The sequence below is a fragment of the Rhinopithecus roxellana genome, chromosome 19 (genome assembly GCF_007565055.1).
Source record: "Rhinopithecus roxellana isolate Shanxi Qingling chromosome 19, ASM756505v1, whole genome shotgun sequence".
NCBI classification, from domain to species: domain Eukaryota; kingdom Metazoa; phylum Chordata; class Mammalia; order Primates; family Cercopithecidae; genus Rhinopithecus; species Rhinopithecus roxellana.
Window position 1 is genome coordinate 43,701,480 of NC_044567.1, and position 66,469 is coordinate 43,767,948.

General features: G+C 48.4%; 2 protein-coding genes, 2 long non-coding RNA genes and 1 pseudogene across 7 annotated transcripts; all 5 read left to right on the forward strand.

Moving 5' to 3' along the window:
• Positions 1 to 5,053: 5,053 nt before the first annotated feature.
• Positions 5,054 to 14,305, forward strand: LOC115894843 (asialoglycoprotein receptor 2-like). Its single transcript, XM_030923592.1, has 7 exons — positions 5,054 to 5,178; positions 5,392 to 5,487; positions 6,044 to 6,115; positions 7,427 to 7,513; positions 7,593 to 7,744; positions 13,433 to 13,539; positions 13,891 to 14,305. The coding sequence occupies exons 1-7, from the start codon at positions 5,103 to 5,105 to the stop codon at positions 14,054 to 14,056; spliced, it is 756 nt and encodes a 251-aa protein (XP_030779452.1). The 5' UTR covers positions 5,054 to 5,102; the 3' UTR covers positions 14,057 to 14,305.
• Positions 14,306 to 33,709: 19,404 nt separating this feature from the next.
• Positions 33,710 to 39,627, forward strand: LOC104673339 (C-type lectin domain containing 10A). Of its 4 annotated transcripts, none has more exons than XM_030923479.1 (9): positions 33,710 to 33,961; positions 35,174 to 35,271; positions 35,928 to 36,044; positions 37,193 to 37,288; positions 37,376 to 37,447; positions 38,100 to 38,186; positions 38,281 to 38,435; positions 38,710 to 38,804; positions 38,943 to 39,627. In XM_030923479.1, exons 2-9 carry the CDS (start codon positions 35,205 to 35,207, stop codon positions 39,109 to 39,111), a joined length of 858 nt encoding a protein of 285 aa, XP_030779339.1. In that variant the 5' UTR covers positions 33,710 to 33,961; positions 35,174 to 35,204; the 3' UTR covers positions 39,112 to 39,627. The 4 variants fall into 4 exon arrangements, with proteins under 4 accessions (XP_030779339.1, XP_030779338.1, XP_030779337.1 ...); XM_030923478.1 differs by having other exon boundaries at positions 33,712 to 33,961; positions 35,134 to 35,271; positions 38,698 to 38,804; XM_030923477.1 differs by having other exon boundaries at positions 33,712 to 33,961; positions 38,698 to 38,804.
• A 1,905-nt stretch (positions 39,628 to 41,532) lies between these two features.
• LOC115894730 lies at positions 41,533 to 43,545 on the forward strand. The gene is made up of 3 exons (XR_004054874.1): positions 41,533 to 41,828; positions 42,428 to 42,524; positions 43,383 to 43,545. It is a non-coding gene; the product is annotated as an uncharacterized LOC115894730 (long non-coding RNA).
• Positions 43,546 to 47,949: 4,404 nt separating this feature from the next.
• LOC115892034 lies at positions 47,950 to 52,479 on the forward strand. Its single transcript, XR_004054837.1, has 3 exons — positions 47,950 to 48,582; positions 49,139 to 49,287; positions 52,085 to 52,479. It is a non-coding gene; the product is annotated as an uncharacterized LOC115892034 (long non-coding RNA).
• A 5,814-nt stretch (positions 52,480 to 58,293) lies between these two features.
• On the forward strand, positions 58,294 to 61,790 carry LOC104673352 (annotated as a pseudogene).
• The last annotated feature ends 4,679 nt before the right edge of the window (positions 61,791 to 66,469 follow it).

The window sequence follows — 66,469 nt, forward strand, 5'->3', positions numbered from 1 at the left end:
TTGGGGTGGTAGGGGACATGAGCACAGAGAATCCTGGAAGATTCCTGCTCCCCCTATCTCCCAAGACCCTTCCGTGGATCCTTCTCTAATAAATCTTGACTGAAGGATCCAAGTTTCTTGGAAATTTTTTTTTAGAGACAGGAGTGTAGTGGCAGCATCATAGCTCATTGCAACCTCGAACTCCTAGTCTCAAGCCATCCTCCCACCTCAGCCTCCCAAGTAGTTAGGGCTTACAGGTGTGCACCACTGTGCCTGGCAAATTAAAAATTTTTTTTGAGAGATGGGGTCTTGCTATGTTGCCCAGGCTGGTGGGAAAAGATTTTAAGGCGAGAGAGATCTGAGTAGTTCTAGGCAGAAGGGCAAGAACCAGGGATGGAGGTGTGTCAGGTGTGTGGGTGCTGGTGGTGGAGCCGGGTTCCATGGAGGCAGGGGGGCAGGGGCTTGGAGCTTAGGAAGGGGGTTGGTTAGTTGGGCTGGGAGAAGGGACTCCTCCTTCCTGAGGCTGGCCAGCCGAGGGAGGGCTGGTGCTGGGCAGGGCAGGGCATGGCACAGGAGGGACAGGTGGTCCCTCCGGGGAGCACTCAGGAACACCCCTAACGTCTCCTCTCCCTGTAGTAGGCTGGCTGGACTTCTCAACAGGCGGTGGCCCCACAGGCAGAGGCCCTGTCTGCCTCACTCTCCTCTGCAACTCCAGTGCCCACACGGCGCCCGGTACATAGTAAACACTCAGAAAGAATATTGAATGCTGCTGAATCTTCTGAGGGTGAGAGAATTTAGAGTTTGAGCAGGAGGCTTGGAGAGAGGCCAGGATTTCTGAAATTAATGGGAGAGCCGAGCTCTCTTGAATGGACTGACGGACACCAGTGAGGGACTGTCGGAAGGGATGCAGCCAAATCACTGCGTTCTCTCCAGCCGCCTGGGTGGTGCGGGCCTGGGGCAGTGTCATCATGTGAGCTGACACTGATCAGTGGCTCACCAGGGCGCATCTTCCGCTCCTCCCAGCACTTGATTTTTTTCTGTTACCCCCCTTTTTCTTTTAAGACTTCAGTATGCATGTAGGAATGGTCCCGCGGCTCACCCATGCTCTATTTTTTTATTCTTTTTTCTCCCAGTGTTTCATTTTATAGAGTTATAGATGTTCTTTAAGTTAACTAAATTTTCCCCTTCCCTTTCCCTTTCTCCTTCCCTTCCCGTTTGCCCCTCCCCTCCCCCTGCTCCTTCCGCCTCCCTCCTCCCTTCTCCCCCTCTCCTCCCCTCCCCTCCTCGTCCTCTCCTCTCCTCTCCTTCACTTTTTCTTCCTTCCCTTCCGTCTCTCTCTCTCATCTCACTCTGTTGCCCAGGCTGGAGTGCAGCTGCTCGATCACAACTCACTGTGGCCTCAACTTCTGAGCTCAAACGATCCTTCCACTTCAGCCTTCCATGTAGCATGTGGGTTTCATGTTGCCACCACACCTGGATAATTGAAATTTTTTTTTGTAGAGATGGTTTTGCCAGTTAAAGGGGTTTTTGCCATGCTGCCCCAGACTAGTCTTGAACTCCTGGGCTCAAGTGATCCCCCCTGCCTCGACCTCCCAAAGTGCTGGGATTACAGATGTGATCCACAGTGCCTGGCCCTAAATTTTTCTTACTCATTTCTCATCTTCCATTATTTCCGTCCGGTGTGTTTTTTTCTTTCTTTTCTTTTCTTTTTCCTTTTTTCTTTTTTTTTTTTTTTTTGAGATGGAGTCTCGCTCTGTCGCCCAGGCTAGAGTGCAGTGGCCGGATCTCAGCTCACTGCAAGTTCCACCTCCCGGGTTTAAGCCATTCTCCTGCCTCAGCCTCCCAAGTAGCTGGGACTACAGGCGCCCGCCACCTCGCCTGGCTAGTTTTTTGTATTTTTTAGTAGAGACAGGGTTTCACCGTGTTAGCCAGGATGGTCTCGATCTCCTGACCTCGTGATCCGCCCATCTTGGCCTCCCAAAGTGCTGGGATTACAGGCTTGAGCCACCACGCCCGGCCTCTCTTCTTTTTTTTTTTTTTTGAGATGGAGTCTCGTTCTGTCACCAGGCTGGAGTGCAGTGGCGTGATCTCACTGCCAGCTCCGCCTCCCTGGTTCACGCCATTCTTCTGCCTCAGCCTCCCGAGTAGCTGGGACTACAAGCACCCGCCACCACGCCCGGCTAATTTTTTGTATTTTTAGTAGAGACAGGGTTTCACTGTGTTAGCCAGGATGGTCTTGATCTCCTGACCTCGTGATTTGCCCGCCTCGGCCTCCCAAAGTGCTGAGATTCCAGGCATGAGCCACCACGCCCGGCCAGTGTGTTTTTTCATTTCAGACATTGTAGTTTTCATCTCTAGAAATTCACCTGGGGACGTTTAAATATTCTCCACAATTCTACTTGATTTTTTGAACATAATGGGGGTATGGCTATAATATCTGTTTTACCATCCTTGTCTGCTAATTCTAGCATCCGTATCAGTTCTGGATCGCTTTTGAAATTTACAAACCTCCTCCTTATGCCTTGTGTTTTCCCGTTTCATTGTATGCCTTGTAATCTTTTATTGGCTGCCCGACATTGTCAATTTCACCTTGTTGGGTGCTGGATATTTGCGTATTCCTCTAAATGTTCTTGAGCTTTGTTCTGGGATGCGGTTAAGTAACTTAGAGTTAGTTTGATCGTCTGAACTCTTGTTTTGGTCTCCTCAGACTCTCAGCTCCATCTCCTTAACATGGGGAGTCTCTTGGGCTCTGCCTGAACTTCCCTTTCCTGGCCTGTAACCTGTAGACTCTCTCCAAGCAATAAGCTGGGGAGATCGGGGGGCTCATCTCGTTTGCTTCTTTTTTTTTTTTTTTTTTTTGAGACGGAGTCTCGCTCTGCCGCCCAGGCTGGAGTGCAGTGGCCGGATCTCAGCTCACTGCAAGCTCCGCCTCCCGGGTTCCCGCCATTCTCCTGCCTCAGCCTCCCGAGTAGCTGGGACTACAGGCGCCCGCCAGGTCGCCCGGCTAGTTTTTTGTATTTTTAGTAGAGACGGGGTTTCACCATGTTAGCCAGGATGGTCTCGATCTCCTGACCTCGTGATCCGCCCGTCTCGGCCTCCCAAAGTGCTGGGATTACAGGCTTGAGCCACCGCGCCCGGCCTTGCTTCTTATCCCTCAGGGATCTTTACTCCTCCTTGCCTGATGTCCAGTGTCTTGAAAGCTGTCATGTTCTACAGTTGTCTGTTTTTGTTTTGATTGTCTCTGGGGAGAGAAGGAATCTTCCCATCTTGGGCAGACCCTGTCTGTTAAGTTCAAACTTGCCTAAGAAGCACGTTACGTATTTTAACTCATCTAATTATCTGAGCAATCCAATCGGGTAGCTAGGATTGTGATCTCCATTTTACACATGAGACAATGGAAGCACGGAGAAACTGAATGCTCGTGCGTGATCTCAGAGCTACGTGGAGGCACAGCTGGGTTGCCCTGTGGGCAGTCCGGTTTCAGGGTGGATACAGACACGTTGCTGGCTGACCCAGTGTTGGGAGTTGGTAAGTCTGACTGGGAAGCAGGACAGGGCCCTCTGAGTGGAGGGTGCTGAAGACAACAGTCAGGGACTTATCCGTGGAGGGCCAGCTTGGTGGGGAACACCGTGGTCCTGGAGCACTTCTGGATGAAGAGGAATGCGAAGGCCTCGGAGGAAGTGATGGGGGCAGTGAGAGGGCGGGTGGGGCTGTGCTCAGAGCGGGAGTGGGCAGTGGAGGTGTCAGAGGCCTCCCTGGGTCGAATGGGGTCCTGAGTGTGGCTGCAGTTGGGGGAAGGTGGAAGTCATTGGTGTGCAAAAGATGAAGAGTTATGGAGAGTCACTTACAGGGGCAGTGTCTGACTCAGGACAGCGGCACGAAGTGACCTGGGGAGGAAGATCTGGGCCCCTGACTGAGCCTCCCCAGGATGTGGTCGTGCTGGGTGGGGGATGATAAGAATGAGAAGACAGGAAAGTCAGTGTCTGAGGCCAAGAAGGTGTTCTGTTTGCAGATGGTTGCTGCAAAGACGGGAGCTCAAGGCTGGGACAACTGGCGCTGCTCTGGGCCTGGAGGCAGCAGAGGGGGAGCCCAGCTCTGTGTGCAGGAAGACGTGGGTGTGTGAGTGTACATGAGTGGGTGTGTCAGAAGGTGTGTGTTGGTGTGTGTATGTGTGTGGGAGGGCGTATGAATGTGTGCATTAGCATGTGCGTGCACATGTGAGAGTGGGTACAGCAGAGCATGGTCGTGTGTGCAAATGTGTGTTTTTGAGTGAAGTGAGCAATATGTGAGAGTGTGTGAGTGTGTGTGAGTTTGTGAGGGCATGTGAATGTGTGTGTCAGTGCTGTCAGGGTGCAGATGGATCAAGGGGCGGGAGAGGTACCTGTGAGATGACCTCGGGCTGAGGGGAGCAAATTGGTGTGGAACAAGGTTTCTAGGGGAGCGAGGGCAGAGGGCGCTGGGGAGGAGGCCTTGCGTGGTGGGGGATGAGGACAACAGGTGGGACCTGGAGGGTTGTGCTTGGAGAGTGGGCTATGGTGGAATGACCCAGATTTAAGGATCTCAATGGAATTTTGGGAGAGGAAGGATTGTTCCAGTATGGATTTTAGGAAGAACACAGGGCCCAGCTGCTGGAGTCTCCAATCTGAGGGGACAGGGGCCTTAGAAGAGCTGAGACTAAGGTCGGAGATGATCTGGAGGCCTCTGCCACTGGCTGGATAGGAGGACAACCATTCACACGTCCCCCGTCTCAGGATGTGTGCCTAGGCAGGGCCGGGTCTGTCCCCCAGCCCCCTCTGTGTCTCCCAGTCCCCTAGCTCCAGGATCCAGGCTTTGCACACAGCTGATGTGAATATCCTGAGTCGTGTGCATGGGTGTGTGTGCACCAGGGTAGCTGCGTGTGTACATTTGTACATGGTAATATGGGTGCGAATGTGTAAGAGTGTGTGTGTAATGCTCAAATGCTGGGGTCAAAGCCTGCGATGACTCCCCCTTGGCCCCAACCAATCCCTCCACCCAGGTTATGCCTCCTCAGGCTTTGGCACCCTGCCTTTACCCTCCGACTCCTATGCCCCTCTCCCACAGGGCCACTTCCTGCCCAGCCCCTGGCACAGCGTCTCTGCTCCATGGTCCGCTTCAGTCTGCTTGCCCTGAGCTTCAACATCCTGCTGCTGGTGGCCATCTGTGTGATCGGGTCCCAAAGTGAGGGTCACAGGGGCCAGCAGGGATGGGCAAGGCGGGGGGAAAGAGACACAGGCAGTGGCAGGCAGTGACAGGGTGATGGGAGGGGAAGGGATGGAGGCGGGATGGAGCACAAGCCGGGGCAAATGCGGGGCCATTGAGGGGCCGGTCACACAGACGGTGATGGGGACACAGCCCCTCCACCTCATCCTGCCCCCATTGCCTCCTGACAAGGTGCACAGCTGCAAGCAGAGCTGCGGAGCCTGAAGGAAGCTTTCAGCAACTTCTCCTCGAGCATGCTGATGGAGGTCCATGCTCTCGGCACCCATGGTGAGGGGCTGGACGGCTGGGCTCTCGTTTATCCGCACAAGTTTGCTGGGCTCAGTGCTGAGTCTGCAACAGGGCTGTGTGGGGTGCTTGTGGGGGTGCAGGCTGGGCAAGGCATCCAGGAGCCCTGGGGGATGTACAGGAGGGAGGCAGGTGGGGACGGAGGAGGCTAGTGCCAGGTGGAGAGGTTGGATCTGCGACACCCGGAGGTGAGGAAGTCACCATGTCTTGGGCCTGTGAGGAAATCGAGTGTGGCAGGAGCCCATCGGAGCGGGAGGCCGATAAGGGGTGGCCAGAGAGGTGGGGAGGGGCCGGGCCACGCAGGTGAGCCGTGCTGACACAGTGAGGCTTTATTTTGAGAAAATGGGGACCCTTTGGAGGGATTGAAGCAGGAGAGTGGCCTGAGCCACTGTGGCAGTGCAGGGAGCCTGGGTGGGGTCAAGGAGGCCAGCAGGTGGACGCCTGCAACGCCCAGGACGAGGCACTGGCCCCTTGGTGCCCCAGCAGCATTAAGACGGAGGGAGGCTCAGCGGCGAAACAGCTGGCTTTCTGTTTTCAGGAGGCAGCGTGGGTGACAAGATCACATCCCTAGGAGACAAGTTGGAGAAACAGCAGCAGGACCTGAAAGCAGGTCAGAGAGCCTCTGGGGTGTGTGTGCATGTGCGTGCATGTGTACGTGTGTGGCGTGTGTGTAGTGTGCATGTGTGTGTGCGTGCGTGTGTGCGCCTGCAAGCGTGTGTATCTGTGTCTCTCTCCGTATGTGTTGTGTGGTATGTCATGGATCTGTGTGTGGTGTGTAGTGTGGTGTATATGTATGTGTGTTGTGTGTGTACGTGTGTGGTGGTGTGTGTGTGATGGGTCTGTGTGTGGTGTGTAGTGTGGTGTATATGTGTGTGTACGTGTGTGGTGTTGTGTGTGTGATGGGTCTGTGCGTGGTATGGTGTGTGTGTGTATGCATGTGATGTGTGGTTGTCTCTTGGTGTGTTTGTGTGTGTGATGGATCTGTGTGTGGTGTGGTGTATGTGTGTATTTGTGTGTGTCTGTATATGTGTGTGTGATGGGTCTGTGTGTTGTGGTATCTGTAGTGTGTGGCGTGTCTCTGTCTATGTGGGGGTGTGTGCATATGTATGTGTGGTGGGTGTATGTGTTGTATGTGTGCATGTGGTGTGTGGTGTGGTATATATGTGTATGTATGTATGTGGTCTGGGTGGCATGTCTGAGTGTGTGTGACGGGTCTGTGTATGTGGTCTATGTGTGGTATACGTGTCTGTGGTGTGTGTGGTGTGTGTGGTGTGGTCTATGTATGGTATACATGTCTGTGGTGTGTGTGTATGGTATGGTGTGTGGTCTATGTGTCTGTGGTATGTGTGTGGTGTGTGTGGTGTGGTCTATGTGTGGTATACATCTGTGGGGTGTGTGTGGTATAGTGTGTGGTGTGGTCTATGTGTCTGTGGTATGTGTATGGTATGGTCTATATGTGGTATACATGTCTGTGGTGTGTGTGTATGGTATGGTGTGTGGTGTGGTCTGTCTGTGGTATGTGTGGTATGTGTGTGGTGTGGTGTGGTCTATGCATAGTATACATGTCTGTGGGTGGGTGTGTGTAGTGTGGTCTATGTGTGTGGTATGAGTGTGTATGTGTGTGGTGTAGTATATGGTGTGGTCTATACATGGTGTATGTGTCTGTGGCGTGTGTTTGTGGGGTATGGTGTGTGGTTGTCTATGTGTCTGTAGTGTGTGTGTGTGTGGTGTAGCGTGTGGTGTGTGGTGTGGTCTATGTGTGGTATGTGTCTGTGGTGTGTGTGTGTGTGTGGTATGCTGTGTGGTGTGGTCTATGCATGGTGTACGTGTCTGTGGGTGTATGTGCTTCCCCAGCCACAGGCTGGAGCCTGGCAGGTGGGGACCGCGCCTGCCAGCCGCACTTTCAGCCTGTCTGTCCTAGATCATGACATCCTGCTCCTCCATCTGAAGCACTTCCCCGTGGACCTGCGCTTCGTGGCCTGCCAGATGGAGCTCCTCCACAGCAACGGTAGGGGTGGGGCCGTCTCCAGGCCCAGTGTGCCTGCCCCTCCGGCTAGATCTCATCCCCCTGCCCCCTGCCCCCTCAGGCTCCCAAAGGACCTGCTGCCCTGTCAACTGGGTGGAGCACCAAGGCAGCTGCTACTGGTTCTCTCGCTCCGGGAAGGCCTGGGCCGAGGCAGAAAAGTACTGCCAGCTGGAGAACTCACACCTGGTGGTCATCAACTCGTGGGAGGAGCAGGTGAGGCCACGCTTCCCCCAGGCAGGAGGAAGCCCTTGGAAGACAGGTTCTGGGAGGCTGGATCAGGCTTATTTTATCCCTTTTTTTTTTTTTTTTTTTTGAAATGGAGTCTCACTCTGTCACCCAGGCTGGAGGGCAGTGGTGCGATCTTGGCTCACTGCAAGTTCTGCCTCCTGGATTCATGCCATTCTTCTGCCTCAGCCTCCTGAGTAGCTGGGACTACAGGCGCCTGCCACCACACCCAGCTAATTTTTTGTATTTTCAGTAGAGACGGGGTTTCACCGTGTTAGCCAGGCTGGTCTCAATCTCCTGACCTCGAGATCTGCCCACCTCGGCCTCCCAAAGTGCTGGGATTACAGGCGTGAGCCACCGCGCCCGGCCTATCCTTTGAATCTGAAAAAAGAGTCCAGAAGCAGAAGCAGAATTGTGGTGAGCTCTGGCAGGTTCAGTGAAACAGTCATTGAATCTTTTTTTTTTTTTTAAATATGTTCAGCTTTCTGATCTAAAGCAGCTGTTGATTTTAAGAGGTGGGAGTTTGCAGCCTGGAGCTTGGCAAAGAGACAGGAGCCAGGCAACCAGGTGATGTGGAGCAGGTCAGGAGACAGAATGCGAGACAGGACGACCAAAGGGCCAGGGCAGGGCGGAGAACACAGGGAAGGCAGTGAGAGTCCCTTCTTGCTATGCTGGCCTTCGGAGTGCTAGTCATGTGGATGAAGGGAACCCAGCAGGCAGGAACCCCGTGACTCACCTGCAGAGGGTGACCGGTTCCCTCCAAGGTGCTCTGTCTCCCCGTCCCATGGCTGCTGCCAGATAGCAAAGTTCACAGAGAAGAATCAGCCCATTAGAATAGACAGGACAGTTTTGGAAAAGGAGGGTAATAATGGTAACATTTACTGAGCACTTACTATGTGCTTTCATACTTTCACTTTTTCAAATCCCACGGTCCCAGGGCACAGGCGCTCATATTTTTCCCAGTATGAGGGAAGGGAGGATGTCGGCATAAGGGACAGAGATGTTAAGTAACTTGTCACACAGCTAGCGAGAGATGGGGCCACAATTGAGACCCACACAGCTTCTTTAGCCAGTGTTTTCAACTGCTACGTGCTGCCTTGGTACTGTGGGGTCTATGAGGGCCTTGTTCTGTATGAACTTGGAAGTTTTTTTTTGAGACGGAGTTTCACTCTTGTTGCTCAGGCTGGAGTGCAATGGCGTGATCTCAGCTCATTGCAACCTCCGCCTCCTGGGTTTAAGTGATACTCCTGCCTCAGCCTCCTGAGTAGCTGGGATTACAGGTTCATGCCACCACGCCTGGCTAATTTTTGTATGTTTAGTAGAGACAGGGTTTCACCATTTTGGCCAGGCTGGTCTTGAACTCCTGACCTCAAGTGACCGGCCCACCTCAGCCTCCTAAAGTGCTGGGATTCCAGGCGTGAGCTACTGTGCTTGGCGTGAACTTGGAAATATGTTAATGCCACAGTAGTTAAGCCATGTGATACAGGGGCCAGAATATATGTATTGTTTGCATTACATCAGGATCTGTTAGTGCTTTACAGCATAGAGTGCGTACGAACATATTTTGCTTTACTGGTCAGGTTGAACTTGCCAGCATTTAATCAGTTTTGACCTATAAAAATGTCAGTTTCATGCAGTTCAACCTAAGATCTCAGTGCTCTGTGATTTGGCACACAGTAAGCTCATGGCCACTACAACTTCATGGTGGATGATGCTTTTGTCATTATGAAGCCAACATGTGGCCCACTTAATGCCTTTTGCCTTTAATTTATCTGATACATAAATACCACAGTCCTTGATTTTTTCACTTGCATTTGCTTGCTGTATCTCTGTCCATCCTTTCGTTTCTTACCTTTTCAAATCTCTGTTTTAAATTAATGATTCTAAGTCTTGACTATACGTTGTAATTTCTTCAAGAGTTAAAAAAAAGTATCGACTCCTGGATCTCGCCCTTAAAAGTGCTGATTTAGGCCGGGTGCAGTGGATCACACCTGTAATCCCAGCACTTTGGGAGGCCGAGGCAGGCGGATCATGAAGTCAGGAGTTCAAGACCAGCCTGGCCAAAATGCTGAAACTCCGTCTCTACTAAATATACAAAAATTAGCTGGGCATGGTGGTGGGTGCCTGTAATCCCAGCTACTTGGGAGGCTGAGGCAGGAGAATCACTTGAACCTGGGAGGCAGAGGTTGCAGTGAGCCGAGATCGCGCCATTATGCTCCAGCCTGGGCGACAGTGCGAGACTCAGACTCAAAAAAAAAAAAAAAAAAAGCTGATTTAAATTAATCTTGGCTTCATTGTGGATCATTCCCTGAAGGGTACCACGGGGCAGCTAAGCTTAAGGTATTTCTCCTGTATAGGTTTTTTTTGTTATGTTTGTTTTTGAGACAAGATCTGGCTCTATTGCCCAGGTTGGCGTGCAGTGGCATGATCTCAGCTCACTGTAACCTGTGCCTCCCGGGCTCAAGGGATTCTCCCACCTCAGCCTCATGAGTAGCTGGGACTGCAGGTGCACACCACCACACCTGGGTAGTTATTTGTATTTTTAATAGAGATGGTGTTTCGCCATGTTGCCCAGGCTGGTTTTGAACCCCTGGCCTCAAGTGGTTCACCTGCCTGGGCCTCCCAAAGTGTTGGGATTACAGGTGTCTGAGCTACTGTAATCCAAAAACTGTGCCTGGCAGGTTTTGTTTTTGATGTTTAAAATCTAATAAGTGCCTTTTCTTTCAATAGGTGAATGTCTCATTTATATTTTAATAACTATGTTTAATTCTAGTCCTTTCTTTTTTCTGCTTTACATCCTTTTTAATTTCTTACAATTGCTATGTGAGAGGTGTTCTTTTTGTTTTCCCCTTTTATGGTATTTTGGAAGCTATGTAGTTTATTTAGAGTTATTCCAGTGATTGTTTGTATAACTTTAATAGGCTGAAAATTATTGGCTTTGAAAACTAAAAGTTTGTATAACTTCCATAGGAAAAGTGAGGAGACCAGGACACCTCTTATTGCCATGTGTCTGTGTCTTCCTTTCCTAGGTTCCTTAAGTGTTTTATCTGAAAAAAAAATTTTTTTTTTCTTTTGAGACTGAGTCTCGCTCTGTTGCCCAGGCTGGAGTGCAATGATACAATCTTGGTTCACTGCAACCTCTGCCTCCCAGGTTCAAGCAATTCTCCTGCCTCAGCCTCCCAAGTAGCTGGGGTTACAGGCATGCGCCAACACACCTGGCTAATTTTGTATTTTTAGTAGAAACGGGTTTTCTCCATGTTGGTCAGACTGGTCTCCAATTCCCGACCTCAGGTGATTCACTTGCCTCGGCCTCCCAAAGTGCTGGGATTACAGGCGTGAGCCACCATGCCTGGGCTTTTTTTTTTTTTTTTTTAATGTAGCTCAAACTTTTCTTTTCAGTTCCTTTCCTTATCATGTTCTCTCTCTCTCTCTCTCTCTTTTTTTTTTTGATATCTTCTTTCACATTTTATGTCATTCTTTTTTTTTTTTGAGACGGAATCTCGCTCTGTTGCCCAGGCTAGAGTGCAGTGGCCGGATCTCAGCTCACGGCAAGCTCCGCCTCCCGGGTTTACACCATTTTCCTGCCTTAGCCTCCTGAGTAGCTGGGACTACAGGCGCCCGCCACCTCACCCGGCTAGTTTTTTTGTGTTTTTTAGTAGAGACGGGGTTTCACTGTGTTAGCCAGGATGGTCTCGATCTTCTGACCTCGTGATCCGCCCGTCTTGGCCTCCCAAAGTGCTGGGATTACAGGCTTGAGCCACCATGCCCGGCCTTAGGTTATTCTTTTTAAAATTTTTTGAGTATGTAAAGAAACTGTTCTCCAACATCCCCTCATATTCTGAAACAATGCTTCTTTTCAAAGTCTATTTTTCACCTCTCTTTTGATATCACAATTCTTTTTTCCTCTACCTCATCTTCCTCTTTCTTTTTGGGGGCATAAGTTTCGTGTTGATTTTCTCTGTTACTTTTATGAATGGGCACAATGCTTTCTTTCCTATGGTTCACCCAGGAAAGGGGGAATGAATTATACTGGACTGTTTTCTCTGATCATCTGGCACGATCTGATTCCTTCTCTCAGTCTTTAACACAGAGGGCTGAATGCTGCTAATTTGTAATCTCTGCTCAGTTGTTCCGTTTCTTTTTTTTTTTTGAGACAGAGTCTCACTCTGTCACCCAGGCTGGAGTGCAGTGACGCCATCTCGGCTCACTGCAAGCTCTGCCTCCTGGGTTCACGCCATTCTCCTGCCTCAGCCTCCCGAGTAGCTGGGACTACAGGTGCCCGCCACTACACCTGGCTAATTTTTTGTAGTTTTAGTAGAGATGGGGTTTCACCGTGTTAGCCAGGATGGTCTCGATCTCCTGACCTCGTGATCCGCCCGCCTCGGCCTCCTAAAGTGCCGGGATTACAGGCGTGAGCCACCGCACGAGGCCAGTTGTTCCGTTTCTGGTGGTGATGGGAGGGAGGGCTGGCAGCAGGTAGCAGCACATAGTGTGTCTCCAGGCACTTTCTCTCCAACTCCGTTGACTCCTCTGAATTTGGGGAGCAGCCTCACCTGCCTCAGGGCTGCGCCTTCATGCATGGGACATTGTCCTATTCGTGGGATTCCAGGATTTAGGGATGCCGCAGTTTCTGGTGCTCAATCAGATGAGGTGAATAACTGCAACTTTAGTTGTTTTTCTAGAGAGTGGGAGTAGAATTAGGCAATTGTCCTTCAAATACTATTGGGGCCCCTTCACAGGCTGTCAGAGGGAATTGTTAAGTGTGCACGTTGCTCAACGGATCCATCCCTCCACTTCCTCCACAAAACGAGGTGACCACACCTTCCCCTCCTACCCTACTGAACCGCAGGACTTAGGTCCCCAGGAACAGCTGTATGTGTAAGAGAAAGCTACTTGGAGGGGCTACCATGCTGGGAGTGTGGGTGTGTGTGAGTCCCGGGGAGCTATCTGCAGGCTCAAAGGCCACGTTCACCCAAGCCCCTGTCAACTGGCTGGGCTGCTTCCTCATACCCCAGGCGCCTTCCTATTTTCCCCCGTTGTCAGACTCCATGTAGCTGGATCATAATGGGGTCCGAGCTTAGAAGCTCCCGGGCCTGACAGATCTCAGGAAATGACAGCCGCACATACAAGTGAGAGCTACCAGGGGCCGAGGTACTTGAGAGGCGAGTGAAACTGAGATCTTTAGCAGATCTGGGGTCTGGGGGGCAGGAAGAGCAGGGACCAGGGTCGGGATCCCAGGAGTTCGAAGCTGTGAGCAGAAGACAGGGAGAGAACCGGAGCTTGGGTAGAGCCATAAGCTGGGAATGAAGGGGGACACCAGGCCAGGGCTGTGAACAGGGGACAGTGGCCACTAACTCAGGTACAGGATTGGCTCTCTGTCTCTGCAACTCCCTGCAAAGTGTGGTCCCTGCAGGGCCCATCTTAGAGGGCTTCTAAGGATTAAATGAGATTGTCTTTGCACAGACAGCACAACATCTAGCCCAGCAAATGTGCACTGAACAATAGCTAGAGTGACAGAAGAAAAAGCTAGGAAGCAGCCTTGTCGGGAGCTGATGCTTCAGCCCTGGGTGCAGATCAGGCTGGGGAAGGCTGAGGGGGGGCCACAGTTCCATGCCTGCATGGAGGGAGGATAAAGGCACAAGAGACTATAAGCTTCCTTCTCGCCTGTGTTTCCAGAAATTCATTGTACAACACACGAACCCCTTCAATACCTGGATAGGTCTCACGGACAGTGATGGCTCCTGGAAATGGGTGGATGGCACAGACTATAGGCACAACTACAAGTAAGTGGCTTCTTCCCTCATCTCCTTGTTAGATTTCTCTGGGGACAGCCTCCTTGGCCTTTCATGCCAACCCACCCCGACTCATCCCTCAGGGACCAAATTCCCCAGTCCTCTCCTCCCCAGACTCCCAACCCCTCCAAAGCTGTGCTTTTCTGGGCTGAGGGTGAGGGTTGCTGGGACTGGGGATAGGAAGCATCTTTCTCTGCGGTTGGGTTCTCCTCAGACTGGGTCGCAGGGCACACCCCAGCTCCACTCTCAGCCTTCAAGGAAAACGGTTGTGAAGAGGAGGATGATGGGTAAGTCGCTTTCTTACCACCGTGGCAGAGTCTGAGTTTTCTCTTGCCTCCTTAGGAACTGGGCTGTCACTCAGCCAGATGATTGGCACGGGCATGAGCTGGGTGGAAGTGAAGACTGTGTTGAAGTCCGGCCGGATGGCCGCTGGAACGATGACTTCTGCCTGCAGGTGCACCGCTGGGTGTGTGAGAAGAGGCGAAATGCCACCGGCAAGGCAGCCTGACCCCAGCACACCTCTGTCTAACCCATGCCCCACACCTGCCCAGCTCTGGCTTCTCTGTTGAGGATTTTGAGGAAAGGAAGAAACATTGAGACGGGGGTATGGGGAAGAGCTGAGCAAAGAGAGAAAGGAGGTAGTTTAAGAGTCCCTGACCCTGGAGGGCTGAGATCCCACCCCCTTCTGTAATTCATTGTAATTATTATAATTGTCAGCCTCTTCAATGGAGTAGGAAAGAAGAAACAAATGCTTGAATCTCTTTGTGGCCTGGTTATTGGGAACTGAGAAACAGCATGCAAGGAGGAGGGAGAGGGGAGAGTGTGGAAGAGGCAGGGTGTGCGTCCCAGGCAGCTGCCCCTTGGTCCCTAATCCCGAGGGTCATTGGTCAGGGAAACGGGAAAGGGGCTTGGAACAGATGGGCTGTTCCACTGGTGGCTGGCACCAGTGGGAAAGGGGTCAGCTGGGCTGTGGCTGGAGGGTCCATCTGGCTCCCAGGGCTCCCAAAGGAAGCATCTTTCTCTGCCGTTGGGTTCTCCCCAGACTGGGTCGCAGGGCACACCCCAGCTCTACTCTCAGCCTTCAAGGAAGATAGTCATGAAGAGGAGGATGGGTAAGTCGCTTTCTTAGCACCATGGCTCTCTTTTTTTGACCCCAAGCAGATCCAGACATATCTCTAACACAGGGTGTCACCAACAGTCTCCACACTGGACAAAATTCCCGCTCCAAGAACATTCTGAAACTGACCTTAAAAAGATTGTTCATCCTTTATTAATTAATTAATTAATTATAGAGTCTTGCTCTGTTGCCCAGACTGGAATGCAATGGTGCGATCTCTGCTCACTGCAACCTCCACCTCCCGGGTTCAAGCGATTCTTCTGCCTCATCCTCCCGAGTAGCTGGGATTACAGGCATGCGCCACCACGCCCAGCTAATTTTTGTATTTTTAGTAGAAACAGGGTTTCGCCATGTTGGCCAGGCTGATCTCAAACTCTTGACCTCAGGTGATCTGCCTGCCTCTGCCTCCCAAAGTGCTGAAATTATAGGCATGAGCCACCGGGCCTGGCCCCATATTTTTTAATTTTTAAATTATAGAAGTAATACATTCTATTAGGAAAAAATGTTTTAAGTCACACACACACGTACACACACACACACACATGAGTGTCCTCTCAGTCCTCCCTCATCTCCCCAGAGTCAACTCTTTCCTATGTCCCCTGCCAGAGCCCTTCCTGTGTGCATGAGTAGATGCAATATTATGTCACTACATAGTGCCTGTTCCGCTTCGCAGTGTCTGGTGGACATTAATCTAATCTATGCCGTTACCTGGCAGGTTTTACCTCCTTGGATTTAGCAGCTGTAGAGAATTCCTTTTTTTTTTTTTTTTTGAGACGGAGTCTTGCTCTGTCACCCGGGCTGGAGTGCAGTGGCCGGATCTCAGCTCACTGCAAGCTCCGCCTCCCGGGTTCACACCATTCTCCTGCCTCAGCCTCCGGAGTAGCTGGGACTACAGGCGCCCGCCACCTCGCCCGGCTAGGTTTTTGTATTTTTAGTAGAGACGGGGTTTCACCGTGTTAGCCAGGATGGTCTCGATCTCCTGACCTCGTGATCCGCCCCAAGTAGGGATGTAGGATACATTATGTCATCATTCTCTGTGGGGGCAAGTAGTTACCACTTTTGTTTCTTTGTTTTCACATAGAATGTTTCAAAGTAATTTTTTGCTCATAACCTTGTGATAGGTCAAGTTTTCAGTTGCAACATTTTCTAGGATTGCTCCTTCAAAATGTACAGGATTGGATTAAATTTAAAAAATCGTAGGCCGGATGCGGTGGCTCATGCCTGTAATCCCAGCACTTTGGGAGTCGGAGGCGGGCGGATCATAAGGTCAGAAGATCAAGACCATGGTGAAACTCCGTCTCTACTAAAAATACAAAAAATTAGCCTGGCCTGGTGGCAGGCGCCTGCAGTCCCAGCTACTCGGGAGGCTGAGGCAGCAGAATGGTGTGAACCTGGGAGGCAGAGCTTTCAGTGAGCCGAGATCGTGCCCCTGCACTCCAGCCTGGGCGACAGAGCGAGACTCTGCCTCAAAAAAAAAAAAAAAAAAAAAAAAATTGTGAAAATAGGCTGGGCGCAGTGGCTCACGCCTGTAATCTTAGCATTTGGAGAGGCTGAGGTGGTGGACTGCCTGAGCTCTCTCTCTCTCTCTCTCTCTCTCTCACACACACACACACACCCCAGCTGGAGGTGGTGGTTCATGCCTGCAGTCCCAGCTGCTTGGGAGGCTGAGATGGGGGGATAGTTTGAGCCTGGGAAATTGAAGTTGCAGTGAGATGTGATTGCGCCACTACACTGCAGCCTGGGTAAGAGAGCGAGATCCTTTCTCAAAAAATAAATTATGGAAGTAATAAAACTCTAAAGTTTTCTAGGACTAGAATTTTTATAGAAAACTAGAAGTTTTATAAAGTCTATAAAACAAGAAGTATAAAGTCTGTAAGAATAGAAGCTTTATAGGGCTATAGGTTACTTGACCTGCCCCCTTTAGATCCTCTTACTGCCTGGAGAATCTGCTTTCAGTGGTTCTAGCTGTTTCTTCTAGTACTGACATCTGCAGTTCTAAGTAAGACACACGAACTGATATTTCATCTTTGTATCAGTTGTAGACATTATTTAGTCTCCATCATGTAAACGAGGTAAAATCTTCCCACGTAGTCTACAGTTTGTATTTAAATACTACTTTAAAATTTGTATCAGTTGTATCTGTGTCAATATTGTTACTGCTGAATCAACTACTATAATCTGATTACACTTCCTTTCTTGCACAACTCTCATTTCTTCTGAAATTTATCAGTGTTCCATTTTAAAAATTTGCCTCATATTCTTTGAACTTATTGCTGAGTCTTCCTGAACTGTAAAAAGCTTGACAATATGATTTTTCCAGATGTGCAAACCAGTCATATAATCAGTATTTTAGTTGTATTTGCTGTACTTTTTCCTGGAGCCAGAGAAGTGATTCCAAGTTTTATGGGGACTGAGGTGTACACAATTTTGGGGAGCCCTCTGTAAGAACAATTACAAAATTATGCACATAAAATTAAGCATAAAAATTACCATTTATTTAAATTTAAAAAACTACACATTTCAAAACCAGAAAGCGACCAGAAACATCACAGAATCTAGAAAATGCTATTTTATATATACATATATATAAATTGTGTGTGTACATATATGTGTATAAACACACACACATCTATATATATTTTTTTGAGACAAAGTCTTGCTCTGTCGCCCAGGCTGGAGTGCAGTGGCATGATCATGGCTCTCGGCAGCCTCAAACATCTGGGCTCAAGTGATCCTTCCACTTCAGCCTCTCAAGTAGCTGGGACTATAGGTGCATACCACCACACCTGGCTAGTTTTTACTTTTTTTTTTTTTTTTTTTTTGAGACGGAGTCTCGCTCTGTCACCCAGGCTGAAGTGCAGTGGCCAGATCTCAGCTCACTGCAAGCTCTGCCCCCCAGGTTTACGCCATTCTCCTGCCTCAGCCTCCCGAGTAGCTGGGACTACAGGCGCCCACCACCTCGCCCGGCTAGTTTTTTGTATTTTTTAGTAGAGACGGGGTTTCACCGTATTAGCCAGGATGGTCTCGATCTCCTGACCTCGTGATCCGCCCGCCTCCGACTCCCAAAGTGCTGGGATTACAGGCTTGAGCCACCGCGCCCGGCTACATTTTTTTATAATGACAAGGTCTCACTAAACTGGGTTCAAGACCAGAAGGCCTTCTGGTTCAAGACCAGTTTGAGCCTCCTGGTCTCAAACTCCTGCACTCAGGCGATCCACCTGCCTCAGCCTCCCAAAGTGCCAGGTTTCCAGGGGTTGTTACAGGTAGTTAGGCGTGAGCAGGCAGGAGGGGGCTTTCCTACCCACTAGGAATGTTGGGTGACGGTTCGGCAATGATCACATCTCCTCTCTGGAAGTGATAAATTGGTAGCTGGTGTCAGGGAGAGGCCATTTCCTGAGGGACAACACCTGTTGCCCTGAAGTGTCGATTGAATGCAGATTCCAGGGAGAAGCAACTGCCCGGGCACCCACATTAAGAGACAAAATGAGCGGGGCACAGTGGCTCACGCCTGTAATCCCAGCACTTTGGGAGGCTGAGGCAGGCAGATCACGAGGTTAGGAGTTCGAGACCCACCTGGTCAATATGGGGAAAACCCCTGCCTCTACTAAAAATAAAAAAATTAGGCCGGGCGTGGTGGCTCACGCCTGTAATCCCAGCATTTTGAGAGGCTGAGGCAGGTGGATCACAAGGTCAGGAGATTGAGACCATCCTGGCTAACATGGTGAAACTCTGTCTCTACTAAAAATACAAAAAATTAGCCAGGTGTGGTGGTAGGCACCTGTAGTCCCAGCTACTCGGGAGGCTGAGGCAGGAGAATGGCATGAACCCGGGAGGCAGAGCTTGCAGTGAGCCAAGATCACGCCACTGCACTCTAGCCTAGGCAACAGAGTGAGACTCCGTCTCAAAAAAATAAAAATAAAAATAAAAAAGTTAGCCAGGTGTGGTGGTGGGCGCCTGTAGTCCCAGCTACTCGGGAGTCTGAGGCAGGAGAATTGCTTGAACCTGGGAGGCGGAGGTTGCAGTGAACCGAGATGGTGCCACTGCACTCCAGCCTGGGCGACAGAGCGAGACTCTGTCTCAAAAAAAGAAAAAAAGGAAAAAAGAGACAAAATGGCAGAGTAGGACCTTCTGGGGGCACGCCACTGGAAAAGGGAGGAAAGCCTCAGATGGGTGTATGTACAATTTCCTAAACTCACTGCACATGCTCACCTCCCGAGGGTAAGGTGGGCAGCCAGCCTATGGAAGAATCATGGGAAAGGGGCCAGCCTGGAGTCCTCGGATCAAGGTTAAACGTTGAGCTTGTCCTTCAAGTAGCCTGCTTGGGTCTCTTCCAAATGTACTTTCCTTTCTTTCTTGTTCTAGGGCCTTTTAAAATAAACTTCCACTCCTTCTCTGAATCTCGCCTTGGTCTCTGTTTCTGCCTTATGCCCCTCAGTCAAATTCTTTCTTCTGAGGCGGCAAGAAATGAGGTTGCTACAGACCTGTAAGGATTCACCACCGGTAACTCGGGTACTTTCCATGGGTGACAGTGTGAGCCACTGCACCAGTCCTATAATATTTTAATAATTAATCTTTCAACATTCCTGTAAAACCCATTTTTCCCTCTTTTTTTTTTCCTGCATACTCACTGTTTGCTTCTGCATATTACAAAGTCATTTGTCTTTTCTTTTCTTTCTTTTCTTACTTTCTTTTCTTTTTTTTTTTTCTTTTTTTTAGACCGAGTCTTACCCTGTTCCCCAGACTGGAGTGTAATGGGGCGATCTTGGCTCACTGCAACCTCTGCCTCCTGAGTTCAAGTGATTCTCCTGCCGCAGCTTCCTGAGTAGCTGGGATTACAGGCGCCCACCACCATGCCTGGCCAATTTTGTATTTTTAGTAGAGACAGAGTTTCACCATATTGCCCAGGCTGGCCTCAAACTCCTCACCTCAGGTGATCTGCCTGCCTCGGCCTCCCAAAGTGCTGGGATTGCAGGCATGAACCACGATGCCCGGCCTGGAATTGTTTTTTTTTTATTAGACAGGGAGTCTCGCTCTGTCACCAGGCTTGAGTGCAGTGGCACTATCTCTGCTCACTGCAGACTCCGCCTCCCGGGTTCAAGCAATTTTCTGCCTCAGCCTCCTGAATAGCTGGGATTACAGGCACCCGCCACCACACCCAGCTAATTTTTGTATTTTTAGTAGAGACGGGGTTTCACTATCTTGCCCAGGCTGGTCTTGAAGTTCTGAGCTCGTGATCCACCTGCCTCGGCCTCCCAAAGTGCTGGGATTACAGGCGTGAGCCACCATGCCTGGCAATGGAATTGACTTTTTAAACTCAATGTAATTCCCTGGAGATTCTTACAAGTTGTTGCACGTGTCAATGGTTCATTTCTTTCTGTTGCGCAGCGCTATTCTGTGGTATCGATAGATGTATCACAGTTCGTTTAGCCATTTACTCATTGAAGGACATCTGGGTTGTTTCCAGTCTTTGGCTGTTGCAAATACGGCTGCTATGAATATTCATGTGCAAGTTTTTGTGTGAACACACATTTTTATTTCTCTGAGAGAAATGCCCAACAGTGCAATTTCTGCATCATGTAGTGGGTGCATGTTTACTTTTAAAAGAAACTGCCAAACTGTTTTCCAGAGTGGTTGTACCATTTGATATTCCCACCAGCAATGTATAAATGATCCAGTGTGCCCACTTCCTCACCCGCATCTGGTTGTCAGTATTTGAAAGTTTTGGCTCTTTGGATAGATATAAAGCGATACGTTACTGTGGTTCTAATTTGCGTTTCTGTGGCAGCTAATGAGGTTGTACTTTCTTTCATGTGCTTATTTTCCATCTGCATATCCTCTTTGGTAAAATGTCTCTTCATGTCTTCCGTCCATTTTCTTTTTTTTTTCTTTTTTTTTTTTTTTGAGACAAAGTCTCGCTTTGTCACCCAGGCTGGAGTGCAGTGGTGTGATCTCGGCTCACCACAACCTCCACTTCCCGGGGTCAAGTGATTCTCCTGCCTCAGCCTCCTGAGTAGTTGGGATTACAGGTGCCCGCCACCATGCCTGGCTCATTTTTGTATTTTAGTACAGACGGTGTTTTGCTATGTTGGCCAGGCTGGTCTTGAACTCCTGACCTCAGGTGATCCGCCTGCCTTGACCTCCCAAAGTGCTGGGATTACATGCGTGAGCCACTGTGCCCAGCTTTCTGCCCATTTTCTAATTGAGATTGTTTGTTTTTTTACTGTCAAGTTTTGATAATTCATTATATATTCTAGGTACTAACCCTGTGTTGGATATGTGGTTTGCAAATATTTTCTCCAAGTCTGTAGCTTTTCATGTTATTCTCTTAACAAAAACCCATTTCCAAAAAGACTAATATGGTAAATAATATCTTGGCAAGCCCAATTAAGGAACTGAGAAAAGTGACATGACCACAAGAAATAGGTTAAATGACACTTTTCCTGTTTTTATAGAAATGTGGCTAGATTCCCAAAGCTGAGAGTCATTGCTGGTAAGTGGCCATTTAAAACAGAGATGAACTGGATGCATCGAGGCAGGACTAATTAAGAGAGGCAAGATCATCACCATCACTCTTCCCAGGCTATGTAAAAGATGAATGGGGATTTAAGGGGATTGTTTCAAGGGAATTCATTTTTTTACTTTTTATTTTTTTTGTGAGACGGAGTCTTGCTTTGTCACCCAGGCTGGAGTACAGTAGCGTGATCTCAGCTCACTGCAACCTCCACCTCTCGAGTTCAAGTGATTCTCCTGCCTCTGTCTCCTAGGTAGCTGGTATTACAGGCACCCGCCATCATGCCTGGCTCCTTTTTGTGTTTTTAGTAGAGACAGGGTTTCAGCATGTTGGCCTGGCTGATCTCAAACTCCTGACCTCAAATGATCCACCCGCCTCAGCCTCCCAAAGTGCTGGGATTATAGGCGTGAGCCACTGTGCCAGGCTTCAAGGGAATTCTTAGATGTAGCCAGGGAGTCAACACGTTTTCCCTCCACAGAAAGGGGAGTGCTTCTTTATACCTTTATCAGTGAGATAATAGAGTCCCAAGGGAACTGTTCGTAGAGACAGTGGTTGTCTCCCAGGGGATAAGATGAGCATCTCCCTACCAGGCCTGATGGTAGCATTATAAGATGCAGACACCATTGGGACCACTGTGGAATGCTGTCTGAGAGGGGCAAGAAGAGTTTTCATGGAGGCTATGGCTGTGTCCTCAGGAGTTTTGTGGAGTTGTGAAGAAACAGACTCATCTCTGCTTCTTGACAGGAGAAGTCTGAAGGCAAACACCCGGGCTGGAGCCGCCCCGTCCACCAGTTGATCAGGCTATACTTGGTAGTCGGCAGCATAAGAATGTCAGAGAACCTGTGAGCTGAGGCAACTCCATGGATGTCAGGCTTGAGCCAACTAGGAAGGACCCTGCCCAAGAGGACTGCATGGCAGAGCGAGGCTGAAAGAGGCAGTAGGTGTACAGTTTTCATCTGGGCAGGAACTGGTGGTGAACGGCTGTGTCACAGAAGATCTGTTGGGGGTCTCTGGTCACCCCCGATAGACCTCACGAAAGGCCAGTGTTGGGTGCTTGCTGTGACGACCTCCTTGACTGCCACACTAGCACAGATGGCAGGCCTGGTTTCCTTGCATTCTTCTCTCCCTTGCCCCAGCCATTGAGGAGTACTGAGTATAGTAAAAGAAAGAGAAAGGAGGAACAGAACAGCCCGGGACTCCAGTCCTGGCTTCTCTTGGGCAGTCCCCGAGATGATTCTTATGAAAGCGATTCATTAGAAAGTGATCTTAGGAGAACCGGACAGGAGAATGGGGAAGCAGGAAGAGGAAGGGAAGGAAGGCAAGCGTGCCTGCCATAGAAGCTCGCTGTGAGAGGCGGTTCTTGTGAAAGGAATTCATCAGGAAGTGCTTGAAGGCAAGTCCTGCCTTGTTATTGTTGGTGGTGGTGTAACTATGCCTCAATCCCGCTGGGGAGCATTGGAAACAGTGTAGGTCACTTCTCAGAGTTGCCCCCATTAGGAACGGGGAGCTGTAGTACTTGCACCTCAGGTAACAGTCACGGGCTAACATCGGTTCCGAGACTTCCTGCCTCTGTAGCGGCATGAGGGCGGCACTCCGACAGACAGCGGTGTTGAGTGTTAAGAATAAAATCGGCCTGGCGCAGTGACTCACGCCTGTAATCCCAGCACTTTGGGAGGCTGAGGCAGGTAGATCACGAGGTCAGGAGATCGAGACCATCCTGGCGAACACGGTGAAACCCCGTCTCTACTAAAAATACAAAAAAATTAGCCGGGCGAGGTGGCGGGCGCCTGTAGTCCCAGCTACTCGGGAGGCTGAAGCAGGAGAATGGCGCGAACCCGGGAGGCGGAGCTTGCAGTGAGCCGAGATCGCGCCACCGCACTCCAGCCTGGGCGACAGAGCGAGACTCCGTCTCAAAAAAAAAAAAAAAATAGTTTGCATTAGTCTGGGCTGGACTTTTGAGACCTGAAATTAAAACTGTTTTCAATAGCTGAATGTATAGGAAGAAAAATATATTAGTACACGATGCCCTTTATCAGACTGGGGAACTTTCCTTCTATTCCTAGTGTACTAAGAGTATTTTAAAAAATCAAAAATGGGTGTTGAATTGTGTCTAATGCCTTCTCTGCATGAGTTGATACAATTTTATGACTTTTCTTCTTAGATTGTTAATATGCCGGATTACATTATTGATTTCTGAATATCAAACCAGCCTTTCAGGCCTGAGATAAGCCCTACTTAGTTATAGTGTATCATCCTTTTATGTATTGCTAAGTTCCACTTGCTAATATTTTGTGGAGACTTTTATGTCTATGTTCATGACAGATATTGGTCTGTAGTTTTCTTTTCTTTTATTACCTTTGTCTGCTTTCAGGATCAGAGCAAATGCGAGCCTAATAAAATGAGTTGGGAAGTGGTCCTTCTTCTATTTTCTGGAAGAGATTGCATAGAATTCGTGTTACTTCATCTTTAAATGTGTGATAGAATCCGCTAGTTAAGCCGTCTGGGCTGGTGATTTCTGTTTTGGAAGGTTTTAAACTATGAATTCAATTTCTTTCCTTTTTTTTTTTTTTTTTTTTTTTTTTGTGGGACAGTGCCTCTGTCGCCTAGACTGGAGTTCAGTGGTGCAATGATGGCTCACTGCAGCCTCGACTTTCTGCAGTGAGTGTACAGCTGGTGGGTGTACAGCTGAGGTCACCTTCCCACCTCCACCTCCAGAGTAGCTGGGCCCACAGGTGCACCCCACCACACCTGGCTAATTTTTGTATTTTTTTTTTTTTTTTTTTTTTTTTATAGTGATGGAGTTTTGCCATGTTGCCCAGGCTGGTCTCAAACTCCTGAGTTCAAGTGATCCTCCTGCCTGGGCCTCCCAAAGTGCTGGGATTACAGGTGTGAGCCATTGTGCCTGGCTAAAATCAATTTCTTTATAGTTCTAGAACTGTTCAGTTTATTTACGTATTTATTTATTTTTTATTTGAGATGGAGTCTAGCTCTGTTGCCCAGGCTGGAGTGCAGTGGCACAATCTCGGCTCACTGCAACCTCTGCCTCCTGGGTTCAAGCGATTCCCCTGCCTCAGCCTCCTGAGTAGCTGGGATTACAGGTGCCTGCCACCATGCCCAGCTAATTTTTTGTATTTTTAGTAGAGATGAGGTTTCACCATATTAGCCAGGATGGTCTTGATCTCCTGACCTTGTGATCCTCCCACCTTGGCCTCCAAAAGTGCTGGGATTACAGGCATGAGCCACCGTGCCCAGCCCTATTCAGTATATTTATTTAATCATGGATATGGTAGTTAGTGGTTTTTGAGGCATTGTTCCATTTTGTTTAAACTATTGAAATTTTGTGCATAATCATAATGGTCCTTTATTATCCTTGTAATATCTTCAGGTTGTGGTGTCTGCTTTTTTCCCTCTTCATCAGTTTTGCTAGAGGTTTATCCATTGTATTGATTTTTCAAGTAAGCAGATTTTGGTTTCATTGATTTTCTCTACAGTTTTTCTGTTTTCAGCTTCATTGATATCTGCTCTGATCTTTGTTATTTCCTTTCTTTTGCTTGTTTGGAGTTTGTTGTGTGTTTCTTTTTCTTTTTTTTTTTTTTGAGACGGAGTCTCGCTCTGTCCCCCAGGCTGGAGTGCAGTGGCTCCATCTCGGCTTACTGCAAGCTCCGTCGCCTCCCGGGTTCACGCCATTCTCCTGCCTCAGCCTCCCGAGAAGCTGGGACTACAGGTGCCTGGCACCTCGCCCGGCTAATTTTTTTTGTATTTTTAGTAGAGACGGGGTTTCACCGTGTTCGCCAGGATTGGTCTCAATCTCCTGACCTTGTGATCCGCCCGCCTCGGCCTCGCAAAGTGCTGGGATTACAGGCATGAGCCACCGCGCCCGACCTTCTGTTTCTTTTTTTTAATTTTATAAGGTAGGAGCTTAGATTATTGACTTAAGAGAACTTTCTTCTTTTTAACACAAGCATTTTATAATAAATTTCTTTCTAAGTGGCCAGGTGTGATAGCTCACACCTGTAATCCCAACACTTTGGGAGGCTGAGGTGGCTGGATCACTTGAGGTCAGGAGTTCGAGATCAGCCTGAAACCCTGTCTCTACTAAAAATACAAATATTAGCACGCCTGTAATCCCAGCTACCTGGGAGGCTGAGGCAGGAGAATCACTGGAACCTGGGAGGTGGAGGCTGTAGTGAGCCAAGATCATGCCACTGTACTCCAGCCTGGGTGACTAAGTGAGACTGTCTCAGAAAAAAAAAGAAAAAAAAAAAAAACTTTTCTTATTGGGCAACAGGTCCCTGAGGCTCTACTATTTTCTTTCCTATTTTTTTTTTCTCTCTGTTGCTCAGCTTGGGTAGTGTCTATTGATGTGGCCTCAAATTCACTGATTCCTTTGTTATTCCATTCTGCTCTAGGTTCAACCATTGAGTTTTTTGTTTCAATTATTGGACCTTTCAATTTCAACATTTTTATTTTTTAATTTTTAAAATTCTATTTATTTAATTTTTTTGAGACAGGGTCTTGCTATGTTGCCCAGGCTAGAGTACAGTGGTGTGATCATGGCTCACTGCAGCCTTGACCTCCTGGCCTCAAGCAATCCTCCCACCTTAGCCTTCTCGATAGCTGGGACTATAGGTGCATGCCACCATGCCCAGCTAATTTTTTTTTTTTTTTTTTGTAGAGACAGTCTCACTATGTTGCCCAGGCTGGTCTTGAACTCATGGGCTCAAGTGACTCTCCTGCCTTGGGCTCCAAAAGTACTGGGATTACAGGCATGAGCCACTGCACCTGGACAGTTTTAATATTTTTATTTGGTTCTTCTTTGCAGTGTCTATTTCTTTACCAAGGCTTTCTATTTTAACATTTGTTTCAAGAGTGTTATCAATTGCTCACTTAAGCATTCTTATAATATCTGATTTAAAGTCTGTCAGAGAGTTTCCACATTGTTGTAATCTTGGCATTGCCTTTTGACATTAGGTCAAACTTTTAGTTGTTCTTTATATATCAAATGATTTTGGATTGTATTCCGGATATTTTATTTTATTTTTGAGATAGTCTTGCTCTGTCACTCAGGTGGGAGTGCAATGGTGTGAGCTTGGCTCATTGCAACCTCGATTATAGGCACATGCCACCATGCCCAGCTAATTTTTGTGTTTTTAGTAGAGATGAGGGTTTCACCATGCTGGCCAGGCTGGTCTTGAACTCCTGACCTCAGGTGATCCACCCACCTCAGCCTCTCAAAGTGCTGAGATTACAGGCATGAACCACTGGGCCCAGCCTATTCTGAACATTTTTAATGTTAAGTTATGACATTCTAGGTCTTGTTTAAATTCTGTAGAGACTGTTGATATTTTTGTTTAGCAGGCAATTGACCTGGTTAAGTTGAGGCTGTATGTTCCAACACACCTCTGTAGGGTATGGTTCCAACGTCAGTTCAGTTCTAAAGCCTTTTGATATTTTACATTCTCTTCTGTTTTTTTTTTTAGAACTCTTTAGGTCTGTCATGGCTGTGTGCCACTCAGTGGTTAGTGTGCGGCATAAGCTGTAGTTTTTTCATTAGTTTAGATCTCAAAGTCTTCAGGATGCTAATTGGGATGAGATCCTTACAGGCACGGCTCAGTGGTCAGTCATGGAGCTCATCAACAACTTGATGGTGTAGCTTTCCCAAGCATACATATCTTCATGATCTCCCTGGTACCCTCTGGTTTCCTGCAGTTCTTCTTTTTGGCTCTACTGTGAGAAACTCAAAGGTCTAAATGGAGGAAGGGCACAGCGAAAAAAATAAACAATAACAGTACAAAGGCATTCTCAATTTATTAGAACTGCAGCTCCCTTAGATAGAGAGGAAGGATCTTCTCCCTTAGAATTTTGTCCTCTGCTGGCCCTAGTTTTCCCACTGCTGCCACTGCTGCCATGAGATTGACCATGGACATGGGCACAAGAAAAGAAAGGGGGAGGCCGGGCACGGTGGCTCACACCTGTAATCCCAATACTTTGGGAGGCCGAGATGGGCGGATCACAGGGTCAGGAGATTCAGACCATCCTGGCCAACATGGTGAAACCCTGTCTCTACTAAAAATACAAAAATTAGCTGGGTGTGGTGGTGTGTGCCTGTAGTCCCAGCTACTCAGGAGGCTGAGGCAGGAGAATCGCTTGAACCTGGGAGGCGGGGGTTGCAGTGAGCCAAGACCCTGCCACTGCACCCGAGCCTGGACAGAGCAAGACTCTGTCTCAAAAAAAAAAAAAAAAAAAAAAAAAAAAGAAAGAAAGAAAGAAAAAGAAAAAGAAAAGAAGGGGGGTGAAAACCCCAAAGGAGATTTCTGTATTTCCTGTGAGTGTTAGAAGCTCCTCAAGCCAGGCCTAGAATGCATTTCCTGGAGCTCCCTCTGTCCATGCCTCAGTGTTCATTTCCAGAGTTTTGGCCATGCTGAACTCAGGTTGGGGAACCATAGAAGAAAAAATGGTAAACTCGCTGCCAATTCAGTGGTACTTCAAATTCTGGTGTTTTTCTGCAACAAACATGTTACGATTCATTTTTCAGCGTTTTCAATAAGCTGATGCATACATTCTACCCACATTTTAGAGTCGTGTTCAATGGGAGAGAAAGGGTGGAATGTGTTTCCGTCATTTTACCTGGAACTGGAAGCCCTTGATAAATGTTTACAGCTCAAAATAATACATTTTCTATGACCAAAATGGAATTAAATATTCAATATATTAAATCAATAACAAAAAAGTGGAAAAAAATTCCAAATATTTTGGAATTAAACAATACACCTCTAAATCACCTGTGGGTCAAAAAAGAAACCATAAGGTAAATTAGAAAATATTTTTGGCCAGGCGCGGTGGCTCACGCCTGTAATCCCAGCACTTTGGAAGGCTGAGGCAGGTGGACCACGAGGTCAGGAGATCGAGACCATCCTGGCTAACATGGTGAAACCCCGTCTCTACTAAAAATACAAAAAATTAGCCGGGCCTGGTGGCGGGCGCCTATAGTCCCAGCTACTCGGGAGGCTGAGGCAGGAGAATGGCGTGAACCCGGGAGGCGGAGCTTGCAGCTGAGGTCGCGCCACTGCACTCCAGCCTGGGCGACAGAGCTAGACTCCATCTCAAAAAAAAAAAAAAAAGAAAAGAAAAGAAAATATTTTTAACTGAGTGAAAATGAGAAGATGCTACATCCAAACAGGGCTTAGATGAAATTGTACAACGTTCAATGCTTATACTAGAAAAAGAAAAAGGGTCAAAAATCAAAGAATCTAAGCTTTTACCTTAAGAGACCAGGAAAAGATGTTTATATCCAACGTACGAAAATGAAGAAAATAAGAGCAGAAGTCAATGAAATAAACAAACAAACAAAAATAAGGAAAATTAATGATACCAGAAACTTTCTGAAAAGATCAATAAAATTGATAAAATTGATAGAAAAAAGTGTGAAGACATAAATTGCCAGTGTTGGCGGGCACAGTGCTCATGCCTGTAATCTCAGCACTTTGGGACACCGAGGTGGGCAGATCACTTAAAGTTGGGAGTTTGAGACCAGCCTGGCCAACATAGTAAAACCCCATTTCTACTAAAAGTACGAAAATTAGCTGGGCATGGTGGTGCACGCCTGTAATCCCAGCTACTTGGAAGGCTGAGGCACAAAAATCTCTTGAATCTTGTAGGCAGAGGCTGCATGAACCGAGATCATGCCACTGCACTCCAGCCTGGGCAACAGAGTAAGATTCTGTCTCAAAAACAAACAAACAAACAAACCCCCAAATTGCCAGTGTTAGGAATTAAAGAAAATATAAATACATATCCTACATACATCAAAAGGATAATATGAACAAGTATTTGCCAAAAAATTTGCCCATAAATAGAATAAAATGGACAAATTACTTGAAAGATACACATTATCAAAACTAAAAACGCAATAGGAAATCTGAACAGACTTACCTGAATTCAAATAAATTCACAATTTAAAATCTTTCAACAAAGAAAATATCCAGTTTCAGATGACTTCTTTGATGAATTCTATCAACTCTATAGGTAGAAATAGTTAATTAAATGGAGAAAAGTATTTTCAATAAGTGGTGCTGGAATAACTATATATATATGAAAAAATCTAATTCGTAATGATCATAGACACACATCAAAGCTGAAACTATAAAAATTATCAAAGAAAACACAGGCTGGGCATGATGGCTCACACCTGTAATCCCAGCACCTTGAGAGGCTGAGGTGGGAGGATTGCTTGAGGCCAGGAGTTTGAGACCAGGCTGGGTAACAATTGTGAGGTCTGTTCTCTACACAATAAAATATTTAACTGGTGTGGTGGTGCATGCCTGTAGTCCTAGCTACTCAGGAGGCTGAGGTGGGAGAATCGCTTGAACCCAGGAGGGGCTGATTCTCCTGGATTTTTAAAGTAGACAATCATGTCATTTACCAATAATGACAGTTTTCTTTCGCTTTCAACCTTCACATGTTCCAATCACTTGTCTTTCTGCATGGTCTGGAAGAAACTCATGGAGAACTGGTGGCACGAGCGTGCTTTCTCTTGTTCCTGGCTTGAAAAAAAAAAAAAAAAAAATTCCTGACCAGTAGAGGTTCTAGGAGAGGGTAAGAATTCACAGAAAATGTGGTGGAAGAGGGAAACGATCATTGTCAACTGTGAAAGGGGTCTCAGGAACAGAAGCGTTTAGGAAAAGGCAAGAAGATTGCTTGCCAGGACCTGACAAAGAAATCCAAACTAAAATCACAACAGGCATTGAAAGGGAATTTCTGCAAGATTACCACTGCAAGCAAGTTTTTATCAGTCTACTCATGATGGCAAAACCCAGTGCTTTTCTCACATGATTTTCATATGCACAAAAGGTCATGACATACCCAGGCGTCAGCATTGCAAACATCAGGGATAGAGTTGTTTTTCCTAGGGAGTCAGCAATTTATAGAAAATGCTCAATTTTTCATTTATTTTGGGGACTAGGAGAACTATTTTTTTCATGAAACCTGCAAGCAATTTATCAGCTAAATTCTGTCTGCTCCACCTTCACCATATATCCAGAATCACAACACTTCTGACCACCTCATTTCTCACCTGGATATGACAGCAGCTTCTTACCTAGCCCCCTGTTTCCAGCTTGTTCTTCTTCATCAAATTCATAACACAAAAGACACACTGTTACAGTTAACATATAGGTCAAGTTATGTCATTCCTCTGCTCCAACCCCTTCAAAGTCTGCATCTCCGACTCAGAGTAAAAACAAATCCTTAATAATAGCCAACAAGGCCCACATTTTCCCCCATCGCTTGTCTACTCTTCTCTTCCCTGACTCACTTCTCTATAAAATCTCTGGCAACTCTGTCAAATGGATGATCCTCATATGCACCAGACATTCTCCCACCTCAGGGCCTTTGCACTTGCTCTGCCCTCTCCCTGGATCACTCTTCCTGCCAGAGCCCCTTATGACTTGCTGCTTTGCCTCCTTCAAACTTTGCTCAGATATTGCCTTCCCAGTGAGGCCTTTCCTGACACTCTGGTATGGTTTGGATCTGCGTCCCTGCCCAAATCTCATCTTGAATTGTGATCTCCAGTGTTGGAGGTGGGGCCTGGTAGGAGGTAATTGGATTACGGGGTGGATTTCTCATGAATGGTTTAGCATCATCTCCTTGGTGCTGTTCTCATGACAGTGAGGGAGTTCTCATGCAATCTGGTCATTTAAAATCTGATCCCCTGTCTTTCTCTTGCTCCTGTTCTTACCATGTGAGGCACCTGCTCCCCCTTCACCTTCCACCATGATCGTTAAGTTTCCTTAGGCCTCCCCAGAAACTGAGCAGAGGCCAGCACCATGCTTCCTGCACAGCCTGCAGAACTACGAGGCAATTAATCCCCTTTCCTTGATAAATTACCAAGTCTCAGGTATTTATTTAGAGCAGTGTGAGAATGGCCCTATTCTTGAGGGACATTAAAAATCGACCCTATCTCATATCCCTGCTCTTTTCCCACAAAGCACTATTGCCATGTGACATACGGGTATTTTACTCATTTATTTTGTTTATTGGTCACCCACTAGAAGGTACACTCTATGAAGGCAGGCCTTGTTTGTTCACTTTTGAACTCCTGAATTCTGCCTCTTGGGCAGGAAAGTGCTTGGCATACCATAGACTCTCAATAAGTACTCAAATGGATGAATACATACAGGTAAGAGTGAATGGACATGTGTTTATTGCAGCACGGTTTACAATAGTAAAGACTTGGAACCAACTCAAATGCCCATCAATGATAGCCTGGATAAGGAAATTGTGGCACATGTACACCTTGGAATACTAGGCAGCCATAAAAAAGAATGAGTTCATGTCCTTTGTAGGGACATGGATGAAGCTGGAAACCATCATTCTCAGCAAACTAACACAGGAACAGAAAACCAAACACCGCATGTTCTCACTCATAGTGGGAGTTGAACAATGAGAACATACGGACACGGGGAGGGGAACATCACACACCAGGTCCTGTTGGGGGGTCGGAGGAAAGGGGAGGGAGAGCATTAGGACAAATGCCTAATGCATGTGGGCCTTAAAACCTAGGTGATGGGTTGATAGGTGCAGCAAACCACCGTGGCACATGTATATCTATGTAACAAACCTGCACGTTCAGCCATGTATCCCAGAACTTAAAAAAAAAAAAAAAAAAAAAAAGCTTCAAACCTGCTGAACCAGACTGAAAAAAAAAGTGAGTGAATGGAGAAATATCATAATATCATGTTCTTTTCATGGAAGATTCAACTATGTCAAAATGTTGATTATCTCCAAATTAATACGTGAATACACTGCAAGACTGTGGTAAACACACAGAGAGCTACCCAGGTCCCCCTTCTAGGAAGGATGTGGTGACCCACTGTGGGGGGTGTAACCTGCAGACAGCCGCTTCCCGAGGTCACACCCATGTCAGGGTTGACTGCCAGTGACTGAAGAAGATGGTGCCCTAGAGGACCCTGTGGCAGTCCAATGCTGGACAGCTCCCAGGGCTGGCATTGTTTGAACCCAGAGCTCCCTGTTGGTTTGGTTGAAGCACTCCAAAGTGCTGCTTCTCCCTCTGCCCAACACCGTTTCATCCACTTTCCTTTTCAAAGTGCTAATCCCTCATAAATAGCTCGCCCCCCAAATTCAGCCTCAACCCTGGCTTCCAAAAACATAACCTGCAACATATACTAATGAAAATACCAAATACCAAATAAAAACAAAACCGGAAACAACCTGGTCGGGCGCGGTGACTCACGCCTGAAATCCCAGCACTTTGGGAGGCTGAGGTGGGCGGGTCATCTGAGATCAGGAGTTAGAGACAGCCTGGCCAACAGGGTGAAAACCCATCTCTACTAAAAATACAAAAATTAGCTGGGTATGGTGGTGGACACCTGTAATCTCGGCTACTCAGGAGGCTGAGGCAGAAGAATCGCTTGAACCCAGGAGATGGAGGTTGCAGTGAGCCGAGATTGTGCCACTGCACTCCAGCCTGGGTGACAGAGTAAGACTCTGTCTCAAAAAAAAAAACAAAAAAACAAAAAAACAAAAAACAAAAAACAAAAAACAAAAAAAAAAGAAAAAAGAAAAGAAAAAGAAAGAAAGAAAAAGAAAAAGACATAATTAAAATTTCTGGTTTCTGTCAATAGAGAAATGCTAAATAAATAAATTATGGTGCCTATGATGAAATGAGGTGCAGGTAGATCAAGTACATTTTATAAACTGATGTGGAGAAATGTTCCTGATAGATTGTTAACTCCAAAAAAAAAAAAAAAAAAAAAAAGCGCATAGCAGAACATAACCGCATGTATATAGAAAATATAACCTAAAATGTATTTCTTCTCCTTCTCCACCTTGTAAGATACTCAGTTTCCTTCCTACTGAAAGGGATGTGTGCATGGACTCAGGGCAGCTCCCTTAGGGGCTGGGCAGGGATCATGGGATGAAATGGAATCCTGTTCATGAAGACAGCGCCTGTGCTGAGAGCCAGAGCAGGGTGCCAAACTTTCTCCTTACAAGCTGTATATGATCTTGGGCTCTGAGCCTTAGCCCATCATCCAAAATGCCTCCCCCGGTGCTTGCGGGGAATGTCTGTGGAAGGTAAGTATCTGGCATAATCCCATCACAGATGAGATACTCAATAAAAGTTTGCTGTTTTCCTTGGCTTCTCCCTTCCTCTTCTGGCCAAGAAGTTCTATTCTCTGTCCCTCCCTTCCCTCCTTCCAAGTGGAGTGAGGCGAGTGAGGCCAGAGCTGAGCAGCTGAATGACTGGGACCTAGAGGATGCTAATGCCAGGGACTCAGGCCAGGATTGAGCAAAAGCACAGACTGGGCTTCTGTAGGATCAGAGGTGCGATGATGGAGACACAGCAATTCTGGGAAACGCAGACGCAGGAAGTGAAAGGAAGTGTAGGGTAGAGGAGCAACAGCAGATTGTACCTCTATCCAGTCCTGCTCCCAGATGGTAAAAATGAGGAAACTCCAAAAAGAGAAAAGGAAGTAGGCATGGCCTGGAGGAGGAGAGCAGAGCTGGCTTCAGACCCAACTCTCTCCACCCACACACGGTCTCTGTGTGTTCCAATCCCCGTTCATTCTCATTTACTGTGGAAAGTTGAGGAGATGGGGTGTCCCAGATGATAGGGCTCCTGGGATTTCAGACTGAAGACCAGCAGGACTCCAGTCACCTCTACCCCAGCTCTCCAGGACACAGCGCTTCCAACTCTGAGTGACGTCCCAACTCTGGTCCTTGCTTCACAACCAACGTGAGAATTACACCCTCCAGACCTCCCACAGGTAATGGTGCTGTGGGTGCCAGTGAGACCCAGGGGACAGGGGATGTCAGAGGAAGCAGGGAGAGGGGGACTTTGGGTCTTGGGTGGGACTAAAGGAAAATAAATATAAGGTAGCAGTGTGGGATTTAATTACTATGTGAAGATTTGAGACTCTACGCCCTTCATTGGATTCTAGATTCGGTTACAGCAGCCACAATCCCGTCATAAACTACGACTCTGGGAGGCTGAGGTGGGAGAATCATGTGAACCCAGAGGCAGAGGATGCAGTGAGCCAAGATGGCCTCATTGCACTTCAGCCTGGGCAACAAGAGCGAAATTCTGTCTCAATAAATAAATAAATAAAAATAAAAATAAACTAAGGCTCAAACTCACCCTCATGGCTGGCCAATTTCAAGCTTTATCTTCAGCCCCAGCCCAGCCATGCCCTAACCCCAATACAAACCCTGGCTCCTACTTTATTATTATTATTTTTTGAGACTGAGTCTTACTGTGTCGCCCAGGCTGGAGGGCAGTGGCACTATCTCCACTCACTGCAACCTCTGCCTCCTGGATTCAAGCAATTCTCCTGCCTCAGCCTCCCAAGTAGCTGGGATTACAGGCATGCGCCACACACCTGGCTCATTTTTGTATTTTTAGTAGAGATGGGGTTTCACCATGTTGGCCAGGATGGTCTCAAACTCCTGACCTAAAGTAATGTGTCTGCCTTGGCCTCACAAAGTGCTGGGATTACAGGCATGAGCCACCACACCTGTTGCCCCCCACCCAGCTCCTACTTTAACCCCAACCCCATATTCAACTTGAATCTTAACACCAACCCAAAGCCAAAATTGAACCTCAATTCTATTCTATTTCCAAATTCAGCACCAAACTTAACCCCAATTCCATCCATGGCTCCAACTTGCATACCGACCCCAATCCTAGCATGAGACACAATCTCTAGTCCTGCCTGATTACTGGCCCACTGGGTAGTCCTAGCAACGCATTTAGCTCCAACGTTACCCTCCAGTTTCACTCCCAAACTCAACTCGACCCCAATTCTATCTCAACTGCAAACCCAGGCCCATTTCTGTCTTAGCCTTAACCCTGGGCTCATTCTCAACCTGAGCCTCATCTCCCAACTCAACTTCAGCCCTGCCCTCGGCTCCAACCTAGTCCCAACCTCCCATGCCCCAGCTCCACCCCAGCCTGGGCATCGGCCCTGCCTTCATTTCAGGTGACAACCTCAGAGACGTGCTGGCCCAAGCATGACAGTGACATATGAAAACTTCCAGGACTTGGAGAGTGAGGAGAAAGTCCAGGGGGTTAGAAATGGTAAGAGGAAAGGGGAAACTCTCCTAAAATGCTCTCTTTATACATTTAGAAGGATTTCTCCTGTCATTTCTGTACCTCCATCACGTGTGCGGATGGGTCCCAACTCTGAGGAGGTCAGGCGCCAGCCTCCGATGGGCCTAGTGTGAAGTGGATGCAACGTCCCTAGAAAGACTGGGACAGGGAGGATCACAGTGGACCCAGCTTCTGATGCCCTGTGGGGTGGGGACGAGAGCTGCACATTGGTGGAGGGGAAGATAAGTAGTTGGGTTTGGAAGGAAACTCATTTGTGAACCTGACTGTCCAGCAGGTAGGTGAGCACAAGCCCACGAAGGGCCTGGCTGCCCCCAGCTCTCCCCATGTCCTCCTGCCCTTGCCCCCAGCTCTGACCATGGGACCCCTCATATCACCATCGTCCCCCATCTGTGTGTGTGCACGTGGGTCCCCACGGGTGTGAGGGGCCTGTGTGACTGAGGACTTGTGCTGGTCCCTGAAGTCAAAGGCCTGGGCATCCCCCATCCGAAAATCCTCCTTGTCCAACCCTTCCCTGGTGTCCCCTGTGCCCAGCCCTCCTCACTAGACAGCTCCCTGGGCCCTCTCCTTCTCCCATCTCCATCATGTCTGGACCCTCCTCATCCTGACACCCTCTCCTCTTGCAGGGCTGCCTCCTCCCCAGTCCCTCCTGCAGCATCTCCGTTCTGGGCCCTGCCTCCTCCTGCTGTCCCTGGGCCTTGGTCTCCTGCTGCTGGTCATCATCTGTGTGGTTGGATCCCAAAGTGAGGGTCACAGGGGTGGACAGGGAAGAGAGAAATAATGGGGTAGAATATAAATAATGGGGTGCTACAGTAGGACAGCGGTGAGGCCCGCAGTAAGAGCAACGCAGGGCAGCTGTGGAGATGACAATGAGGCATGGTGAGGGCAATGCTACCAACTGTCATGGGGGTCACAACAGGGCCACTGAAGCACTGATGGGGGCACTGATGGAGTGATTGATGGGAACGGTGGGGGACACTGATGGAATGATTGATGGGAATGGTGATGGGGGCACTGATGGAGTGATTGATGGGAATGGTGATGGGGCACTGATGGAGTGATTGATGGGAATGGTGGGGGCACTGATGGAGTGATTGATGGGAATGGTGATGGGGGCACTGATGGAGTGATTGATGGGAATGGTGATGGGGGCACTGATGGAGTGATTGATGGGAATGGTGGGGACACTGATGGAGTGATTGATGGGAATGGTGGGGGGCACTGATACAGTGATTGATGGGAATGGTGGGGGCACTAATGGAGTGATTGATGGGAATGGTGGTGGAGGCACTGATGGAGTGATTGATGGGAATGGTGATGAGGGCACTGACACAGTAATTGATGGGAATGGTGGGGGGCACTGATGGAGTGATTGATGGGAATGGTGGGGGCACTGATGGAGTGATTGATGGGAATGGTGGTGGAGGCACTGATGGAGTGATTGATGGGAATGGTGATGGGGGCATTGATACAGTGATTGATGGGAATGGTGGGGGGCACTGATGGAATGATTGATGGGAATGGTGGTGGAGGCACTGATGGAGTGATTGATGGGAATGGTGGGGGCACTGATGGAATTATTGATGAGAATGGTGGGGGCACTGATAGAGTGATTGATGGGAACAGTGGTGGGGTCACTGATGGAGAGAGTTGACGGACCCATAAATAGGATGGCTGCTGGCTCTGTCACTGATTAGTTGGGTTATGTACTCGAATTACTTCACCTCTCTGAGTCTTAGTTTCCTCATCGGCAATATTGGACAATAATAGTGCCTGCCCCACTGGGTTGCCGTGAGGACCTAATGAGGCAATGCTTATGGAGGGCCCGGGGTGGTGCTGGCACAGAGGACCCGATGAATCCCAGCTCTGACCTTCCCATCCACCTGTTTAGATTCCAAATTTCAGAGGGACCTGGTGACCCTGAGAACAGATTTTAGCAACTTCACCTCAAACACTGTGGCTGAGATCCAGGCACTGACTTCCCAGGGTGAGCCTGGCTTGGATGGGGCTCTGGGCTGGGGCCAGGCCAGGGAGGAGGAAGTTGACCCCTAAGCGAAGTCTCCATGTCCTCCAGGCAGCAGCGTGGAAGAAATGATAGCGTCTCTGAAAGCTGAGGTGGAGGTTATCAAGCAGGAACAGCAGGCAGGTGAGAGATCCTCCAAGTATGGGTCTGGGAGGCTAGGCTCTCAGACACAGGTGGGGATGGGAACAGACTCCTGGTGCTGACCTGCCTTCCCCTTCACCAGCAGCTTGAAAGGCAGCATGCAGGCTGGGTGCGGTGGCTCACGCCTGTAATCCCAGCACTTTGGGAGGCCGAGGTGGGTGGATCACGAGGTCAGGAATTCAAGACCAGCCTGATCAACATGGTGAAACCCCATCTGTACTAAAAAAAAAAAAAAAAAAAAAAAAAAAAAAAGTAGCTGGGTGTGGTGGTGGGCACCTGTAATCCCAGCTACTCAGGAGGCTGAGGCAGGAGAATTGCTTGAAACTGGGAGACGGAGGTTGTGGTGAGCCAAGATCATGTCATTGCCCTCCAGGCTGGGCAACAAGAGTGTAACTCCATCTCTAAAAAACAAAAAGTGGCATGCTTTCTCTGGAGAGCAGGCTGGAGAAACAGGAGTGGAGGAATCCAAAGCGGATTTGATGGCTGTATCTGACCATGATATAGGGGGTGGGTGGGGGCAGGAAGGAATGTTCCTGGGGTTGGCCCTGTGCAGGGACATCTGAGCTGCAGGAACACACTAAGCAGAAGGCACACCTAGGCCACTGTCCCCACTGCCCATCTGTGTGTGTCCCAGTTCATTCTGAAATGCTCCTGCGAGTCCAGCGGCTGATGCAAGACCTGAATAAACTGACCTGCCAGGTGGCTACCCTCAAGAACAATGGTGAGGAAGGTGTGGGGAGGACCTGGCCCTGCTTTTCTGCCCATGGCCCAATGGGCAGAGCCTCAACCTCTCCACTCTATTTCTTCCCACTCAGCCTCTACTGAAAGGACCTGCTGCCCCATCAACTGGGTGGAGCACCAAGACAGCTGCTACTGGTTCTCTCACTCCGGGATGCCCTGGGCCGAGGCTGAGAAGCACTGTCAGCTGGAGGACGCCCACCTGGTGGTCATCAACTCCAGGGAGGAGCAGGTGAGGGCTTCTGGTACTCAGTTCCTAAGACAAGTCCCATTTAGGGAAGTAGTTCTTAATCTTGGCCGCACATTGGAATCATTTGAGAGCTTCCAGAATGACCGTCATCTGTGCCACACCCTCAGAGATTTAATAGGCCTGAGCATCCAGGGAAACATCCCCAAACTCCTCAGCTGATTTAACGAAGAGCTAAAGTTGAGAATCTGCTTTAAGGAGTTGGCTGGGATGGGGAGAAGTCACCACTGCCCTTCTGTCAACCCAGAATTTTGTCCAGGAACATCTAAGCTTCGCATACACCTGGATGGGCCTCAGTGACCTTGAAGGAGCCTGGAAGTGGGTGGATGGAACAGACTATGAGACCGGCTTCCAGTGAGTGCACCCTGGCTTTCTGTGCCAATGTCCTCCATCAGCGCTGCCCCCCAGGGATTTGACTGTCAGCCTCTCCTCCCCTGAACTGAATTCTACTCCACCTACCCTTCCTAGCTTGCTGTTGTCTTCTCCTCTCAGGAACTGGAAGCCAGGCCAGCCAGACGACTGGCAGGGGCACGGGCTGGGCGGAGGCGAGGACTGTGCCCACTTCCACCCAGACGGCAGGTGGAATGACGACGTCTGCCAGAAGCCCTATTACTGGGTCTGCGAGGCTGGTCTGACCCAGGCCAGCCAGGAGAGTCACTGAGCTGCCTTTGGTGGGACCACCTGGCCGCAGAAATGGCGGTGGGGAGGAGGACTCTACCCGGGACCTCCTCTCAAGACCGCTCTGGCAGAGGAATAAGCCCTGGGAGATTGGGAGCACTGCCAACATTTTGAATTTTTTTTCTCCTTAACTTTAAAAAGATGGTATAGAGTTCTTAAGCCTTTATTTGTTTTCCAACTTTTGAAAGTCAACTTCATGAAGGTATAATTTTTACATAATAAAAATGCACTCATTTAAAGAGTAGAGATGACTTTGACAAATATGCATGTCTAGGTGACTACCGCTCCGATCGCAATAGATAACACTGCCATCGTCCCCACTCTCATGCCTCTAGACAGTCCAACCACTTCCCTGTTTCCAGGCAACTAGTGGTCTACTTTTTTTCCACTATTAACTGGCCTTGCTTCTTCTAGAGCTTCTAGAACTTCATGTAAGTGAAATCATACACTCTCGTGTATATACTTCATATAAGTGAATATATATTCTCGTGAGAACTTACGTACTTTGTGTTGCTTGATTTTTGGCAATTTAAAAATGGCAGAGTGGAGAAGCCAGGTGAAGGCTTCGAAAGTCCTATGCAATTGAGAAAATAGCATTTTCTTCTCATATAGATTTGAATTCAAATCTTTTCTGTCACTTACAGATGGTATAAACGTGGATGATTAGGAAAAGCCATTGTTTAATTTCTCTGAAGATCCCAGAGTTATTGGGAGAGATAGATAAGATCCCCAGGTGTATTGGTTAGCAGTTGGTGTGTAACAAACCACCCCAAAGCTCAGGGCTTATGCAATAAGCATTGATTATAGCTCATGAGGCTATAGGCCCAGTCTGGCCAGGTTTGGGTCATCTTGGCTGGGCTTGTTCATGCATCTGTGGTCAGCTGGTGGGTTGGGGGTTGGCTGGTCTAGGGTAGCCTTGATCCCATGTCTAATATTTGGCTGGTTCTGGGCTGGGACAATGGGGATGACTGGGCTACATTAGCCTAGCCTGGCCTTGTTCACAGAATGGCTGGGTTAGGGGTCCAAGAGAGAAATTGGAAGAGTGCAAGGACTTCAGAGCCTTGCTTGGAACTGAGCCATCATTTCTTCTGCATCCTATTGGCCAAAGCAGATTCCAAGGCTGCTCAGGTTCAAGTATCAGAGAAATAGATTCCACCTTTTAGTGGGGGTTGGGGAGGATCTACAAAGTCATTTGTATTGTATAGAGAATGGATATAGAGAGGGGTGGAGATTTCTATTTTTTCAATCAATCCAGCATATACCAGGGGACGCATCAGCTATTTTAATTTTTTTTTTTTTTTTTTTTTTGAGACAGAATTTCCCTCTTGTTGCCCAGGCTGGAGTGCAATGGTGCGATCTCAGCTCACCGCAACCTCCACCTCCTGAGTTCAAGCGATTCTCCTGCCTCAGCCTCCTGAGTAGCTGGGATTACAGGAACACACCACCATGCCCGGTTACTTTTGTGTTTTTAGTAGAGACGGGGTTTCTCTATGTTGGTGAGGCTGGTCTCAAACTCCCGATCTCAGGTGATAGGTCCGTCTTGGCCTCCTAAAGTGCTGGGATTACGGGCGTGAGCCACTGCACCTGGCTGCATCTCAGCTCTTAAGAACCAACTTTTTAAGTTCATTAAGCGACGGCAGGACCCATTCATTGCTGTATTACTGTACCCAGAAATCTCCCTGGCATATGGGAATGTCTCAGTTAGCTGTCAGGATTTTCTGATGGGTTGTCTGAGAGGTTTGGGAGGATGAGAAAGTCAAGGATAATTCCAGGTTTGGGGCTTGAAAACCTAGAAGGATGGAGTCCCAGTTAATTAAGATGGGGAAGACCGTGGGAGAAGCTGGTTTTGTGGGTGGGATGAGGAGATAAGAAGCTTTGTTTTGAACATGTTGAGTTTGAGGAGGCTGTTAGACTTCCAAACGGAGTTTATTCTTTTTTATTTTTCTGTGTACCATAGTAAACATTTATAATTTTATTCAAATGTTTTTTTAAATCAGCTCCAGCAAGATACAGGTGTCAAAACCAAAGGATTTCTTTCTTTTTCTCTGTCTCTACATATGTATAGAGAGACAGGTTCTTCTGTCACCCCGGCTAGAATGCAGTGGTGCGATCATAGCTCACTGCAGCCTTAAACTCCTGGGTTCAAGCAATCCTCTCTGCTCAGCCTCCCGAGTAGCTGGGACTATAAGTGTGTGTCCCCATGCCTGGCTAAGTTTATTTTTTGTAGAGATAGAGTCTCACTATGTTGCCCAGGGTGGTTTCGAACTCCTGGGCTCAAGCGATTGTCCTGCTCGGCCTCCCAAACTGCTGGGATTACAGGTATGAGCTGCAGTGCTTGGCCACAAAAGGGTTTATTGAAAAGAGTTTAATGACATTTACAGAGTGTGAGCAGGGTTCAGGAAGCCAACAAAAGTTGAAGTCCCTGTGGCTAAGGACAGCAGAGACATTACCACTCTGAGGCCTGAAGGCACAGATCATCCATCCAAGCAGCTGTGTCCCTCTTTCCCTTGGGTCTGAAAGATTTTGGATCATGGAAGAGAAGCCACCCCGCAGGAGCGTTAGATCCCAGTTCTACCAGCGCCACAGAATGCAGAGGGGAGCAGGAGAACCAATACAAGGCAGTTTCCCTCCAGAATTTCCTGACCTGGTAACTGTGCTAGACAAGAAAAGCCAACAGCTCCGTTCTCTAGTTTTACACAGGTAACTGGACTGGGGAGGCAGGGAGGGCATTAGGGAAAATACGGAGAGGACGACTTTGTGTTATGGGTGGAAATAACTGGGAAGATGGATCACAGACTGAACTAGTCATTGGAGGAGATTGAAACGATCTCTCCACTGACTTCCGGATGGGTTGGACAGCCCCAAACCACACCAATCCCAGTTCCAGCCCCAATTTCAGTCCCAACGTCGGCTCTAAATTCATCCCTTAATTCAATCTCTGTCCCCACTGCAGCTCCAGCCTAGCTGTACTACACCCCCACGCTCCTCCCCACGTGTTTCCAATCTCAGCCCCAAACTCAGACCCAACCCCAGAGGAACCCTGTCTACAATCTTAGCCTGAGACCCAGTCTGATTTTTAGCCCCAAGTACATCAACGCCATCCTCACCCCAGACACAACCCCAATTGTGATCCCTGTTTCAACCTCACCTGCAAACCCAGCCCCATCCACACTCCTAGTCCTCACGCCTGGCTCAGCCTCTATCAGATCCTCCTTTCCTACCTCGAAACCAGCTCCACACCCACTTCCAGCCCTTATTTCAGGCTCCCCCTTGCAGTACTTTCTCTGCCTTCATCTCAGCTCCCACAGCCACAGAGACCACTTGGGCCAAGATATCAGTGAAGTGTGAAGACCTCAAGTGCTTAGAAGAGTGAAAAGGAACATGATCTTAGAAAAGGTAAGACAGGCCAGGTGTGGTGGCTCATGCCTGTAATCCCAGCACTTTGGGAAGCCAAAGTGGGTGGATCACCTGAGGTCAGGAGTTCGAGACCAGCCTGGCCAACATGGCGAAACCCGTCTCTACTAAAAATACAAAATTGGGCTGGGTGCAGTGGCTCACGCCTGTAATTCCAGCACTTTGGGTGGCCGAGGCGGGTGGATCATGAAGTCAAGAGATCAAGACCATCCTGATCAACATGGTGAAACCCTATCTCTACTTAAAAATATAAAAATTAGCCGGGGTGGTGGCACTCGCCTGTAGTCGCAGCTACTCGTTAGGCTGAGGCAGGAGAATCGCTTGAACCCGGGAGGCAGAGGTTGCAGTGAGCTGAGATCACGCCACTACACTCCAGCCTGGCAACAGAGCGAGACTCTGTCTCAAGAAAAAAAAAAGAGGCCGGGCGCGGTAGCTCAAGCCTGTAATCCCAGCACTTTGGGAGGCCAAGACGGGCGGATCACGAGGTCAGGAGATCGAGACCATCCTGGCTAACACAGTGAAACCCCGTCTCTACTAAAAAAATACACAAAATTAGCCGGGTGAGGTGGCGGGCGCCTGTAGTCCCAGCTACTCGGGAGGCTGAGGCAGGAGAATGGCGTGAACCCGGAAGGCGGAGCTTGCAGTGAGCTGAGATCCGGCCACTGCACTCCAGCCTGGCAATAGAGTGAGACTCTGTCTCAAGAAAAAGAAAAAGAAAAAACAAAGAAAAAGAAAAAGTAAAACAAGCAGAAGACCCCAGAGACAGGCCCGCCCCTCAAAGTTTGCAGAGGCCTGAACTAGTTCCTCTTGAGCTAACTTCCCTTTGCTCCCCTCCCCCAGCTCAGTCTTGCACCTCGAGGAGCCTGGGGGACACGTGAGGACACCTTCAGCATGGTCCACACCCTCCATTCACCCCCAAACCCCTGCTCATGGCTACCACTTGGGCCTCAGGGTGTGTACACCAGCCGCAGGGTCTGCCACCCAGGGGACAGGCCCAGGGAAGACAGGTATACAGCTGCCTGGGTGGATGATATGGGCTCCCAGGTACCCAGAGGATGGCCTAGAAGGGCAGGCATGGCTTGGCATGAGCACATCACCTTGGCCCTGGAGATTCCCTGTCCCTCAGGGAGGGATGGAGACAGAGGAGGGCCAGTGAGGGCCCTCTATGTGTGAAGCCCAGGAGGTCTGTAGTCTAAGGATGGTTCCTCTCTCAAAGACAGTGCCCCTTTCTCCCTTTCTCCCTTTCTCCCTTTCTCCCTTTCTCCCTTTCTCCCTTTCTCCCTTTCTCCCTTTCTCCCTTTCTCCCTTTCTCCCTTTCTCCCTTTCTCCCTTTCTCCCTTTCTCCCTTTCTCCCTTTCTCCCTTTCTCCCTTTCTCCCTTTCTCCCTTCTCTCCCTTTCTCCCTTTCTCCCTTCCTCCCTTCCTCCCTTCCTCCCTTCCTCCCTTCCTCTTCTTTTTTTGAGATGGAGATTTTCTCTTGTTGCCCAGGCTGGAATGCAATGGCACGATCTCGGCTCACTGCAACCTCTACCTCCTGAGTTCAAGTGATTCTCCAGCCTCAGCCTCCTGAGTAGCTGAGATTACAGATATGCGCCACCATGCCTGGCTAATTTTATATTTTTGGTAGAGATGGGGTTTCTCCATGTTGGTCAGGCTGGTCTCAAACTCCCAACCTCAGGTGATCCACCTGCCTCAGTCTCCCACAGTGCAGGGATTACAGGCGTGAGCCACTGTGCCCAGCCGACAGCGCCTCTTTCTATCTGCAATGAGGGGTTCTCATGTTTCGCCTGTGCTGTAGCTCCAGGGCTCCTGGTTTTGGTCATTTCTGTGACTCCAGTATGGACTGTGGAGATCCCCCTTTCTGAGGGTTCAGGGCCTGGCCTCTGTGGTCCTCGTCTTCAGGGGAGTTAGGGTCCTCAGTGGCACAGGGACAGGAAGCAGGAAAAACATGGATTATTTAGGAAAGTCTTCGAAAGGAGACCGTAATTTAACCTGCTTTCACAGATGAGCATGAGCCTATGAAGGGCCTGGCTGCCCCCAGCTCTCCCTGTGTCCTTCTGCCCCTTCCCCCAGCTCTGACCATGGGACCTCACATATCACCGTTATCCCCCTAGCTGTGTGTGTGTTTGTGTGTGTGTGTGTGTGTGTGTGTGTGTGTTTGGGGGTTCCCACAGCTGTGAGGGGCCTGTGTGACTGAGGACTTGTGCTGGTCCCTTAGGTCAAAGGCCTGGGCATCTCCTACCCTGAAATCCTTCCATCCTGCCCTTTCCTGGTGTCCCCTATGCTCAGCCCTCCTCTCTAGACAGCTCCCTGGACCCTCTCCTCTTCCCACCTCTGTCATGTCCTGGACCCTCCTCATCCTGACATCCGCTCCTTTTGAGGGCTGCCTCCTCCCCAGTCTGTCCTGCAGCATCTCCACTCTGGGCCCTGCCTCCTCCTGCTGTCCCTGGACCTTGGCCTCCTACTTCTGTTTGTCATCTGTGTGGTCAGATCCCAAAATGAGGGTCACAGAGGTGGACAGAGGAGACAGAAATAAGGGGGTGCAGTGGTGTGGTGGTAATGGTGAGGTACCGGTTTAGTAATGGATGGTCAGAGAAAAAGTCTTTTTTTTTTTTTTTTTGCAAGAAAAAAATCTTGCAAAAGTGTTGGAGCAATGGTGGGGCAGTGATGTTGTTTGAATCTATCGCTGCTCAAACCTCATGTTCAGTTGCAATCCCCAATGCTGGAGGCCTGCTGGGAGGTAACTGGATCATGGGAGCAGTTTCTCATGGTTTAACACCATCCCCCTTGGTACTTCTGTCATGGTAGTGAGTTCTCGTGAGATCTAGTTGTCTAAAAGTATGCAGCACCTCCCTGCTCTCTTTTCCTCCTGCTTTGGCCATGTAAGATGCTATACTTCCCCTTTACCTTCTGCCATGATTGTAAGTTTCCTGAGGTCTCTCGAGAAGCCAAGCAGATGCCACCATCCTCACTGTATAGCCTGCAGAACCGTGAACCAATTAAACCTCTTTTCTGTATAAATTACCCAGTCTCAGGTATTTCTTTATAGCAGTGTGAGAACAAACTAATAAAGAAGATTGGTACCAAGATGTGGGGCATTGCCATAAAGATACCTGAAAATGTGGAAGCGACTTTGGAACTTAGCAATGGGCAGAGGTTGGAAAAGTGTGGAGGGCTCAGAAGAAAACAGGAAGATGAGGGGAAGTTTGGAACTTTCTAGAGACTTGTTGAATGGTTGTGACCCAAATGCTGGTAGTGATATGGTCAGAGATGGCCAGACCGATGAGATCTCAGATGGAGATGAGAAACTTATTGTGAATAGGAGCAAAGGTACTCTTTTTATACCTTGGCAAAAATTTTGGTTGGATTGTGCCCATGCCCTAGGGATCTATGGAACTTTGAACTTGAGAGAGATGATTTAAGGTATCTGGTAGAAGAAATTTCTAAGCAGCAGTGTTGAAGATGTGGCCTGGGTGCTTATTCATATGCATGAGCAAAGAAATGACCTAAAACTAGCACTTACATTTAAAAGGGAAGCAGAGCATAAAAGTTTGGAAAATTTGTAGCTCTGCCACATTGTAGAAAAGAAAAGCCCATTTTCAGGGGAGGAATTCAAGCAGGTCACAGAAATTTGCATAACTGAAAGGAAGGCAAGTGCTAATAGTGAAGACAATGGTAAAAAAAACCTCAAAGGCATTTTAGAGACCTTCACGGCAGCCCATCCTATCACAGGCCTGGAGGCCTAGGAGGGAAGAATGGTTTCGTGGGCCAGGCCCAGGGCCCTACTACCTTGAGACTCTGGCCTCTGCATCTAGCTCCAGATGTGGGTAAAAGGGGCCCAGGTACAGCTTGGGCTACTGCTTCAGAGGGTGCAAGTCATAAGTCTTGGTGGCTTCCATGTGGTGTTAAGCTTTCAGGTGCACAGAATACAAGAGTTGAGGCTTGGGAGTCTCTACCTAGATTTCAGAGAATATATGGAAAACCTTGGATGTTCAGGTAGAAGCCTGCTGCAGGGGTGGAGCCCTCATAGAGAACTTCTCTTAGGGCAGTGCGGAGGGGAAAAGTGGGGCTGAAACCCCCACACAAAGTCCCCACTGGGCCACTGCCTAGTAGAGCTGTGAGAAGAGGGCTACCATCCTCCAGACTCCAGAATGGTAGATCCACTAGCAGCTTGCACCCTGTGCCTGGAAAAGCTACAGGCACTCAACACCAGCCCATGAGAGTGGTTGCAGGGGCTGAACCCTGCAAAGCCACAGGGGCGGAACTGCCTAAGACCTTGGGAGGCCACTCCTCACAGCCGTGTGCCCTGGATGTGAGGCATGGAGTCAAAGGAGATTACTGTGAATCTTTAAGATTTAATGATTGCCCTGCTGGGTTTCAGATTTGTGTGCATCCTATAGCCCCTTTATTTTGGCTGATTTCTCCCTTTTGGAATGGGAATATTTATCCAATGCATATATCCCATTGTATCTTGGGAATAACTAACTTGTTTTTGATTTTTGCAGGCTCACAGGTGGAAGGTACTAGCCTTGTCTCAGATGAGATTTTGGGCTGTGGACTTTGAGTTAGTATTGGAATGAGTTAAGACTTTGGAGGACTATTGGGAAAGCATGCTTATATTTTGAAATGTGAGAAGGACATGAGATTGGGAGGGGCCAGGGGTGGAATAATATGGTTTGGATCTATGTCCCCGCCCAAATCTCATATTCGATTGTAATTCCCAGTGTTGGAGGTGGGGCCTAGTGGGAGGTGATTGCATCATGGAGGCCGTTTCTCATGGTTTAACACCATTCTCCTTGGTGCTGCTGTCATGATAGTGTGTGAACCAATTAAACCTCTTTTCTGTATAAAAGTGTGTAGTACCTCCCCCTACTTTTTCTTTTTCTTTTTCTTTTTTTTTCAGGACAGAGTCTTGTCCTGTTACCCAGGCTGGAGTACAATGGTGTGATCTTGGCTGACTGCAACCTTTGCGTCCAAGGTTCAAGCAACTCTCCTGCCTCAGCCTCCCAAGTAGCTGGGATTACAGGTGCTCACCACCGTGCCCAGCTAATTTTTTTGTATCTTTAGTAGAGACAAGGTTTCACCATGTTGGCCAGGCTGGTCTAGAACTCCTGACCTCGTGATCCACCTGCCTTGGCCTCCCAAAGTGCTGGGATTACAGGCGTGAGCCATTGCACCTGGCCGGTACCTCCCCCTAGTTTCTTTCTCCTGCTTCAGCCATGTAAGATGGCTTGCTTTCTCTGCCTTCTGCCATGATTGTGAGTTTCCTGAGGCCTCCCAGAAGCTAAGCAGGTGCCACCATGCTTCCTGTACAGCCTGCAGAACCATGAGCCAATTAAACCTCTTTTCTTTATAAATTGCCCAGTCTCAAGTATTTCTTTATAGCAGTTCGAGAATGAACTAATATAGGCAATTATGGCAGAGTGTTCAGGGACAGCGATGAGGGCAGCTTTGGGTCAGTTGTGTGGCACCTGTGGGACAGACATGAGGGCAGTGTTGGACTGTGATGACGACGGTGATGGATCCATGAGGAGGCACTAGGTGTTTTGTAGTCAAACACACCAGAGCCTTGAATCCCAGCTCTTTCTTACTAGCTGTACAACATGGACAGATCATGTTACCTCTCTGAGCCTTAGTTTCATCCTCTATAACATCAGGACTATGATAGTGCCTGCCCCACTGGGTGACTGTGAGGACTGAAGGAGAGACTGTGTGTGAGTGTCCTGCTCAGTGCTGGCACAGAGGCCACCTGATGAGTCTCAGCTCTGATCACCCCAAACACATTCCCACCTGATCAGGTTCTCCACACAGATGGACCTGCAGGCCCTGAAAACTTCTCAGTCCTTTCACGTCAAGTAATGTGGGTGAGGTTCTGCCACTGAATTCCCAGGGTGAGCCTGGCTTGGAGTGAGGCTGGTGGGGAGTGGGGGGAACTGACTCTTGGCGACTGAGTTCCCCTATCTTTCAGGTGGAAGTTTGCGAAAAAAGGTTGACTGCTCTGGAAGTCAAGGTACAGAAACATGATCGGGAACAGCAGGCAGGTGAGAGACCCCGAAGGAGTGTGGCTGGAAGTGTCTGGTGGGCTCCCGGGACAAAGGCAGGGGTGGGAGCAACCTTGCGAGTGCTGAGCCACCCTCCCCTCCAGCCTGCAATGTGAGTGGCACTACATGGTACAGTGTGGAGAACAAGCTGGAGAAGCAGGAACAGGAACTCAGCAGGTTTGAGATCACCCTGCAATGTTGTGTGTGGAGGGTTTGAGAGCTGCTAGGGCCAGGCCAGGGCACTGTTGAAGGGATCAGGGGTGTCTGACCTCCTGGGACTTTTGCTGTCCCCCACTGCTCATCTGTGTATGTCCCCAGGATGGATGACCATGTTCCCCCAAGTCCCGCAGCTGGTGACTGACCTGTAATGTCCTGATTTGTAACATGGCTGCCCTTGAGAGCCCCAGTAAGAAGGGCTCCATGCCCAGCCTTCATCCTGCCATATTACCCTCCCCTACGGGATCCTGACCTCTGTCCATCAGGCTCCATGGGAACCTGCTGCCCCAGGAGCTGGTTAGAGCCCAAAGACAGCTGCCACCGGCCCTCTCACTTTTAGGCATTTTGGCCCGAGGCTGAGAACACTCCACCAGCTGGAGGACCCCCACCTGATTGCCGTCCACTCCAGGAAGAGCTGATGAGGTTCCCAGCCTAGGAGCACCTACATCTGGGGTGGAGAGAAGTCAACATTGCCCACGTGTGTCTCAGGTATTTGTCCAGACCTTCAAAGGCAGCATATATGTCAGGATGGGCCTCCGTGAACATGTGGGAGCTTGGGAATGAGGGACAGCTCAGATGATGGGACACATTTCGGGTGACTGCATCATCCTGCTGTGGCTGGCACTGTCTGCTCAGCTTTGCCTTCATGGTCCGAGTTTGCCCCTCTGTCCCTGACCTGTATGCTGCTCCACTGGCCTTCATGATCATCTTGGTAGTCCCATCTTCCCCCGGTTTAGAATCTACTCATCCTTCAAATGAGCCAGGCACAGAAAAACACCTCATGATCTTACTTATATGTGGAATCTAGAAAAGTCAAATTCGGCCCAGTGTGGTGGCTCAAGCCTGTAATCCCAGCACTTTGGGAGGCTGAGGTGGGTGGATCACGAGGTCAGGAGTTTGAGACCAGCCTGGCCAACATGGTGAGACCCCCGTCTCTACTAAAAATATGAAAATTAGCCGGGTGTGGTGGCGCGTGCCTGTAGTCCCAGCTACTCGGGAGGCTGAGGCAGAAGAATTGCTTGAATCTGGGAGGCGGAGGTTGTAGTGAGCTGAGATCGCGCCACTGCACTCCAGCCTCTGGGCAACAGAGCGAGACTCTATCTAAAAAAAAGAAAAGTCAAATTCATAGAAATCGAGAGTAGAATGGTGGTTACCAGAGGCTAGGGGCAAGCAGGCAAGCAAGGGAGTGAGAGTGGGAGACACACGTCAAAGGGTACAAGGTTCCAGTTAGACAGGAGGAATAAGCTTTCCAGGTTGATTATGTAGCATGGGGACTAAAGTTCGTAACGATGTAAATTTCAAAACTGCTAAGAGAATAGATTTTAGATATTTGCACCACACACAAAAAAATGTATCTGAGGTGATGGGTATGTTAATTATCTTTATTTAATCATCCCATAACTACACATATATTAAAACATCACACTGTGCCTCACAAATACATAAATCATTATTTGCCAATTTAAAAAATAAAAGGGCTGGGCGCGGTGGCTCACGCCTGTAATCCCAGCAGTCTGGGAGGCTGAGGCGGGCAGATCACGAGGTCAAGAGTTCGAGACCAGGCTGACCAACATGGTGAAACCCCGTCTCTACTAAAAATTCAGAAATTAGCTGGGCGTGGTGGCGCACGCCTGTAATCTCAAGCTACTCAGGAGGCAGAGGCAGAAGAATCGCTTGAAACCGAGAGGCGGAGGTTGCAGTGAGCAGAGATTGCGCCATTGCACTCTAGCCTGGGCAGGCGACAGAGCGAGATTCCGTCTCAAAAAAAATAGATAAATAAAATAAAAGAATTAAATGGTGGCTTATGCCTGTAATCCCAGCACTTTGGGGAGCTGAGGTGGAAAGATCAGTTAAGCTCAAGACCAGCCTGGGCAACATAGTGAGACCCCCATCTCTATTTCTACTTAAAATAAATAAATAGATAAATAATGCAATTAAATGTTTAAAAAGGTAAATATCTCTTCATCCTTCAGATCTCAGTTGAAACATTACTTCTTTCATGGCCAGGCACAGTGGCTCACGTCTGTACTTCCAGCACCTTGGGAGGTTGAGGTGGGCAAATTGCTTGGGCCCAAGAGTTCGAGACTAGCCTGGGCAAATGGCGAAACTCCATCTCTACAAAAAATACAAAAACTAGCCAGGTGTGGTGGCTCATGACTGTAGTCCCAACTACTCGGGAGGCTGAGGTGGGAGGATGGCTTGAGCTCTGGAGGTGGAGGTTGCAGTGAGCCAAGACTGGGCCATTGCACTCCAGCCTGGATGACACAGCGAGACGCTGTTCCAAACAAAATAGAATGACTTCTTTCAGGGTAGGCTGTTCCATTCCCTGTAGAAAAAGGAACTTCCTACAGTTCTAAGTCCCTCTGTAACTCTGGACTCCTTCCTCTGTGCTCCCATCCCCTGGCCATCACTAGTCCAGCTCTCTGTCCTACCTTATGGACAGAGCCCAGGACGGGGAACCACAGCTGCCCCTCCACTGATGTAATCTCAGCTCCTGGTGCTGGGAGGTGGGTGGAGGGAAGGAAGTTCCCAAGGAGCAGACAAGGTGTCCCACACCCCCAGGGCTCACACGGGAATTTTACTTAGTTCTCTCTACCAGACCCTGGCATTGCTCTGGTGCACACGTTATCACCAACAGCAGAAAACCACCTGGCCGACTCTGAATCACCAGTCACTGCTAGGTTTTCTGTCCTTTTTGGCCTCCATCGATTCTGGATTCTTTCCCTTCCCTTTTCTCCCTGCTTTTCTTGGGGATGATGTATCTCTTTGGAGTGGGGCCTTCTCCTCACAGGGGTCTGCTTCTCCTTCTCTCTCTTCCTCCCCTGAGCTGTCCACACTTCTTTCTGTTCTGCAGGCTCCTGGTAGCACAGGTCACCCTGCATCCCCCCTGCCCCATGTACCATGCCTCTGTGTCTGCTGGCTCAACCTTACCTCTTACACAAACCTCTGAGGATGCAGGAATCTTTAGATAACTCTCTTGCTGCTCTTTGGGGTGATGGGAGATACAGAGTTTTTCTTCGGCTCCCTTTGCCCACACACCAGCTGTCATCCCTGCCTTCTGTCACTGGTGCCTGCTGCTGCAAGGGCGTCTCCCTGATGTCTTTTGCCTGCCCTTCACCTGAGAAGCAAAGCACAACCCTTTCTGCTCTGTTCAACCCCAACCCCATGCACATTCAATCATCCTTGTTCCCAGAAGTTCGACCCTATCAGTGGGCAGAGCTCTGATCCCTTTTACAATGAACCACGCCTGTGACTCACTTTCTGATCCTCCTGTCTCTCTCCCCAGTGGAACTGGATCTCATTCTGCAATGCAGTGAGGCTAGCCCTGGATTATTGTCTCGTCTCTGGACTCAGCCTTAGGCAGTCACCTCTATGATCTACGTCATGGAAACGTTGGCCGTTGGTGTTGAAAGTCAAACCTTTGAAATTCAAAAAATCTTTTCTCTCCTCTATGGCCTGACTCTTGCCATGTAGAATCACGTGTTGGCTTTCAGAAGTTCGCTTTTGTTAGAGGTTTGAAAATCCATTCAGAAATGCAGCTGACTTACATTGTCTATTGTTCATACCCACCCCCAATTTAGGGCTATGACTAAGGAGAGCTGTCACTGAGGCCTGGGTGGTGGGGCAGGATAATGGTTACACAGGGGTTTGATGCTGGTGACAAAGAGGCCTCATTGGCTGCTCCAAATATTATCTACTGCAGGCCTTTCATTTAATGTCTTTCTGCACTGCTTGGATTTTCTACCTGCATAAATTGTATGATTTAAATTAAAAGCCAATAAATAAATGAGTGAGTTAAGATCATGCTATAATGGTCACCCCCACAGTGCAAACATAATCAAACAATTCAGCCTGGTTGGGAGAGGATGATGTCAGGCAGGTTGCAGGCACCAGGAAGGGGCAGAAAGGGGAGGTTGTCACAGCTCTGAGAAGCTGGAATGCTTGGAGTGGGATTAGGTTAAATTAGGGCATTCAGTTGGTGACAGGCTCTGTACCTTAAGCATACTCAGAAAGTGGGGCAGGGACCGAGAAGAAGTTCAGCTGATCGGGCACAGCTGATGCAACAAAACAGTGTTATTTTATTTTTATTTGTTTTGAGACAGAGTTCTGTTCTTGTTGCCCAGGCTGGAGTGCAATGGCACAATCTCAGCTCACGGCAACCTCTGCCTCCCAGGTTCAAGTGATTCTCCTGTTTTAGCCTCCCAAGTATATTTTATTTTTTTGAGATGGAGTGTGGCTCTGTCGCCCAGGCTGGAGTGCAGTGGCACAATCTTGGTTCACTGCAACCGCCGCCTCCCAGGTTCAAGTGATTCTCCTGCCTCAGCCTCCCGAGTAGCTGAGATTACAGGCGCCCACCACCATGCCCAGCTAATTTTTGTATTTTTAGTAGAGACAGGGTTTCACCATGTCGGCCAGGCTGGTCTCAAACTCCTGACCTCAAGTGATTGGCCCTCCTCGGCCTCCCAAAGTGCTGGGATTATGGGTGTGAACCACCGTGCCTGGCCAAAATAGTGTTGCTTAAAAGCTACATTTTCACATATTAAAACAACTACCACCACCCTGAATGTTCCTCTGTCTGGCAAGAACACTTTTTTTTTCCCTTTGAGACAGGCTGTCCTCACTCTGTCACCTAGGCTGGAGTGCAGTGGCACTGTCACAGCTCACTGTGGCCTTGAACTCCTGGGTTCAAGGGATCCTCCTGCCTCAGCCTCCCAAGTAGCGAGGACCACAAGTGTCTACCAGCATGCCCAGATAATTAAAAAAAATTTTTTGTAGAGATGGGATCTTGCTATGTTGTCCAGGCGGATGGCAAGAATGCATTTTGAAAGAAGACTGTTCTTTAATTTTGGGTAACTTCTCATGCTGGCTGTTGAATTATGCAAACACACCTCTGTTATTCAAAGTTATACAAGACCCTCTTCTGAAAAAGGACTTTGGTTAGAAGGAGATAAAACTGCTCTTTGGTGATCACATAAATTTTCTAGGTTGCTCCTGGAGACAAGGAGTTTTAGGTAAGGAGGGGATGAGACTGTGGAAGAGATGTGTGATGCTTGTTCGGTTAGACTGGTTTGAACTCCTATAATAGCAGAGTCCTATATCAGAAGGACTTTTGGGACCGGGTGCATGGCTCACGCCTGAAATCCCAGCACTTTGGGAGGCCGTGACGGGAGGATCACTTGAGGTCAGGAGTTGGAGACCAGCCTGGCCAACATGGTGAAACCCCGTCTCTACTAAAAATACAAAAATTAGCTGAGTGTGGTTGCATGCACCTGTAAACCCAGCTATTCAGGAGGCTGAGGCAGGAGAATCGCTTGAACCCAGGAGGCGGAGGTTGCAGTGAGCCGAGATTACATCATTGCGCTCCAGCCTGGGTGACAGAGCGAGGCATTGTCTCAAAAAAAAAAAAGGACTTTTGGGTCATAAACTACAGAAAATATTTGGATTTAGGTAATGCAGAGACTATTTATTATACAGGGGTGTCTCACACCACCTGTTATGTGTTGAATTGTGTCCTCCAAAAGAAAGGTTGAAGTTCTAACCCCCAGTATCTCAGAAGGTGGTCTTACTTGGAAATAGGGTCGTTGCAGATGTAATAAATTAAGATTAGGTCATGTCAGAGTAGGGCATGCCCTTAATCCAATATGGCTGGTGTCCTTACAAGAGGAGAAAAGACACAGACACACAGTGTAAGAAAGCCATGGGCCGGGCACGGTGACTCACACCTGTAATCCCAGCACTTTGGGAGGCCGAGGCAGGTGGATTGCTTGAGGTCAGGAGTTTGAGACCAGCCTGGCCAACATGGTGAAACCCTGTCTCTACTAAAAATAAAAAATTTTCCAGGCATGGGTGAGCGGGCTAACTAATTTTTGTACTAAAAATACAAAAATTAGCGGGCGCCTGTAATCTCGGCTACTGGGGAGGCTGAGGCAGGAGAATCACTTGAACCCAGGAGGCGGAGGTTGCAGTGAGCTGAGTTCATGCCGTTGCACTCCAGTCTGTGTGATAGAGTGAGACTCCTTCTCAAAAAATAAAAAAAAATAATAAAATAAAATAAAAAAAGGGCTGTGGAAGAGGAGCCGTGCTTGTTACCTTCCTGTCATGGGTGTTTCCTTGTGAGGGCAGGAGATTTTGGAACAGTGGCAGCTGTCTCATGACTCTGAAGGGAAAGCTGAGTCAAGTCTGTTTAGTGGCTGTAGCAAGGTGAACGTGAACGTGGTGTGACCCTTGGGGGAAGGCAGAAGGCTGGGAGTTTAACTGTCCACGTAGTGGGTCCACCACAAGCTTAATGCCAGGCACTGAGTAAAGTGACCTGCACATCCTGCCTGTCATCTGGAATGAAAAGATACACTTATCTTACAGTTAACCTACTTCCAGGTTTGGGAAAAAAAGAATGGCAAGGGTTAATAGAAGCTGAAGCGAATGCATGAATCATGCTGGAAAGGTAGACAGATGCTTCTAGTAGTGCCCCTGGAATTCTTAGGCTTTGAAATGTCAGAATGAGTCATAACTGGTCATGTTTTATAAGTGGAAAAAGCAATCTCATTGTGTATTATTCGTGTGGTACATGATTACTTCATGGGGGTGGACAGGAACAGTCTATTGCCATTTGATAGAATGGTTTCAGAATGAGAAAAGAAAACCATGAAATAAATCAGAATGAGCAGTGAGCACCGCTCCTGTCAGTTTTCCACAGGCTGATTTGCACCATCTAGGAATGAGAGAGCAAGATAGCTCTACCTTCTATACACTCAGGCATAGCTACTACCACCTAAAATCAGCCAATTCAGAAGTTCACACATGTGGTCTGGTGCGGTGGCTCACGTCTGTAATCCCAGCACTTTGGGAGGCTGAGGTGGGTGCATCACCTGAGGTCAAGAGTTTGAGACCAGCCTGACCAACATGGTGGAACTCCGTTTCTACTAAAAAGTACAAAAAAAAAAAAAAATTAGCCAGCCATGGTGGCAGGCACCTGTAATCCCAACTACTCTGGAGGCTAAGGCAGGAGAATCACCTGAATGTGGGAGGCAGAGGTTGCAGTGAGCCAAGATTGTGCCATTGTACTCCAGCCTGGGTGACAAGAGTGAAACTTCATCTCAAAATAAATAAATAAATTAATTAAAATAAAGAAGTTAACATATAAACTCTCCACTTTTTTTTTTTTTTTTTTTTTTTTTTTTTTGAGACGGAGTCTCGCTGTGTCGCCCAGGCTGGAGTGCAGTGGCGCGATCTCAGTTCACTGCAAGCTCCGCCTCCTGTGTTCACACCGTTCTCCTGCCTCAGTCTCCCAAGTAGCTGGGACTACAGGCGCCCGCCACCATGCCCAGCTAATCTTTTGTATTTTTAATAGAGACGGGGTTTCACCGTGTTAGTCAGAATGGTCTTGATCTCCTGACCTCATGATCCACCCGCCTCAGCCTCCCAAAGTGCTGGGATTACAGGCGTGAGCCACCGTACCCGACCAGCTCTCCAGTTTTATACATTGACCATGATGAACTGAGACTAGGAATGGAGTAATTCTGTTCTGGAAGCTCACAAGGAACAGAATGAGGCGAGACTGGCTTGGACGTCTGTAGAAAAACTGTGTAGATGGCAGTTGCAAAAACCATAAAGCCATTGTTCCCATACATCAACAAAACTGTTTGTTGAGCTACCATCCTCAGTGGGTTCTGTTGCTCTATCAGAGGGACGTGAGTGAATAGGAAGTGACTTCATTTGCCATTATACTCTCCTGCCCTCTGACCACTCACATTAACCCAGAGATCTTTACCAGTTCACAACATCCAATCAGAGCCAATACTGAGGCAGAGGCAGGTCTCTACTTCTCGACGTAAGGAACTGGAATCACCCGTTTCTTGCCTTTGCTGTCCTCTGTGTTGCATGACTGCTCTTCAGGCTTTTATAGATTCTCAGGATATCCCCCTTCTTAAAGGGAAAATCTTCTCCGTCACTCTCATTAAAGGCAAAGAGGGATTGAGTCATACGTACTCTGCCTCCTCCTGCCTGAGAATCAGCCCCGTTTCCTTGCTGAACCTAGAAGCTGGTTCTGTCAACACTGTGGGATCCACACTGTGCAGGAAGACCAGTTAGAATGGAGCTGTAGTCATCGAGGCTGGGGAAGAGAGAGACACATTCATTCGTTGCTGCTACACCGAGGCCTGTGCCAGATATGGTAGAATGCCAGGTTCTTCACACACAGTGTAGGTGTTTCTTCTTGCTCCTTGGGCGGTATATGTTTAGTGGGGGAGGGAGGAATTGGTGGTAAAAATCAGAACAAATCATATCACTAGTAATAAACAGAAAAATCTCAACAGAGTCCCAAGAAGAGTCCCCTTCAGAATAATCTTTGGTTTTACAACCTCCCCAAGTCCCTTCAGGCACCAACAGGTAGTTCTAGATGGTTTAGTCAACACTCTTGGGCAGGGCGCGGTGGTTCATGCCTGTAATCCCAGCACCTTGGGAGGTCAAGGAGGGTGGATCACCTGAGGTCAGGAGTTCGAGACTCCTGTACACTTTTTCATATCCCTAGCATTTCTGTAAGGACGGGGAATGCTTTCAGCCCTGAGCCCTGCAACCTACGTACTCAGGGAATAAATATCTCCCCTCAAGAACAACAGGGAAATAAACCCAGAAACCACACGCCATGCAAGAACAGCGGGGCTTTATGAGTCGTGGAGCTCAGGTCTCAGCCCACCCTGCTACTCACTGTGTTCAGCACTCACTGGCCACTGTCCTGAAACATCAACTACTGGGGCTGTGGCATCAACTTCCTATCTCCCAGATCCCTGGGCCCAGGGAAGGGGAAGCTGATGACCCATAAATCAGGGTGCTCGCTGGGTACAGTGGCTCACGCCTGTAATCCCAGCACTTTGGGAGGCCAAGGCAGGTGGATCACCTGAGCTCAGGAGTTCACGACCAGCTTGGGCAACACGGGGAAACCCCGTCTCTACTAAAATACAAAAAATTAGCCAGGCATGGCGGCATGTGCCTGTAATCCCAGCTACTCGGGAGGCTCAGGCAGGAGAATCTCTTGAACCCGGGAGGCGGAGGTTGCAGTGAATGAAGATTGCGCCATTGCACTCCAGCCCGAGTGACAGAAGGAGACTCCATCTCAAAAAAATAAAAAAATAACGGTGCTCTTTCTATGCACCCAGTTGATGAGATGCCTGAGGCCCCGTCTCACCTCTCTGTAGGCCTGTGCAGGTGTGACTTCCCTCCAGGTGAGACCCTGACACCCTCCCGCACAAATGCATTTTAAACCAGAATTGGTCTCATTGCAAGGGACTCCTGACTGTGAACAGAGGAGAGAAGGATAGGATGAAAGCTTGAGATGGAGGTAGATAAAGCTGGGTACAGCTCTTCGAATGGGATAGAGGGAAGAAACCCTAAGGAAGAGAGGCTGCCCAGCATTTAAAATGTTTGGACAGTAGAGGAGAGGCAGGAGAAGGCTCTGCAGAGGAAATGGCATGGAGACGTGGACAGGGGCAAAGGAGATTCATGGCCAGCAAGAGGTACAGAAAGGAGCACACTGGGAGGGACAAGATCCACCCTGTGCAAGGACAGGAAGAGGTTTGTGTGGCATCCACTGCAGCCAGTCACAGCCTCTTCGGTGTCTGGGTCCTCCTATGGCTTTGGGACTTTCTCAGGGCTTAGACCCCACGCAACTCCTCCCAGTGTTCACAAAGGCATTTCTGCCTTGGGCCAAGAAAACAGGCACCATTTGCTTTCTTGGCCCCCAAAACTCTGCCTTGCATATGTGAGATCCTCCGAGATGTGTAATTTACATTCCTGCAGAAAACCTGTTATCTGACTTCCTGTCCCCTCCCGCCTTGGCTTCTGGTCCTGGTTGACATTCCCTGGGGAAGTAGCGACTCTGGCCAGGCAGGGCTGCTGCAGCCCTAAGGGCTGATGTGGGCGTTGTTATCATGTCCACTAAGAGCCTGCGTCCTTCAGGTCAGATGCCCAGGTCTCAGGTTGGGGCTGGGAAGGCAGACAAAGGGGCCCAAAAACCTCAGGTAGCTGAGAAGTTGGTATAGCAGCAGGGAGATGACAAATATCACCCTGTGGCCTCTTCTGGTCTGACTGCCCCTCACAAATCCAGACAGGAGGGGCACAGTGACTTAGAGTAGAATTGGCTGGCGTAGAGATGAAGGGGTGGCTACCTGTGGCCAGAAAATGGGATAAAATGAAATGGATGGGAACCTACATTTGTAGGATGCCTGCCCTGTGCCTGGAGTGGTGCTGGGTCCTTTCCAAGCTTTAATTCACTGAAATCTCACCAACCATCCTTTGAAGCATTGCCCCCTTTTTATAGATGCCTGCAAATGGTGGGAGTTGGAACTCAGGAACTGTGCTTTTAATAACTTACCAGGTCTGGCCTGGCGCGGTGGCTCACGCCTGTAATCCCAGCATTTTGGGAGGCCGAGGTGGGCGGATCACGAGGTGAGGAGTTCAAGACCAGCCTGGCCAATATGGTGAAACCCCGTGTCTACTAAAAATACAAAAATTAGCCGGGCGTGGTGGCTGGCATCTGTAATTCCAGCTACTCTGGAGGCTGAGGGAGGAGAATTGCTTGAACCTGGGAGGTGGAGGTTGCAGTGAGCCGAGATGGCGCCACTGTACTCCAGCCTGGGCAACAGACGAGACTCCATCTCAGAAAAAAAAAAAAGGTCACCAGGTCTAATTGGAATCCCATTCCTGTTCTAATAATCCATTTCAGTTGGGCTTACACAGTTTTTTCTTTTTCTTTTCTTTTCTTTTCTTTTTTTTTTTTTTTTTTTGAGACGGAGTCTCACTCAGTCGCCCAGGCTGGAGTGCAGTGGCACGATCTCGGCTCACTGCAAGCTCCACCTCCTGGGTTCACGCCATTCTCCTGCCTCAGCCTCCCAAGTAGCTGGGACTACAGGCGCCCGCCACCATGTCTGGCTAATTTTTTGCATTTTTAGTAGAGACAGGGTTTCACTGTGTTAGCCAGGATGGTCTCGATCTCCTGACCTTGTGATCTGCCTGCTTTGGCCTCCCAAAGTGCTGGAATTACAGGTGTGAGCCACTGCGCCTGGCCGGGCTTACACAGTTTTAGGATATTTTTGGCCCTCTTGCATCTGAAGCCTTCCCTTTCAGAAATTTTCCACCTTATTATTAATTTTTTTTTTTGAGATGGAGTCTCACTCTGTCATCCAGGCTGGAGTGCAGTGGTACCATCTTAGCTCATTGCAACCTCGGCCTCCCTGGTTCAAGCGATTCTCCCACCTCAGTCTTCCCAAGTAGCTGGGATTACAGGTGCATGCCACCACATCCGGATAATTTTTATATTTTTAGTAGAGACGGGGTTTTGCCATGTTTGCCAGGCTGGTCTCAAACTCCTGACCTCAGGTGATCCACCTGCCTTGGCCTCCCAAAGTGCTGGGATTACAGGTGTGAGCCACTGTGCCTGGGCCCACCTTATTATTTTTGAAGGGAGGCAGAATCCATCTGCCTATAGACACTGAGAGCACCAGGTTCTCACTCTTCCTGCCACCCTTTCCAGCTAGGATGAGAGCATGTGGCCTAGGTTCTGGTGGTCAGGATCACTGGATTTGGATTTGAGGATGCAGAAGCAGAGAAAATTTCTGAGGCACAGCAGAGGTTTCCAGGCCCAGTGGTCACAGACAGCTGCCAGCAGCGACATCTAGTGTCCTGTGGTGACAACAGTGGCTTTAGCAACCCATTTAGGCTTGTGGCCGTCTGTGCTCCTGCCAATCTTGGCTCTGTAGGTTTCTTGGTGATTTTGTGAACTATGCAGTATCCTGTGATAAATCATTTCTTTCTGTAAGTAAGTCAGAGTTAGTGCCCATGGCTTACGACTCACAAGTTTGATATAGATGTTGGCCAAAGTCCCAGACTGGTTTTTTTTTTTTTTTTTTTTTTTGAGACGGAGTCTCACTCTGTCGCCCAGGCTGGAGTGCAGTGGTGTGATCTCGGCTCACTGCAAGCTCTGCCTCCCAGGTTCATGCTGTTCTCCTGGCTCAGCCTCCCCAGCAGCTCGGACTGCAGGCACCCACCACCACGCCCGGCTAACTTTTTTTGTATTTTTAGTAGAGACGGAGTTTCACCGTGTTAGCCAGGATGGTCTCAATCTCCTGACCTCATGATCCACCCGCCTCGTCCTCCCAAAGTGCTGGGATTATAGGCGTGAGCCGCTGCGCCCGGCCTAGACTTTTAATAGAATATGCCAGGTAAGACACATTTAGGCCGGGTGCGGTGGCTCATGCCTGTAATCCCAGCACTTTGGGAGGCTGAGGTGGGAGGACCACCTGAGGTCAGGAGATTGAGACCAGCCTGGCCAACATGGTGAAACCCTATCTCTACTAAAAATACAAAAATTAGCCGGGCGTGGTGCACAGTGAGCAGCTGCACAAGAAGGACATTATCAAGTTTCTTCAGGAACACGGTTCAGATTCGTTTCTTGCAGAACATAAATTGTTAGGAAACATTAAACATGTGGCCGAGACAGCTAACAAGGACCACTTGGTTACAGCCTATAACCATCTTTTTGAAACTAAGCGTTTCAAGGGTACTGAAAGTATAAGTAAAGTGAGCAAGTAAAAAATGTGAAGCTTAATGAAGAAAAACCCAAAGAAACCAAGTCTGAAGAGACTCTGGATAAGGGTCCACCAAAATATACTAAATTTGTTCTGAAAAAGGGAGATAAAACCAACTTTCCCAAAAGGGGAGATGTTGTTCACTGCTGGTATACAGGAACACTACAAGATGGGACTGTTTTTGATACTAATATTCAAACAAGTGCAAAGAAGAAGAAAAATGCCAAGCCTTTAAGTTTTAAGGTCTGAGTAGGCAAAGTTGTCAGAGGATGGGGTGAAGCCCTCTTGACTATGAGTAAAGGAGAAAAGGCTCAACTGGAGATTGAACCAGAATGGGCTTATGGAAAGAAAGGGCAGCCTGATGCCAAAATTCCACCAAATGCAAAACTCATTTTTGAAGTGGACATTGATTGAAATAGTTCAGCTCTAAGGATATTAGCAACTATGATAAAACTTGGCCTTGAAGAAACTTACATAATAGAACTTGTTACTATTGTAAAGGAAGAGTCAACTGGAAAATTCAAGGAGTTAATAAAATTTGTTTACTTGATCCCAGCTTTTGAGAGATGGAATCCCTTAGGAATCCCTGAAGTCTAAAATACTTTCCTACAGCTGTGTCAAATACTGGTCAAGGAGAACTTTTTCCTTTTACCTCATGTTGTAAACTAAGTGGCTCAATAAAAATTTATCCACTGTCAAAAAAAAAAAAAAAAAAGGCCCGGCGCGGTGGCTCACGCCTGTAATCCCAGCACTTTAGGAGGCCGAGGCGGGCAGATCATGAGGTCAGGAGATCGAGACCATCCTGGCTAACACGGTGAAACCCTGTCTCTACTAAAAATACCAAAAATTAGCCGGGCGTGGTTGTGGGCGCCTGTAGTCCCAGCTACTTGGGAGACTGAGGGAGGAGAATGGCGTGAACCCGGGAGGTGGAGGTTGTAGTGAGCCGAGATTGCGCCACTGTACTCGGCGACAGAGTGAGACTCTGTCTTAAAAGAAAGAAAAAGTAGAATGAAAAATTCTGCATGAATTTTTAACATAAAACAAGATATTTCCAAGAAATTTCCCACATGCAAAAGGCAAACTCTCCTTGCCCCTCTGATTGTGGCATGACTCGTCTCTCCTCTGTATTCAGTTTCCATTATTAGTGAGTGCTACTTCAGTGGACATTTTGGAGTCGTATCAGCCTCTGGAGGAATATCTGACTTCCTTAGCCTGGACTTCAAGGCCTTTCAGACGGGACCCACTGCCCAGCAGCGTAATCCTACATTATCCTCCTACACATGCTCGGTTCTCCACACAGCAGCTATTTATAGCTCCCCAAACAATAAACAAGGTGCCGAGCTGGTTCATGCCTTTGTAATTTTCCACAAGCTGCTCCCTTTGCCTGGAATGCCCCTGCCCACAGATCCATCTGGCAAACTCCTACTCATCCTTCAAGACCCAGCACAAGGGGCTTCTCTTCCGTGAAGCCTCCCAGCTTTCCTAAGAGGAATGAGTCAGTTTTTCCCATGCACCACACTACAGTGTATGTGTCCCTGTCCTCGTGCTGAGAATTCTTTTCTTCATGCGATGATCCTCCGATTTGATTGTGGGACTGGGAGGGGAGAGACTGTATCTTATTCGCATTTGTATCCCAAACGCTAAGCATGGCACCTGGCACATGGTAGCTGTCTATAAATATTTTGTATGAAGGACTGAATGACTAAAACTTATTTTGACTTTCTTCTCTTTTGTTTTTATTTATTTATTATTCTTATTTATTAATTTTATTATTTTTATTTTTTATTTTTGAGACGGAGTTTCACTCTTGTTGCCCAGGCTGGAGTGCAATGGCGCAATCTCGGCTCACGGCAACCTCTGCCTCCCGGGTTCAAGCGATTCTCCTGCCTCAGCCTCCCGAGTAGCTGGGATTACAGGCATGCGTACCACGCCTGGCTAATTTTGGATTTTTAGTAGAGAAGGGGTTTCTCCATGTTGGTCAGGCTGGTCTTGAACTCCTGACCTCAGGTAATCCACCTGCCTTGGCCTCCCAAAGTACTGGGATTACAGGTGTGAGACATCGCACCTGGCCTTATTTTATTTTTTTGAGATGGATTCTTGCTCTTGTTGCCCAGGCTGGAGTGCAGTGGCACGATCTCGGCTCACTGCAACCTCCCCTCCTGGGTTCAAGTGATTCTCCTGCCTCAGCCTCCCAAGTAGCTGGGATTATAGGCATGCGCCACCACATCCGGCTAATTTTTATGTTTTTAGTATAGACAGAGTTTCACCATGTTGGTTGGCCAGGCTGGTTTCAAACTCCTTACCTCAGGTAATCCCTTTGCCTGGGCCTCCCAAAGTGTTGGGATTATGGGTGTGAGCCACTGCACCCGGCCTTCTCTTTTGTTTTTAGAGTTAAGACAGGGAGACCAGCATTTTCGCACAAACTTTGGAAAATACTAAGGGAAAAGAAAGGAAAAAAGAAAGAAGAAAAGCAGAAATTTCCACTGAATCTCTTTATAGCCATTCACATTTTATAACCCATGTGGCTCTACAGAGAACTTACCAGGGCAATGTGGTGCCTTGATCTTGAGGCATTAGCAGAAGTAGCCAGGTGGGGAAGGGCTGCCGTGCTGTTGGGACCAGCCAGGTTCCTCAACTCACAGTAATAGTGGCAATGGAGGCCGGGTGCAGTGGCTCATACCTGTAATTCCAGCACTTTGGGAGGCCAAGGTGGGTGGATTACTTAAGGTCAGGAGATCAAAACCAGCCTGGCAAACATGGTGAAACCCCGTCTCTGCTAAAAATACACGAAAGTTAGCTGAATGTGGTGGTGGGCACCTGTAATCTCAGCTACTTGAGAGGCTGAGGCTGGAGAATCACTTGAACCTGGGAGGCAGAGGTTGCAGTGAGCCTAGATTATGCCACTACACTCCAGCCTGGGCAACAGAGCGAGACTCTGTCAAAAAAAAAAAAAAAAAAAAAAAAAAAAAAAAAAAGAGGCAGGGCGCAGTGGCTCATGCCTGTAATCCCAGCACTTTGGAAGGCTGAGGTGGGCAGATCACCAGGTCAGGAGATTGAGACCATCCTGGCTAACACGGTGAAACCCCGTCTCTACTAAAAAAATACAAAAAATTAGCTGAGTGTGGTGGTGGGCACCTGTAGTCCCAGCTACTTGGGAGACTGAGGCAGGAGAATGGCATGAACCCGAGAGGCAGAGCTTGCAGTGAGCAGAAATCAAGCCACTGCACTCCAGCTTGGGTGACAGAGCAAGACTCCGTCTCAAAAAAAAAAAAAGAGCAGCAATGAGCTCTAACACATGTCATATTTGGGCACCATTCTACGTTCTTTACTTATATATGTATTCACAGTGACTCATTTAATTCTTATAACAACCCATCAGGTAGCTACTGTTATCCCTATTGTAGAGATGAGGAAACTGAGGCACAGAGAGGTTGAGTCACACTTGCTCATAATCATGTAGTTACTAAGTGGTAGAATGTGGGCGAAAGATTACCTAGGCGCTGAGGCAAGAGACTGGAGGCACAAACTGTTTCAGTATAATAAAGAAAATAGAATAAAGACAGTCATAATACAAATTAGATATAGAGATGATCATGGACAATTATCAATCATTATTATAAACATTATTAATCATTAGCTTTTAATATTACTCTTTGTTGCATTACTAATATAACCTAGGAATAACCGGCAGGTATAGGGGTCAGGTGCTGAAGGGACATTGTGAGAAGTGACCTAGAAGGCAAGAGGTGAGCCTTCTGTCACGCCAGCATAAGGGCTGCTTGAGGGCTCCTTGGTCAAGCAGAGACACCAGTGCCTGGGAAGACACCCATTACTTAGCAGACCGTGAAAGGGAGTCTCCTTTCCTTGCAGGAGTCAGGGAACACTCTGCTCCACCAGCTTCTTGTGGAAGGCTGGATATTACCCAGGCCTGCCCGCAGTCATCTGGAGGCCTAAACCCTTCCCTGTGGTGCTGTGCTTCAATGGTCAGGCTCCTTGTCCACTTTCATGTTCCTCCCGTACTCCTGGTTCCTCTTTGAAGTTCGTAGTAGATAGAGGTAGAAATAGTGGAAGTCTTAAAGTCTTTGATCTTTCTTATCAGTGCATAGAAGAAAACGCTGACGTAGGTTGCCTTCTCTCTCTCTACTTCGGCTACCTAAAAGGGAAGGGACCCCTGTCCTGTGATCATGTGACTTGCTTCACCTTGTCAATCACTTAGAAGATCCACGCCCCTTACCCTGCCCCCTTATCTTGTATGCAATAAATATCAGCACGCCCAGCCGGTCGGGGCCACTACCGGTCTCCGCCTCTTGATGGTCCCCAGGGCCCAGCTGTCTTTTCTTCTATCTCTTTGTCTTGTGTCTTTATTTATTATAGTCTCATCTCCGCACACGGGGAGAACACCCCCTAAGCCCCGTAGGACTGGACCCTACAGTAGAGCTGGAATTCAACCCCAGGAAATCTAACTTGGGAGTCTCTTCTAATCTCTGTGCTATTTTATTCCGTCAGCAAAAGATGACAAGTTTTGCTAAGAATATAGGGAGCCTGAGGTAGAAGAGGAATGTGCCCTTCCACAGCCCCAGTCCCAGGCTCTAGGATACCCTTCTGGCTTCGTGAGCATCCTGCGAAGGTGCTCAGCATCACTTAGCACAACTCCCAGACGCAGAGGGCCGGGTCTTCGCTCTGAGTGCCCTGCATTTCTGCCTCACCATGGGGAGACAGTGATTCGTTTAGCTTGGAGCAGAGTCTTCAGCAGCCTTCTCAGGAAGCAGGATCCCTGCCCTCCCCGGTGGCTGAGGTCCTGCTTTCACAACAGCACTCGGGGCTGGGGAAACCGGTGGGGCCACTTTCCTAAGGTGTGTCTGTCACCTTAGACCTTCACGAACAGGATGTTTCAAGCAGAGAGCATGACATATGCAAAAATTGAGGAGTGAGGAAAAGCTAGGCATGTCCACAGAACAGAGAAGATAGTGGCTGATGGGAGGCTGCAAAAGGGAGGGAGGAGAGATGGTTTGGAACGGTAACCTAGGTCTACCTTTGATTATTGTAAAAGGCCTGTACAAAGTACAGAAATGTAATTTTTTCCCTCTTTAGGC

Coding starts and splice junctions, on each gene's coding strand:
- LOC104673339 (XM_030923478.1), top strand. CDS start 35,205: ATGACAGTGACATATGAAAACTTCCAGGACTTGGAGAGTGAGGAGAAA. Junction 37,289..37,375: donor CCAGGCACTGACTTCCCAGG/GTGAGCCTGGCT, acceptor CATGTCCTCCAG/GCAGCAGCGTGGAAGAAATG. Junction 38,805..38,942: donor GACTATGAGACCGGCTTCCA/GTGAGTGCACCC, acceptor TTCTCCTCTCAG/GAACTGGAAGCCAGGCCAGC.
- LOC115894843 (XM_030923592.1), top strand. CDS start 5,103: ATGGTCCGCTTCAGTCTGCTTGCCCTGAGCTTCAACATCCTGCTGCTG. Junction 6,116..7,426: donor GCAGCAGGACCTGAAAGCAG/GTCAGAGAGCCT, acceptor TGTCTGTCCTAG/ATCATGACATCCTGCTCCTC. Junction 7,745..13,432: donor TCAACTCGTGGGAGGAGCAG/GTGAGGCCACGC, acceptor CTGTGTTTCCAG/AAATTCATTGTACAACACAC.